This window comes from Dreissena polymorpha, chromosome 3 (assembly GCF_020536995.1).
Source record: "Dreissena polymorpha isolate Duluth1 chromosome 3, UMN_Dpol_1.0, whole genome shotgun sequence".
In the NCBI taxonomy this organism is placed as follows: Eukaryota; Metazoa; Mollusca; class Bivalvia; order Myida; family Dreissenidae; genus Dreissena; species Dreissena polymorpha.
The window spans coordinates 130654163-130726251 of NC_068357.1; the positions used below are offsets into that span (position 1 = coordinate 130654163).

At 34.8% G+C, this 72089-nt stretch overlaps 1 protein-coding gene across 1 annotated transcript; it reads left to right on the plus strand.

The window, feature by feature from the left end:
- Positions 1-24778: 24778 nt before the first annotated feature.
- LOC127871463 (protocadherin Fat 4-like) lies at positions 24779-56664 on the plus strand. The gene is made up of 21 exons (XM_052414407.1): positions 24779-24928; positions 25164-25238; positions 27067-27246; positions 36131-36188; positions 36524-36684; positions 37060-37242; positions 38483-38622; positions 38861-39047; positions 39603-39776; positions 39968-40111; positions 47491-47616; positions 48215-48385; positions 50189-50379; positions 50950-51047; positions 51365-51510; positions 51803-51981; positions 52341-52522; positions 52945-53094; positions 53864-53961; positions 54731-54754; positions 55279-56664. The coding sequence occupies exons 1-21, from the start codon at positions 24847-24849 to the stop codon at positions 55314-55316; spliced, it is 2787 nt and encodes a 928-aa protein (XP_052270367.1). The 5' UTR covers positions 24779-24846; the 3' UTR covers positions 55317-56664.
- The last annotated feature ends 15425 nt before the right edge of the window (positions 56665-72089 follow it).

Here is a 72089-nt window from a genome sequence, read left to right on the forward strand (position 1 = left end):
GTTTGCTTCTGTCAGAAGATTGTGGAGCGAACCTCTGAAAAAATTGTATGCGATTGAAATGAAAAAAAACAAAATATGTCACCATTAGTAAATTTAGATAGGCGAGACACTTTTTTTCATGTCAATTGATCCACATGTTTCTTATTTGTTTGACCTCGAACTTTCTTATGGCACTTCATGGGGAATCAAACCCAGCACCTTAACTAGCAAAAGCTTATGCAATAACACTACGCCATTGTGAGATTTGTCTTAAGAAGCATTTTTTAAACACCATGTGAGTAATACATGTGTTTTCTAGATTGTTGAAGAAATGGCTTTTAAACGCGTTTTATTGTACCGTTTTCGATTGACCATTTTTTTAGCAAACTGATATTTTATACTTCTTTTTCTAACTAAGCCAGTGAGAGGTATATTTTTGATTCTTTGAATGCAATCCACTTGTAATCTATTCCATTCTTTTTCAACTGTCATATTGCTAAACTGTGAATTAGTCTCTAAGTAGCGTGCCAAATCCTGAATCTCATCTAAAAAAAAAATCTTAAATAAAAAATATATGTTGTACACTTTCAGAGTCCAGTTGTTCAATTGTTTGTTTTCCTGATGCAGAAACAGCTCATCTTGCTCAAGCCACTGATGAAATTGTGTACTACGATGAAACACATTGTGTTCATCATAAGCATGTACATGTTTTAAACAAAGAGTTGCAGTTAGTTTTACAATTTTGCAAGGTGTACATTTGTGTCACTCTCTATGTGCATCTTTGTTATTTGTTTACGTACTAGTATTGTTAAAAAAATGAAGCAAACTTCTTGAACATTCATTAAGCGATTGATTGGAAACTTGATAAATCTCATCACCGTAGAATATAGATTTGAAACATATTGTTCTGGCTCAATTATGTACACGGCCATGGGTTATGTGGCCTTGCCATTTTTATGACAGAAGCATACAATCATTTCAGTTTTTGGAGTGAACTATTTCCTTGTTTAAAAAGTGCTTGTATTTAAATCTGACCAGCATGTCGATATACATACCACTATAACTTGGTGTAACTTTTTTTACATGAGTGGTATTTAAAGACAAACTAATAATGTGGGGGCATCTGCACCCCAATTTCACATGTTTAGTATTGCTTATTGTTCTTGGCCTAGTTTAACTAGTTTTATTGGATTGAATCAATTTAACTTATAGTTCTAAGATCACCTGAGAGGATTTTTTTCTACAAGCACCATTTTTTTCAACTGATTTTCATCAAAATGTTACCCGCATTTGTTTTGTTTTTACTTTGTTAAATATAGGGACACATTTTGCTCATACATTCTTGATCAGTTGTTTACAATGAAAGCTAGTCAAAGTGACAGACAGCCATTATTTGATACTAAAACAGATTGAGATTGAATTTGAAACTTAAAGCAAAAAATGGATCTAAAATTATATCATCAGCTCAAGTATGGAATAATTAATTTGAGAAGTGATCTATGGATTTAAATGAAAGAAAACCATAAAAAATAAACACAATACCTTAATATTGATATGTTATGTCATCATTATTGACATTCTGAACATAAATACCTTAAACAAAGGTCATCCATATCATATTATGTTTCAATGTTTTTTTCTTGATACATGAATGTTAAGGCATCATTCTTTTTGTGCAGTTCAGAATATATTGTAACTTAATTTAAAGGTTAAACATTTGAAATCTTATTATTAATTGCATGCATGCAACTTGTTTCTTTTGTATACAGTAAGAAGCTTCCAACACTTAAGCATTTTTTCAGTGAGTTAAAGTTTTAATGAAATTAGTGTCAAATTCCAAACCATGGGTGATATTTTTTCGTTGTTGATTTTTTGTATAAAGATCGTTTATCGTTTGTTTTTTATTAGTTAATTTGTTATAAAAGTGGAACAACAATTGTTTTAGTCATTTTATTTAAATGTAATAGATAGATTTTCAAGAACATAGAAAATTCTATACATGTTTCGCTACGCACTTTCAGGGTTTCGTATTTCCGTTCAAAAGCGATGGCTTTATTTGCCAACTCCGTACAATGGTAGGGTATTGAAGAATATTCTATTATAAAAATGAACTCTCATAACATGTATAGGCAGTTGTTTTTGACATACGATTAACAGTCCCATAATAATTTTAAAATTTGCCGGATATTTATAAATTGTATTACCTCGACATAAAGATAATAAACTAAAAACTATGGCAGAACAAATCGTTCCTTATCATCTCCGTAAATCTGACAAATATTTTCGCATAGGTACTCAAGGGCCTTGTCGTCAGAACACCGGGAAATGCTGGAGAGAACAAGCCTTTCAGTCATGTTGTGTTCTAGAATACATCTCAGACACCAAACACCACCTTTAAGTCCACTTTTAAATCACGCACGTTGAGCTGATATATGAGGACGTAAAAATTGGAGAGGTAAATTGTATTAAATTCTTTAAGTATTTTTAAATCTCGGTCGCATTGGCGCTGGTATGCAGTGTATTCTTCTTTTTTTATACGGACTACTGGTGCTATACTGACATTAACATTTTGCTGTCTTAAAACATGGCAAACGAGTTTGCCTGTTGAACCTGTATATACTGTTTAGCTTCGTTATTGACTAAACCTATATTTTTACCGCTTTTTTATATTAAAGTCCCCGTTTTAATAAAAGAAGCGTATGTTCTACCAATATATAAAGGCTCAAACAGAGAAGACTGTAATAAATATCGTCCGAATTCAATTTTGCCAACTATATCCAAGATATTCGAAAGACACCTATCAAATGAATTAAACTAATTCCTTCTTATAACAAGGTTGTTTAATAAACATCAGTCAGGGTTTAGAGAAAATAATTATTGCCAAACAACACTGATTCGACTCATTGATGAGTGGCAAAAAGATGTAGATAATGGTAATTGTATTGGTTCTATTTATATTAACATGAAAAAAGCGTTTTATTTAGTAGATCATGAAATTCTGTTATACAAACTAAAACTTCATCATTTTTCGGATGCTACCTTGTCCCTTTTTCATTCTTATCTTAGTCAATGACAACAATGCGTTAAACTATGGACTAGTATTTCTACCCCTCTAACTATTAAGAATGGTGTCCCTCAATGTACTATTTTGGGCCCTCTCGTGTTTCTTATTTATATAACTCATATTGGGTTATTTCTAAACCAATCAGACATAGACCTGTATGCTAATGACACGACACTATATGCTACAGGGGCCAATCCTTTAGACATCCAGACTTACTTACAAAATGATATTTATTCCATACAAAAATGGTGCACCCTCAATAACATGATGATAAACCCTAATAAATCAAAATGCATGCTTATTGGTTCAAAACAAAAAATTAAGAATATCAACCTTGATCTGAAAATAGATAAAAATGCTATTGAAAATGTCACTTGCCATAATATTTTAGGACTTTATATCGATAAAATCTGCAATGGAAAGTACAGATTGATAAAACATGCTCTACAATAATCAGTAAAACAAGGGACACAATTGTCACTAAACCAGGTTTTTATTTTAAAAAAAGTCTGATGAAGGGAGACAATACAAAATAAAAATTGTTACCCCCTTGTTTCAAATTCAATCTATTTTTACTCGTGGCGACCTTGATTTCAATTTGAAAAAAAAAATCTGGTATAGGGAGACAACTCAAAAGTGCATTGTAACTGATTGTTCATAGTTACCCCCCTTGTTTCGAAATCAATCTATTTTAGTCGTGGCGACCTTGACCTTGGAGATATCGACGTAATTCTTTCGCGCGACAACTTCGTCCAATGATGGTGAACAAATGTGCCAAATGATTTAAGAATCTCACAATGAACGACATAGTCATGGCCCGGACAAGCTCATTTATGGCCATTTTTGACCTTTGAACTCAAAGTGAGACCTTGACCTTGGAGATATCGACGTAATTCTTTCGCGCGACACACCGTCCAATGATGGTGAACAGATGTGCCAAATAATTTTAAAATCTCACAATGAACGAGAAAGTTTTGGCCCGGACAAGCTTGTTCCGCCCGCCAACCCGACAGCCCACCCGCCTGCCCGCCCGCCGACATTCGCCAACCTGATAACCAGTTTTTTCCTTCGGAAAACTTGGTTAATAACTCTGCTAAAAAGATACAAAATTATCTCACTTTTGATATGAAGAAATTATTTCATAAGTCATATAGTCTACCCACTTTCGATTACTGTTGTACGATCTGGGGCGACGCAAATACAACCAATTTAACAAAAGTCAATGTTTTACAAAAACGCGCAACGAATGTCATTCTACAAAAGCCAAATAGAACATCATCCAAAGAATTGTTTTTACAGCTTAATTGGCTCGCGTGTAATAAAAGATGTAAATACCACACGGCAATCTTAATATATAAATGTGTCAATAATCATACTCCATAGTATTTAAATGATATAACTTTTTCTCGAAATCACAAATATAACGTAAGATCTGCCACCCATAACGATATTGTTAATACCAAAGCGAATACAAGTTATAAGAAACGAGCTTTTTCATACCATACTATGGATATTTGGAACAGTAAACCAATTAGAATAAGAATGGCATGCTCTATCTCTTCTTTTAAAAGGCAATATAAAGCACATTTATATTCTTATCAATTATATGTCATGTTATTTTCTAATATATGATATTTCATGTGTGTCTGTCTAAAAGGCAAAATGTGTGTTTGGTATGGATGCAAGAAAATATTGTTTGAATGTTTTACTTGTTATAGACCTATTTGTGTATGTTATAATTTTGGACGCATTATTCGGATTCAGAAATGGGCGCTAAACAATCGACGCTATAAACATCTTAAAGTGATATTATGGGCATTGTTCACTGTTGAATTGAGTTGAAAAGAATAATTATGCCAATAAAGTTAGTTAAAATGTGGTTACTGACCAATTATCTGCAACTCATCTTGCTACCAGCTGTTTATAAAAATATGTACTATATTCGATATTTTACATGACTCACCCAGTCCTCTAAGTCGAAATGATTCGTAAAACAAAATAGTGTCCTTGTGTCGTATGAACGAATCTGCTGTAAAACTCAATTTAGATTCACATCGTTAATCGAATCATTTCTGTCGTCAGTTGACAAACGAAAGTACGGTTGATATTTAAATGCATTATTTATCTCTTTCCGGGATATTGTTTTAGTATGTTGATGCTGCATTAACAAATATAAGTGTACATGTACATGAAGTGAAAAAATAAATAAAATAAACAACGGTTGCGATAGACACCTAAAACCTGCTAGATGCCCATAATATCACTTTAATGGCCTTGGTTCAAACACATCTATATGAAAATAAAAGACTTAATGTTATATACGTAGACATGATGAATTGCTTTCATACTGTTTTTCGAAATGCATTATGTCTTCAAATATACAAAGCCGGCATAGAAGGTAAATAACTTAGAATAATAAAAATATGTATGAAAATTTCAAGTCATGTGTTAAGAATTATTTATCATACTCGGAATATTTTAACTACACTGTAGGTTTACGGCAAGGTGAAGTTTTGTCCCCTTTATTGTTTTTCCTATTAGAGGACTTTGAATTGTTTTTACATAATGACCCCTCTCCCGTTCTAAGTATTGATGATATTGTATTGATATTGGTGCTTTTCGTAGATGATATGGCCAGAATCGGTAAATCGCCCAGGGAAGTGCAGACACACTTGGATCTTTTACCAAATTACTGTAAATGCTGGGATTGAACGTTAATACTGATACAACTAAAATAATGGGTTTTCGCAAATGGCATAGATTATTTCAATCTTGAACATGGACATTTGAAGGTAAGAAAATAGAAGTAGTAAATGATTTTAATTATTTTGGGGACCGTTTTTTAAATATACTGTAAATTTTCAGTTAAATAAAAAATATTTATGTGGAAAAGCACTTAAAACTATGAATATATAATTTAACAAATGTGAAGAGTTTGAATCTAAACCAAAAACACAATGTCAGCTATTCGATGCTTTTGTTGGATCTATACTGAATTACGCATGTGAGATATGGGGTAAAAAAGGTCAATGGAATTGAAAAGGGTACACATAAAGTTCTGTAAACGATTGTTACACGTTAAGCAAACTGTATGTAAGGCTGTAGTGTACGGCGAGTTAGGAAGATACCCACTATTTATTCATAGATATGTAAAGATGGCTTAATACTGCTTTAAACTAATTCAAACTGATAACATAATTTAAAACATCAATTTATATTCAAGCTTTAAATGAATGCCAAAACAGTCGTTCTAATTGGGTATCTAATATAAATAAACTGTTGGAACCTACGGTTTGTCTTACGTGTTTAATAATCCAAGCTCTGTCGATACTATAATATGTATACCACATTTTTAAATGGAGTTATTGATACCTATAAACAAGTGGTTTTGATCTGTTGAAAATAGCTCTATTTTACAGATGTATCGTGTGTTTAAGTCTATATTTTTGTTTACGAAAATTATTTAGATTTATAACCTAAATCACCGAGACACCACGTCACAAAGCTTCAAACTTCGAGTATGCCACTTAGAATTCAAACTGGAAGATATGATGGTACATAATATACCACGAAACGAACTGCCTTTGCTGAAACGAATTGGATGTCGAAGATAAGTTTCAATTTGTTTGTAAATGTCCTTTATACATTGATATAAGAAGAAACCACCAAAAGAAATGTTATTATATAAGGCCTTCTGTTTATAAATTCCACCAATGGCTTAATACAACGAATAAATATGAACTTATTAAATTAGCCAAAGGTGTAAAAGATGCTATTATTATAACAAAATTCTATTTCTTATGTTTCTTAAATTCAAATAGTTGTCCTCCATATATACCAAGTATTCTACCTAGTATTTTCGTAACCGTATACGATGCTGCTTTTGTTTATATTATTACTAAGTTTATCTCTGTGACATAATTGAATGTGAAATATCTACTGTTTAGGCAATGTACTTTGTGAAAGTCTGAATAAATATTTGTCTTGTCCTGTCTTATCATGCCAATATATTATTTCGTTAGTTTTTGTTTCCTCATCTTGAAAGTAATACTTTATTAACGTTTATCGATAGCCCATAATGACTTCCCCGCACGATTGAGTGACCAAGTAAAGAGTTAAAATGCGAAGTATTATTTAAAAAAAAACACACACAACAAAATCAAAAATGATCAAACAAACTTTATGTTGTTTTCTGTTGTGTTTAAGCGCATTTGGGTACATTATTCCTGATTGTTACGATTTGTCTCAATTAACAGCATTCTACTAATCATTATAAAACAATACTGAAATGGACTTTATATCCATATTAAAACTAAAAAAACGTTGTTTTGTTTGCTTTACACAATTAAATAATTATTATATTGATCACTTATTTAAATAGTATTGTTTTAAACCTTTTTCTTCCATTGATCTGATAAACAATCGGCTGTTATTTAGGTTGTTAATAAATAGCCTCAACTGCGCACATGTGTGTGTATTAAGAGTTCATTTACAAATATGCACCTTTGACCTTAAAGAGAGCTCTGGTACGCGATTATACCGTAACACGTATTTTCACTAGGCAAACATGTTATGAAAAGTATTTTCATCCGCGCCGCAAACTCTTTCTTGGCGCGGTTGCGGATTGAGTGTTATTTGGTGAACGATAGTACCCAGCATACCGATTTCGAAACACGACTTTCCTACAATATTAAAAAGACATGTCCACCTTTTAGAGACTGCTTCTTGTATGTGACTAAAATAGCCATTAATATTTATAAAAAAAATCTTATTTAGTTAACATTTTTTTACACATTTATAAAATTTAAACACATAAAAAGATCAACGTCTATAATACAATTTTCTTTTTCTTTCTTCTAGAATATGACGGCAGGCTTTGGCAGATAAATACACAGGGTTTTCGTCACTAAAACATTCTAGCTAATTTGTCGTCAACTGACATATTATCATTATTTGCGAACATATTATCGAGTGCAGAGACTAAGTATTTTCTTTTATCCCATTTTCAACGCGACATTGACGGTATAGCACCTTATGGAATATACTAACCTGTATTCAACCTTGTGGGATATACATGCGCGTGCACGGACTACTTTTTACTTTGCCACTGAATGATTTTTCATAAGAAATAAAGTCGAGAAAACTTTAGCTTCAAAAGTATGAGACCTCCAACCTTTAAATCTAGTCATATGACATATTTTTTTGCCATCCGTAGAATGAATCAGCTGATTGATGGCGTCATACAATGACATATTTATTGCGTCATTTTCCCCAATTTTGTTGACGCTTTATTATAAACGCGACTTATTTCACATGTACATGTACTGTATATCGACATACTGGTCGTGTACGTAATTCCGGCCTGTACGTAAAAAATCGGCCACCTGTGTTTAATCATTTTCATGATCTAAACACACATGTTTTGATTATTTTTAAAACAATCAACTTGAAAACCAACCCTAATCTCAATATTTTGCAAATTAAAGAAGAATATCACTGTAAACGTTTCCATTAAAATGTCTCAACCATAACACAAGACATTTCTCTCATGGGAAAAGTGAAGTCATTATCCATTGCAAAAATTATATCCATATAAGAAACAAATATATTGATAAAATTATTATTATTTTTATCTGATAAACTTTAATTAAGGTATTTTTAATTAATTGTATAAAAACATACATTTAAAACAAAAAAATCAGGACCTAAATATAAACTTTTAATATTTGAATTACCTCCCTTGATTTGAATATTAATAGTTTACATGTTGTAAAATTAAATATAAGCGTTTACTAAAAATCAACACTAAAGTCAACTTTTTAAACATAATGTTTTTACTTTCTTAGCTATGTTAGTATAAATTGATTAAAACTATTGAAAATAAATATTTTTTAGGAATTTGCAGTTCCCCATTAACCGTGCAGGCCTGTTAATATTTATTAAAATAGGTAGGGGGAGTAACTGGTATAATAATGTCGCATATTTTTTAAGTTTCAAGTCAAAAGTTGTGTTTGTGTAAACCTTTATTAATACTCTTAAAATGAGGACATTCGTCTAAAGATATTGCTTTGTAATTGTACCTGAAGATTAAACTGAAAAGTGGCCGATTTTTTAGGTACAATTGCCCTAAGAAAATGGATAGTTTATATGTCATTAATTTCTGTTCATAAAAGTAACATACACTGATCTAATTCTATTGAAATTTTCATGCTAGGTGAGTTTTGAACCCAGGATAATATATGTGAAGTTTAGTTTAAACCAGTTGCTTAAAACAAAAGATTTTGTTTAAATAGTCCCAAAAGTGGCTGGAATTACGTACACGACCAGTAATTGTCAAGTTATTACATTTTCCTTATTTCGTGTAATGTGCATTGTTTATAATCCATTCATATACTTTTGACATTTAAGAATGTACAACAAGCAATACAAATATTGCACAATTCATAAATAATCTGCAATATTTGCCTTTCGATTAAATTCACGTTAGGCATAGAGCTGTGTAAAGTATGAGATGGTAAAAATAGCACCACACTGGAATTCGGAACGTCCAATTTTGTACACGGGTATTATCCACTCATTTATCTGTTGTGTAATGGAATGTTTTCCATTCTATGTGTATTTATATATTAAACTATTCTGTACAATATGGGCATTTACCATAGACAAATAAAACATTGTGCAAGTTTAAACATAATTATGTTTGTATGCAGAAATCTGCAAATGCAACCGAGTTTACCAACGGCTATTATTTGATAAACTGCTCCGGTTCATTTTAACAGCAGTAATGTACATAGATTACATGACGTAGCGTGTGATGAAGAAGAAAGTTTATTGAGTTCGTAATCTCATTTGAATATAGTGATAGGATGGCATAAGGGTCTTTATTTAACTATGCTAAAATAATTATTAAAGACCCTAGATGCAAAATCGTCAATTATTGAGTTAAATGGATTATTAGATGGATTTTAAAGGATAATTAAAGGTAAGAAACTAGTTCGAACGTGTTTTGGTTTTTGTTTGTACTTTTGTCGTTCCCTGTTCTCGGGGAAATGATTTTAACATGGGCGCCATTGATGCATCGGATCACACACGGCATACCCATAACATGTTATAATCAAAGTACTGGCAGTACTGGTGTGACGATGCTTTTAAAGAGGATGGATATAAAACATCAATTTAAGTTTATCTATATCACCACAATTGTGTATGTTGATACGAACATTTGGGTACGAAAAAAAATTGGGTACGAAAAAAATTTGGTAGGAAAAAAATTTGCGTACGAAACATTTTTGGTACGAAAAAAAGTTTAGGGGTACGGGGGAGTAGTACCCGTGGGTAACTTGACCCATTAAGCGAAACTGGGAGGCGGGTCACAATCTTGTTTATTAAGTATGGCAATACCTTCAATGTGATTCTCGAAAGTAGGTATGAGCACATAGCCGGACCATGTGAGCTCATTCGTATGAGCACTTGACTATCCGAGTTCGCCCACGAACATATGGATAAGTTAACTAATAGCGAAATGACCTTATACATATATTTGCTGAAATCTAACAATCGAACGAAATATCAAACATGGTATGTACACTTAGGTGGTTGTGTAATTTCTGTTAGAATATCGTATTCAATATGTAAATTTTAAATGATTGTGCCCGCACTTGAGTTTGTTGCCTTGTTTGAGTCTATACGCGCCTAGGCCGCACCCAGTGTGTGTATTTGTGTTTTTCCAAGGTAATGAGTTACCTCCGCGCCGAGGCTTATAATGTTGGGACCCGGAGTGTGTCCAGCACTCCTACCTAATAAGATTAGATTGACGACAGTTGGGACGAATTTTGAATGATAGCTGCAATTTCCTGCTATTTGTTTTGTACTGAAATACTTTTTAATTTTTTATATGGTCAAATGCTGCGGGTGGATGAGATTATCCGGAAAAAAACACCTGTCCGGAATGGTGACCACAAAACAGACAAAATATAACATTGCGCCGGGAGCGGGAATCGAACCGATGTCGTAAAGGTGAAAAAGCGAACGTCCTTACCTCTGCGCTAGCGGGACGGAGAATTTCGGAAAGAAATGTTGTTATATCTATATATATCATAGCAGTGCAACGTTTACAATTTGCAGGTTCGAAATTGTTTGCATTCTTTAGATTTGTGATCACGTAAAAAGTTAATTTTACATGTTTTTATTCGCAATTTATTTACTAAATCGAGAACAAATATCAAACAAAATAGAGACAATATATAGTTGTTTCATTGGTCCATAAAAATAAAATGGATGTAAAATTACTAATTTGAAATTAACGTTCTGATACACTTATTGAATCTGTTTCCCCAGGATATGCTGTTCTATTAATATTTACCTTTATCAACACGAACGACAACTCTGCTAGGAGAATGTTATCAATGAAAATCAACGAGCAATCTCCTACGCAATGGCGAATGCCAAGGGAAGTAACTGAAAAATCGAGTTATCTCAATCGGACTGGCTCGGTCTTTTACATAGGTCGCCATTGTGAAGATTTTTTTTACTGGATATCAAACCACGTTCTGCGCATCCTTAAATTCGTCGTCCGAAGTCGGAAAACGTATTGCCCTGTATATTAAGTCAAATAAAGTGTCAGTCGCAGCAATTGTGTTTACTTGTCGAAATTGTCAAGGTCGTCGATGGTGTACATGTATCATAATGTGGACATCGACATCATTTTGTCAGGAGCAATCGACGCCATATTGGATTTTGATCATTTTCTTTCGAAAATAAAATTAATTATAGTAAAGTAAAATCTTCTTGTTGCGGTCGTAATGTGTTGCAATTCGCATACTGCGTAAAATTCAATCGAGGCATATGGTGATTTTTTTACTTGTTTTACAGTTTGTGTGTGAATTTTTTAAAAACTATTTTGCGTACCAGAAAAAATACATTTATATTACTACGCACGGTTACATTCGTTAGATTTTAAGCGCTTTTAAGACTGAATTAAAATTATTGTTAAGGTTATTAGATCTATTTATGTTAAATGTCACGTTTAAAAAAATAAATAAAATGGGATAAATAGAATACTAGGATTAGCGTTGAATACAGAGACGTTTATGTTGCTCGGCTCGAACACCGAAAGCGCTCGCTAAGGCTCGCGCTCCCGGCGTTCTAAGCCTCGCAACATAAAGTTCTCTGTATTCAACGCTAACCTAGTATTCTCTATATATCGCTATATAACGGACACTCAAACTTCATATGCTTTTCTTCTTCAATATAGTCAGGACAATTAAAACATTTTCTTTTCTATTTGACACATCAATATTTTATAGCGACCAGTTTCTATTAATAGCGGCGCTACACCACGGTGACACCTAAACTTTGTAAAAGCTGATCTATATTGAAATAGCATATAACACATAAGATAGTTTTCTGTACAATACTGTGATTTAAATTTTATGTAAGTTCTTAATTTATTACCACCGTTTCCTCTTACAGCATTGTGCCTCTCCAACAATAGCTTCCACTTATTCTTAGACTTTTACTTTTCAATATAGATCTAACAATTTCACTTCCAAACATTGATATAGTAGGTTTAGCATTTCCAATACTTTTATCTAAAACATGAGCACTATTAATTTCTGATAAAAGTTTCTTCAATCTATAAAAACCATTTTTGACATTGCAAGCTTTGAACCACATACATACATATTTATTGATTCTATTATCATTCATACTCATTACTCTAAAATAATGTCTAAATACTGAAACTCATTGTGTAACAATTGGTGGTTTCCAACCCATTTCTCCACTTACAGCAACATTCGGAGTATACTTTCCAACACCCAAGTAATATCGCATAGCTCTACAAGATAAGTATTGATGCAAAGCATCAAAGGGCGTCGGGAATTCCAGTGTAAAAGGCGCTAAATGAAGTTACATGAAACGATTTTTTTCTACTGTAAATATTAATATATTGGCCGATTATTTTAAACAAAATAGAAAAAGATACTGGTATAACCATTATCTATAATTTTGTGTTATAACCCCTAAATAACCATTATTTATGATGTTGTGTTATAACCCTCAAATAACCATTATCTATGATTGTGTGTTGTAGCCCCCATATATTTCATAGTTCATTTTATTAACATTGGTTTCCTTTTTTTTACTGGCATCCGTGTGCAGTTTTCATTTATGGAACATCACTGTGTAGGTTTTAAAAAATCCGCTTCATCTTGTAAGCGTAATTTCATATTTTTCTCAACTTCAAGGGGAGATGATTCTGAACTTATTCTTACGTTGCTCATTTACGATAGGGGTTGAGTACTCATTGATATGAAAACACTGTAAAAGTTTGGAAAAAAATGAATGAAAACTTTAAATTGCATACAGAAGCTGCATTTCACAATACTTTAGAATTCAGTAAAATATCATCATAGATTTATTGCTTCTATATTCATCATTTTCAATAGGGTTCGAGTAATACTGATATAAAAGCACTTAACAAGTTTGGAAAGATTCAGACGAAAGTTGTGAAATCTTTTAAACAAGTGGAAATTGTTTATTTAGTCAAATTTAATAGAAAAAAATTCTGGACTTATTGTCCTGATGTTTCTCATTTTAAATGAGGTAAAAATGCTCATTGGTATGAAGACACTGTAAGTTTGGAAAGAATATGATGAAAAATTTTGACATAATAACCTAACCAAGCAGTTTTTTACTTTTATTTTTAAATTCAAAGAGACATAATTCTGGACTTATGGTCCGATATTGCTCATATAGAGTTTGGATTGGGTCCTCATTGATAAAAAAACCTGTGCAAGTTTGGGAACAATCGGATGAAAATTTTGGACTTCGAACAACGATTTCAAAATTTCTCAAATTCTAAGGATAATAACTATGGACGTAAAAGTCGGATACTGCTAAAGGGCCCATACCACAAGGAAAGTAATACGTGTCGCGCTTCGCGCTCTATATGTGGTTCAAAGAAAACTCAGAGGAGTGTTTGACTCTAGGGAAACGGGTTGGTGGGACACAGCTCCTTCTTGATAAGCGGCTGCTTCCTTTGTCGCAACTTATTGTTATTATCAATAATAAGTGTCGCGCTTCGCGCTGTATATGTGATTGGGATAGTACTTAGGGCCTATGATAGACAACCATAAAAATACATGGATAATAGATGTGTTGTTTGCATTTATTTGTTAATATAAAAACACGTGTATTTTTTATAAGATATTTAAGTGATGTAAGAAATTTTAATTAACGTTGTCACCACGCGGCATCCATTAATTTTAATAAAAATGTGCAACTTTAGTAAAATGAATTTTTAAATGTCTACATAAAATAAAGCTTTATAATATTTATTGACCTGACTGAAACAAAATCTCAGCAGCCGAACTGTTCCGTTCGTGCCGGAACCCGGGATTGAACCGGGGGCCTTAAGATGATTGTTGCGTTAACAACTTCAGTTTAACGCTCTCCCAACTGAGCTATTCCTGCTGACATCATTATGTACTGCTATTTGGTGAAGTTGTGTATAGCGATCGTTATTACATGTCTATTAATAATCTAATACATTGTACATTTTCGTACCACTACGCCTTCCAATAAACTTGCTTGTGCGATAGGTCGTCAAATATCGTACTACATTGATTCTCCACTAAATAAGCAAATTAGAAAAACCACAAAATAAATATATTTTGATTATGTTTTGTTTTTAGACAAAACCAGAAAGTTTCGCCGCGTATTTACCCGGTCCCTGTGATCTTTCCCTTGTGATCAGTTGCGGATCAAATATTAATTAAAACAATTAGCTTTGCATTATTGGCAATAAATGTTGTAATAAATATAAAAGGCACAAATGCAGTACTTATTTACTCTAATTTACACACAAAAATCACCACTATGCAAGATATTCTTCAAACAAAAATATATACATTGATTCGTAAAATAACTTCTCCTCCCATAAGCGAGCAAAAAATGCATTACATACAAGTCGCCGCTCTCCAGAGCGACGCGAATGATGCACTGCATTTATGCATGAATATGATCTGTCACCCATATTTGGGCACGGTAATTGATTATGGGTCATACCGTTGAATCGTACAATTTTGTAAATGTAGAGTTGTTCATAAAAATGTTACATATGGGAAAATACCAAAATGTGACGTAATAAGCTAGAAATGAAGAAGCCGTTTAAGAAAAGCTGCGATACAAATACATGTGACAGTAGGTGGTTTAAAAATAAAAAATGACTACAAATCTATTTTTTTAGCTTATTCAAAGTAATTTCTTTATGAAAAATGCAAGTGAATTGTGCACCAAACAAGGCATCAACATGTTACATTTTTGCAAAACATTTCTGCAAAAAAAAAAGAGTTATGCAATAATTATAAATATATATTTGGCTTGTTAAATTGTAAATGTCTCTGAACCCATTATCATCATCCCCGTCATCATCATCATCATCGTCATCATCATCATCATCATCATCATCATGCCGGCCATGTTTTTCCAACGGACCAGAACTATTTTCAAACTCAGCCTAGCTATCAAAAGAACAAATGTTCGGACCAAGTTTTATGAAGATTGGTCTATAAATGTGACTCCTTCAGCGTTAACAGGGGTTTACTATAGCCACATCATGAAAACTGCCCCGCCCCTTGGCGGCCTTTTTTTGAACGGGCCGGAACCATTTTCGCAGTCAAATGCGCTTTCTTTGAGACAAATGTTATGACTAAGTTTCATAAAGATTGGACCATTCATTTTACTTCTAGAGTGTAAACAAGGTTTTAGCCATATAAAGAAAACTGGCCGCCCCCTTTCGGCCATGTTTTTCGATAAACCGGAACCATTTAGAGCTTGGCCGAGATAAAATAATAACATATGTACTGACCAAGTTTCATGGAATTAATCTGAAAATAAGACTTCTATAGTGTTAACAACGTTTTACCATAGCCATATAAAAACTGCCGCCCCCCCCCCCCCCCCCCCCTGGCAGCCATATTTTTCAACTTACCGGAACCATTATCGAACTCAGCTGAGATATTATTGGGACAAATGTTCTGACAAATGATCATGAAGATCAAACAATTAATGTGGCCTGTAGATTGTTAACAAGGAAAAATGTTGACGACGGACGACGCACGACGGAAAAAGGTGATCCCTAAAGCTAACCATGAGCACGTTGTGCTCAGGTGAGCTAAGAACTTCGACATCTGGTAATTGGACAGAAGGTGTTTAAAAAACTACTCTGAGCTTATGCAAAGCTACCAGTTAAAACACACACAATTCATCTAAGCGTAACATTTGTAAAAAATACCAACATGTATACTTAGCTTGTAATCATCGACCTAATGAAAAATGCTTAGGCAAATGCCAATCGGACTAAAGGTGGTTACAATATTTAATCAAAGCGCTGTAGGCGCTGAAGGCCTGGGGCTAGGTTTAGTGTGACGTAAAACGCATTTAGGATGTTTTGCCCGAATTTCTCCCTTTGTCCGAATTTATACGGATTCACCCTAGCGGTTGAGTGCAGAAGCTCAGAGACTGCAAGAAAAGACAATAGTTATGTATATACTACAGCGTACATAGACGGTGGAGGACATCACGATACTGGTTGTGGGAACGATAACCTTTTGTTCAACTCTACAGATCTGGTAGAGGTTCGTCTACATAGGCGTTGAAGATATACAACAACAACATGGCCGCAAACAAACTATTATTGTTGGCGTCAAATAAATACCTTTCAATAGCCTAAAATAGTTTTCTATTACATAATAAACAGATCAGGAAATTACTCATAATTTCTTTGTAATGTGTATACAAAAGAAAATCCACTTAAGCCCAAGTCTCACTTTTGCCGGTAGAGCCTCGGTCCATCCCGGTTTGCTAACGCCGGTCGACCGGCGCGGACCGGGGTGATTCGTAGACATTTTTTAACGCAGTCACACTAGTTCCCGGTGCTGCCCCGGTTGAAGCCGGTCAACAGCCCGGCAGAGTCCCGGGTTGACCGGACTGGCTACGGTTTATCCCGGTCAAGCCCCGGTTGTCGCCGGTAGTGCCACGGTGAAAGCCGGCAGCGTCCCGGCATAGCCCGGTTGTCGCCGGTAGTGCCCCGGTGAAAGCCGGCAGAGTCCCGGTATACCGTAACACCGCCGGCACTTATCGTGTTTGTACCGGCATCAGACCCCGGTCCTCGCCGGTAATGCCTCGGCGGAGCCCCGGTTAATGCCGGTGGCATACCGGCAGAGCGCCGGTTTCCTTATGTACCGTAGCTATACCGGGACTCTAACGGCATTCATTAAAATGAAAGAAAAGAAATTGTATGAAAAAGTTAACGCTTTCTGCGCAGATTGAGGGTGTTTACATGTTGATTTTCTCTTCTTTCTTCGCATATTTCTAAGTATTGTGGTATTCTGCATTGATCATTAAAGTTTAAATACAATTCACCGTACAATATTTTTTGTTACATTTTCAGTTTTGAACCCCCAATTTTTTTTTTCTCCATTTTTTATGAACTATTAGTTTACAAAATTCACTCTTATTCATCCAAATGTTGAACAAACAACACTTTTTTAGTATGTATTAATAGATAAATGCATTATATATATATATATATATATATATATATATATATATATATATATATATATATATATATATATATATATATATATACAAATATGATATGTTTATAACATGTGACAAAAGGAATAAAGAAAAAATTAACAAACAAGTGATGTCATCATCCTTCGAAAACGAGAAAAATTGCAATCTCTAGTCAGGAGTCTTTTTTTAAATAAATTGTCAAAAAAACATGGCAAAAGGAAATTACAATCTTCGAACATAGAAATCTTCTACAATGAATGCTTGAATGAAAAAAAAAGAAAACAAGAGCTGTCAGAGGACAGCGCGCTCGACTATTTGATTGCTTGACAGTATAACATAAGCCATCATGGGGAAATTGTTCAAGGTCTAGGTAATAGTTCAGGTATATTTTCAACAATCTATTGAACATTTGTAAAGACATAAAACAAACTAATAAGATTTTTTTTCAAGTTTGATAGCAATAGCTTGGGTGGGATGTTTGGACGGTCCTTCAAAAGTAAAGTAAAAAAATATTCTTTTTGGGTTGGGTAGCGGGGGGGGGGGGGTAGCGGGGGTATAATGTGGGGTGTGGTCATTTATAAGACAATTTCAAAAATAAAAAAGGAAAAAATAAAAATTCGGGGGGGGGGGGGCGGGGGTGCAGGGCTTCTGGGTTGGGGCCTGGGGTATTGTTTTGTTTTGGTGGAGTCCATTGTGGTATTCGGGTAAGTGTTGTATTGTCAAATTATGAATAAAATCTTATCATACATAAATAAGTTATATCAATTTAACTAAATTTTATTATTGTGACCTTGAGAGTCAATGTCATTCAAAGGTCAAGGTCAAATTTAACTTGCCAGGTACAGTACCCTCATGGTAGTAAACAAATATTTGAAGTTTGAAAGCAATAGCTTTGATACTTTAGAAGTCAAGTGGATCTAAACACAACATTTAAGAAAATATTCAGTTACTAATACAAAAAAGGGCCATAATTTTTACAAAATGCTTGATACAGTTGTCTGCTCTTGTTAATAGATTGGGGTCATGTTGGTAAAAAAGTTTGCAAAATATATAAGCAATATGTCAAGGGATATTGAAAATATTTGAGGTGGTACGCAAACTTTAACATAGATTTATCAATAATATGCATATTCTAAGTGGAAAAAGGGCCATAATTCTTACAATATGCTTGATGCAGTTGTCTGCTCTTGTTTTAAGGTTGGGGTCATGTTGGTAAAGAAGTATGCAAGATATTAAAGCAATATGTCAAGGGACATAGGACATATTTGGGGTGGTACGCAAACTTTAACATTAATAATATGCATATTCTAAGTGAACAAAGGGCCATAATTCTTACAAAATGCTTGATACAGTTGTCTGCTCTTGTTTATAGGTTGGGGTCATGTTGGTTAAGAAGTATGCAAAATATTTTAGCAATATGTCAAGGCACATAGGAAATATTTGGGGTGGTACGCAAACTTTAACATTTGCACGCTCACGCTCATGCCGACGCCGGGTCGAGTAGGATAGCTCCACTATATATATTTCATATATAATAGTCGAGCTAAAAATGGGGGTCACCAGTGAAAACGAAAAGTTCCCGCTTTACAATCAAGGTTACCCCCCTTTTCCAGAAACGCCATACTGAATTCGAGATTTTTATATGTGAGCATAAAGATGAACTAAATGTTAAACAATTACTATAAATAGATAAAAAAGAGGAAAAGCCTATAATAAACTCATAAACATATAAACATACATACATCTCATATATCATGTGTGAGATGGAACCTACTCAGTGCAGTACGATTTGCTAACCTAGTTTGAAAATGTTACAGGGAAATAACAACATTAATAATTAAGTAACAATGCACATTTAATCATTCAATCAAACACGTTAAAAGGAAAATAGATTTATCAATTTATCAATGACTAGTGATACTAGTGATATTAAACATTAAATTTATTATGACAAACAAAACAAATACATGATTGTCATGGTAGTTCTTTGAAGAACTTCGACAGGTTGGAATAAGTGTCTCCAATATTTATGCTGTTGCAGCATTGAACACATGACTGTAAACATGAACACTCAGTGACTGTGACAAGTTCCTAGCTTTTTTCTGGGTTGAATGTGAGTCCATAATCTGTCTGGTTTCATTTTCCTCCTGCACAGGTAATCAGCACACAATGTATCACTGAAAAGATAACACCATTGTTCCTTTGAAGTTTATATTTGACTAGTACATGTAGTTATATTCAGACAGGTTCATAAGAACTTCAGTAAGTTTCAGTCGAAGAAAATTATGCATAATTGCAAATTGTGTATGAATAATTTTAACCATTTTTATTTATTAAAATAAAAATATTTGGTCTTTTCTTATTTATTTGGCTTCAATAAGCCTTCTCCAAGTTGTTTTTATAAATTGTCAACAATTTCTTCATGTTATTTAACAAAACAATCATATACAGATGTCAAATACACAAGCACTTGTATAGGAGTAAGAACTAACGTTAGTGTTTCATGAGAAGTGTGACATAATCCATTATGATATGCGTCATCGTTTTTATTTAATCAGACATTCACGACATAGCATGTCATTACTAGTATTTTATATGATACACCCTTTTAAACGGGATTAATAAGTAAGTGTAAACACCGTATATATACATTCTTCATCCAAATATTAATACCAAATACATGTATTATCCCTACTGGATATGAAACTGACTATTAACGTTACATTTTATTTATTACTTAAAATATTGGTTCCACAGTAACAATCACATAAATCAGTGAAATACCTACTTCGTTTCCATCTTATAAGCCTGTCTGCTATAAATGAGATAGTTGAAACTTGATGAATGGTCCTTCCCGCATGTATTTCCATTTTCTTTAAGTTCAATTGATCATTGGAGCATACAGTGTTGACAAAAAGTAATAAACCGTTCCTGGACCACCAATGTTGTTGATCATTGCTGAAAAGATAATAAATATGCAGCATTTTAATTTGGATAACCATAATACATAATTTAGGTGATCACACAAGTAGCAGTCATTCGCATATCATTTTCAGAATAGTAATTTTAGTATTTGGTACTTTTTTGTTGTTTGTTTGCGGAAAACATCATTACTTGGTCATAAAATTTAAATATGCTGTTCTTGATTTCCATGCATTTACAACACAACTTTTTCCTTACATGGCATGTTTTCTTTTCAAAATGAAAGCAAAAATGAGCCTGAATATGTGGTAAAAATCACTGACAGGGTGCACTTTTCCTACAAAATCTACTTTACTCCAATTATGAATAATGAAACTGTTATACTTGGATTTTTTTTGCATTATCCATGTACCTTCCTGTTCCGAGCTTTGTGTTGATAGCAAAACAAGGCATTCCTTTCTTTAAAAGTTGAAGACTCTTCTTTACGTGATGGGTTTCGCCGTACAATAACCCGTTCACATGGCTACAGTCATCACACAAGCATAAATCCACGTAATCCCCTTTTACTGCTCACCAACAATATTAAATTTTGTAAGTGACACGGGTTCTAAACGTTATTCTTCACAGTGGTCAAAACTTTTAAGCGTTTGACATTCGTATTTACAGGAATCGTTTTCTTCATAAATACCAACACTGCCATGCATAAGTTGACGTTTATCATTAACTCCAGTCACATTAATATACGGTGGCACTAAGTTGACATCACCGCTCCAAAAAAAAGTAGTAGTAGTAGTAGTAGTAGTAGTAGTTGTAGTTGTAGTAGTAGTAGTAGTAGTAGTAGTAGTAGTAGTAGTAGTAGTAGTAGTAGTAGTAGTAGTAGTAGTAGTAGTAGTAGTAGTATGTTTTGTTATATCAGAACTTGCCTTTAGGACGTTTTCAAATGTTCCCTTCATATAATCCGCGTCTGTGATTGGCCGATTATCTTGTGCGCACAATATATCGATTGTGTTTTCTAGTCTCAAAAAAAAGAGACGGGAAAACAGAACTTGTGTTTTCCGCTACAAAAAAAAAGACGTGAAAACAGAACTTTTGTTTTCCCGTCGCCAAAAAAAACTCCTGAAAACAGACTTATTTTGTGTTTCCCCGAGTTAATTTTTTTTGCGACGGAAAAACATAACTTGTGTTTTCCCGACTTTTTTTTCGAGCGGTGATGTCACCTTAGTGCCACCTTATTAATATGAACAATAATAACACTTTTATTAATCTTTCTCTTTCAATATAGTAAATTGCTTTTTCTTTAAACGACCCAATCTGTCAGGTACAATGTCGGCCATATTTGTTGTCATTGTATTTAATATGCCGATCCTACATTTAATATTTCATAGCGTTTTTATAGAATATTCGTAGTTTTCCGCACATTCCCGGATAACGTTCGGAGTGACGGATATGTACGAAAGAAGGCGATATTGCACGAAGTTCATTAGAGTGCTCATACCTTTAAAAATGTATCAGAAAATATTCTTCTTACTGTCTCCGTAGACATTCGTATATTTTCGGCCTTGACCGTCAAGTGAGGAACTTATTCTCGCATGAATATGCAAACAATAATAAAAACTATGTCGTACCCAATGCTTAGCAATTTTGCTTCAATAATATTTATTACACGTTTTATGACACTGTCATGTTATAATGTTCTGTATTTACAATGCGGGTAATTGAGATCTGCGAAGAACTTCTTTGCATGGACCTATTTGATTGTATAGGTCCCTCTTCTTTGATTGCGCATGAATGACCGCCAAGTGGTAAATCGGACTTTTTGGGAATTCATTCATTCGTGGATGTTTTGGCAGCCAGCCAATTCTGACTGTCTCATTAATTTGTATCATTACTATGGCCTAAGGGCTTTGCCCCGGGCCAAAAAGGGAGGCGGAAAACGACAACGGCGAGGCATGGTATAGTATTGCGCAAGGGGGGGGGGGGGTTAGAGGGTTAGGGTTAGGGTTAGGGTTAGTGTTAGGGGTCTGGTTAGGGTTTGGGTTAGCCTAAACCCAACCCTCTAACCCTAACCCGACCCCTAACCCTAACCCTAACCCTTACCCTAACCCTTTTTGGGGGATATCACCCCTGACCATGCCTCGCCCGTTGTAGTTTTCCGCCTCCCGGCCAAATATGACAATTATTCTACATGCTTTGAGCTTATAGATGTATTATTCTTTAAATCAGGCAAATTAAATGTGCAGCACACAAAAATTTGTAAAGTTACCAACATGATTAATATATTAACATGTTTGTATAGGTCCATGGTTTTTCTAGCGGACAACTTAAAATTGTAAGTTTACATGGGACTTTACAATTATGTTAAAGTCCATGTATTTCATTACAAATTTTAATCATTTCATTCATGCGTGTGAAACAGCCAAGCAGGTATTCTTTTGTATGTACACGGTGTCCAAACAATATAGGGTTTGAACATTCAACTTTATTGCTAGTCAGTGAAAATCGAACATCCTAGAAGAAACCATTAATCTTTGTCCTGCAGTAGTATAGTTTGTTTGCAATCGTATGTTTTGGATAAAAACGACATCAATATTAATATGAACGATTAATGTCACCCCTCCTGTATTACTCAATTTTGGTAAACAAACGAGTACTCGATTGGTCAAGCGTTTATAAAGAGTTCTTTCAGGACATATGTACATACCCGATTTAATGTTCAAACGTTTAATGGTGTTTATCCTTTTGATAGGTAATCCTTTTCCTGTATAGATTCTTTGTGTTTAAATGACGTTATTTGAATTCCTCATATAGGCGCGTTGAAAGGATATATACGAACATGGTATTTTCCTGTATAGATTCTTTGTGTTTACATGACGTTATTTACCTTTCTGTTATGTAGGCGCGTTGAAAGGATGTATACGAACATCATATTGATCCTAAGTGGATTGTATTATGTGAAAACTACCGTTCGGGCAAAAGGATAAATATTTTAAGTTCATATTTAATCGAATACAGACATTAAAAACAGATCGAGTGTCAATCCACATGAGGTAATTAAAGCGCTCAAATTTGTTTTAAGTGGAATCCGTGTCCAAAGGTTTATATTCGCTTTGTAGCAGCGATTTCAAACTGTTTATGTGTTTACAATGAGTGAAAACCTTTCATTGACGCTGATGAATTCGTTTGACGCCTTAAAAGAGCTTAAAGCGACAAAGTTTTTCAATTATTTCGTAGACTGAAATTATATTTTCATTTAACATGTCTCTGAATAAGCAGTTGTAGTCTTCAATTTTGCTTTTTACCTTTCCACCTTAAAAGCTCCAGTAAAAAAATCAAGAATAAAATTTAAAAAAGGAAAAAAGTAGCCGGTACCAGGGCTCGAACCAGTGACCCCCGGAGTCCTGGAATAAGTCTGAAGTAAAAGCGCAATAGCCCTCTCGGCTATTCCGCCGGGTATAGACAGTTTAAGAATTTTATATCTTATATAAGCAATCTTAGTAGTTTCGTAAATTTAAACGAGAACAACAGAATTCTTCAAATTATTCAATCGTTTCGCGTTGCAACGCTTTATAATTTTTAGGTTTTCAAATCGTCAAAAGATACATATAATGGCTATATTGGACTATGGTTAATGTTCAGTAATACTGTTTTCTCACAAATATCATAACTAAAACGAAAATTTGCGAATCTGAAACAACTTTTTTCAATTTTGCCAAACCGTGAAAAGATCCCTTTAACAACATAATGCCACATTTACACCTCTTCTTTTACTTTCCTCCTAAAAACTGCCACCCCCTAAATCTCCTCTGTCTACCTTCATCAGCCAATAACAGCCATTTGAGCCACGTTCTGTAAAAATGGGGCTTATTGCATGTGGGTTAAGTGTCGTCCCATATTAGCCTGTGCAGTCTGAACTGGCTAATCAGGTACGATACTTTCCGCTTTTATACTATTTTTCGTTTGAAGAAAGTCTCTTCTTGGCAAAATTCCAGCTTTTACTGATAATGTTGTCTCTGTTTAGGCTGTGCAAATGTGTGTTAAATCGTCTTTGCAACTGTGTTCCATCTTTCTTCTCCCAGTTTTTATATCAATCTCTCTACACGATCATATGTTTATCTGTGAGATCAACTTTAAGCATACAGCTTCAAACCATTTATAGTCCATGTGATAAATTAATTTATTGAAATACGACTGAATGGTTCGTTTTCTCCAGTATTAAGTTATAACCCCACCGTTCTACACAGACAGAAATATTCTCGTCTTTATGTTAATATCGTTAACTCTGCGGTAACAAAATCATGGAAAAACGGCTGCTATTGACGTGCAGTGTATATTACTTAATTGGATTGCAAATATTTACAGGAATCACCGTGTCTAAAGGTATATTAAATGAATATAATTGTTTTAAATGAGTTAGTTAGTAAATTATCAAAACAAAATTCATTCGTGAATTAATGAATGATGAATAAATGACAATTTAAGGCATTCCTTTATTTTTCGGTAATATTGTTGCATATTATAGTCTGTGATTAATCCTCAGTTTTTGTTGTAGCAATACTTAAAATATTAACGTATTATTTCACTAACAACTGGAATGGCCTGCAATTCGTTTCAGTTTCAGCCGCCCAGTGCACGACGAAAGAAATTGGTGAATCTAACCCGTCTAATAATCAAGTACAAAACCTACTAGGTGAGAACAAAGTCACTTCTATTTAGAGATCTGACGACAATATTGTGCTAGCTATGCCTGACATGTGTTTTTATAAATACCTTCATGATATGTACATTTCTTGGGAATCAATGGTATGGAGAGATACCAAGAACATTTATAAGATGCTAGACCTAAATTATAGATATTGGTGCTTAGCATTTAAATGCATGCCTCTTATGAACCATTTTAAAAACGGTAATAGAATGACCCAAATCATTTTGATGGTGTGTGTATAAAATACGACCGCAATGACAATTTATCAGATTCTTTTTTTCCCTTCAAGTTCAACACCTGATAAACTGGGATGATTCAATAAGTCAGTATGGAAGAAATTTAAAAGATATGGATATTCACGTCCACATTTTACCAAAACTTGATGCAACTCGATCAGAAAAATACCTTTATTAAGAATCTTCTTATCATTTTTGTTAAAAAAAATATTTCCGGTCTTTACCGATACATTTTGTTGAAACAATAAACAGTTCAGCAATAAATATGTATTTTGTTTCGGAAAAAAATATTTGGTTACGAAAAAAATATATGTACGAAACATTTTGGGTACCAAAATAATTTGGGTGTACGGGAAAATTGGGGTACAAAAAAAGTGGTACGAACAAAAAAATGAGTACGAAAACAAATTTAGGTCCGAAAAAAAATTGGGTACGAAAAATTGTGGGTATGAAAAAAATGAGTGTAAGGGAAAATTGGGGTACGAAAATAAATTGGGCACGAACAAAATTTGGGTACAAAAATAAATTGGGCACGAAAAATTTTGGGTATCAAAATAATTTTGGGGTACTGGGAATTATTCCCCGTGGACCTCTCGATAAATTTGAAAGAGGACGGGAACCAAGCTGGCTTTACCATTATCAATGGCCCTGTGGTGGGTAATGTGGACATGGATGGTCGAGATAGACCGTGTTGTAAGAAGAGATGTTCAGTATTAATTTGAAGTCAATTGGTGAATAAATGAAGAAGTTATGGTAAAACAAAATTTTGGGTGGACGTGGTCGGCCACTATCTTCTCCTACACTAATAGCACTAAACACCTTGAAACTTGCACAAATGGTAGCTATGAGCATATGTGCGACGGTGCATTATTCGGAATTTTGATCTGACCCCTGGGTCAAAAGTTATTATCATGTGCGTCGCATTTTGTTAGTAAAATGAGTGAAAATGTCCTCATTTTACCCCCATAACTTTTAACCCAGGGGTCAGATCAAAATTCCAAATAGGGCACATTCGCACATATGCTCATAGCTACCATGTGTGTACGTTTCAATGTTCTAGTGCTAATAGTGCAGGAGGAGATAGTGGCCAGGACGTACGGACAGAAAGCCGAGATCAATACAATATCTTTTAAAAGCGTGGGGATAACACAGTCAAATTAATCCCAGATATCGGATTAATAACTTTATTATTCTCCTAATTAAAACTCGGCATCTAATAATTATAGGACCGTGCAACTCCTTACTTCGAGATATTTCCTTTTTAAGAAATATACTATTAAGAACTTTCAATCTACGAATTATTGGACAAAGCATCTTCTAGTGACGATATGTCTCCTAATAAGAACATGGTATCTCACAATTCTAGGACGTAATACATCCTTATTAGAAGTTCGTTTCTCCTTATAAGTACGTATCATATGAACTCCAAATTACGAGATATTATCTCACAATAATGATGTAAAGAATATTTTTTTATTTTGGACTGATTAATCCCCCAATCAGGATATATAGAGATACAATAATACATGTGACAGTGGCACCGTGATGCTTATATAATGTTGACTGGTTTATCTCAGACAAATCGTATATCAACTGTGGAAACAACAACGATGGTTTCAAGTTTGACTGTTGCGGAAGTACCACAAAATTCGAGTACTACGCGGAAGATGACGGACCCATAACGCTGCACATTTGGCGCCCAAAGACAGGAAATGTGTATACGTTGGTCGGCAGCGTTACGCACACAGCGACAAAAGGTGAGCGGTTAACCCATTTATGCCTAGTGGACTCTCCCATCCTTCTAAATTGGATCGATTTATTTCCAAAATTACTGGTGTCTAGTATATTTTTTTCTGCATTTAGAATATTTCTTACATAAATACCTTGAAGCAAACAACGCAGACCCTGATGAGACGCCACATCATGCGGCGTCTCATCTGGGTCTACGCTGTTTGCCAAGGCTTTTTTCTAGACGCTGGGCATAAATGGGTGAAATATTGGCCCGTATTCGCAAGGCCCATTCCATGACTAACAGGGACTTCATCACCTTTGAAAAATAACCTCAATTGGGCGATTCCTGTAAATGTCTGAAATTCAGATACTAATGTAGACACATATTATTTGGGTCAAACGCTGTATACATGTGAATGGTACATCATGTAAAAATAACATATTACACAAATTAATGTATAGTTGCTTGTGAACTTGGCTCTTTTTATTTTTACATTGAGATGCCATATGTTCGCGCACATTCTTTAACCATAGTTTACTCTTAAACTCCCGCAGCCCCGGCAGAAAGTGGTAGCATTAACGCGGCGCTCATACGGCGTACAAAAATATAAAGAAAGCCGAGATGCGCACTGCGTAAGCGCAAGATATGTCATGGCAAAGCCATTGGGCGCCGTATATCACAAATCAAAGTACTGAAAGTACTGGTTTGACGATGCTTTTGAAGAGGATGGATATATCGAGGATATTTGTTGGATTCGGTGGCATATCGATTTTCCCAGAAAAAAATGCCAAAAATATCGATATTTTCACTGTTATTTTTCACTGTTTAAAACAATGAAATACCAATTTATTTCACTGATATTTCTATATAAATCACCGGAAAGCATAACATAAATAAGCATCCATTTAAGTTAATCTACATCACCGCAATTGTGTAATTTTTATTGCTTGTCATTTATCCGCAGGTCAATAGTTAATGGTTGTGGCGCAATCGTTTTCGTTCTTGGACACTGCATCCCTTTAATAAAATTTATTTACCTAAATATCTCATATTTGAACTTAAAATTATTTTGGGAGTAATGGTCCAGACAACTGGGTAAAACAGCAACAATATGCTAACCCATTATTTTTCGAGGAACATAATTGATAATTCCTGTGCTAGCCCCCAATCACAGTATGTTGGGGTATAATAATAATCAAACTTTGTTTTTCTTCTCGAAAGAGTGTCGTAGATTAGCTATAAGTTGATGAATATATCATCCAAGACTACAAGTTTTAGAAAGCCATTTTTTTCATTTATTTTTATTGATAAACAAGGTTTTGTAACAATCTATACTATAAATAGATAGCTTTAACAGCACAATGTGGCTCACCTGAAACTGATTGTTTCCTAGTGGTGTTAACTAATTTTTTATGAAGATCTAGAAAAAAGGCATTGTGAGTATGAACAAACTATTTGCGTCTATCCGATCTAGTTGAGTCTTGTTACCGAGATCCTACTTTTATTTATTTGAACATTCTGATCAACTGCCATGAAGATCAGGTAAAAAATGTAAGTTTTAAAATGGATTTTAATGATTTTAGTTATTGATCAAATGCTTGGAAGCACATGACCCACTTTGGAACGTGACCTGTTGATCACTGAAACTAGACCTTGTGACCTAAATGTTAAATATGCTACTTTCATGCTTGACTTTGAAATCATTTAAAATAATGTTCTAACCAATTTACAAGTGGATCAGAGAGAGAATGTGACCACTAAAGTATTAACAGACCTTTTCTTATATTTGACCTAGATCCCTAATTTTTGATAGAATATGAAACCAAAAATGACATAGAGGTGACTAGTTTCATAAGAATCTGGCAAAGAGGTGACACCCAAATTTAAACATTGTAAAATGATATATTTTGTGTTCACAATAAACTTTTGATAAAATACAACAAAGAGTCACCTTGTCACATCATAACAAGTGAGCAAAATAACCAAAACTATGACATCATATAATTGCTCAGTTAATTCCAATAACAATATGTTACTTTTGAAACAACTACAATACCTTCCCTTTCTTACTACAGGCTTATCTAAAACAAGATAGCCCTGTATCGCTCACCCAAAACTCCTTCTATAGTGTCAAAAACTTGTGTATGATTTGACTAAGTTGTAACCTAGCTTTAGCCTGCCAGAACCAACTTGCAAATTCAGCTTTTGATTTGATTAAGATGGACTTTGTAAGCAATTTTCATGAAAATCAGGAAGATAATGTGACCTGTAGAAAGGTAAAGGAAGTTTTCTATATTTTGACCTAATGACCTAGTTTTTGACAAACTACCAACTTTCAAACTGAAACTTTATTTCATCGAGATAACATTAAATTCTGTCCAATTTTCATGAAGATCTGGAAGTGTTCGCTAACCTTTTCTGTGATTTGGTTTGTTGACCTAGTTTGGACACCATATGACCTACTTTCTAACTTAACCTAGTATTGACAGAGATGAACATTTACCAACATAAGACAAACAAGGGCTGTTTGTAAAACATGCATGCCCCCATATGGGCTGTCAGTTGTAGTGGTAGCCATTGTGTGAATACATTTTTTGTCACTGTGACCTTGACATTTGACCAATTGACCTGAAAATCAATAGGGATTATCTGCAAGTCATGATCAATTTACCTATGAAGTTTCATGATCCTAGGCCTTGTTTTTCTTGAGTTATCATCAGGAAACCTTTTTACTGTTATGAGTCACTGTGACCTTGACCTTTGACCAAGTGATCTGAAAATCAATAAGGGTTATATACCAGTCATGATCAATGTACCTATGAAGTTTAATGGTCCTAGGCGTAAGCATTCTTGAGTTATCATCTGGAAATCATTAAACTGTTTTGACTCACTGTGACCTTGACCTTTGACCTAATGACCTGAACATCAATAGGGGTCATCTGCGAGTCATGATCAATGTACCTATGAAGTTTCATGATCCTAGGCGTAAGCTTTCTTGTGTTATCATCCGAAAACCATTTTACTGAGTCAAGTCACCGTGACCTTTGACCTAGTGACCTGAAAGTCAATAGGGGTCATCTGCGAGTCATGATCAATGTACCTTAGAAGTTTCATGATCATAGGCGTAAGCATTCTTGACTTATCATTTGGAAACCATTTTCAAAGTTAAGTCACTGTGACCTTGACCTTTGACCTAGTGACCTGAAAATCATTAGGGGTCATCTGTGAGTCATGATCAATGTACCTATATAGCTTCATGATCCTAGGCATAAACGTTCTTGAGTTATCATCCGGAAACCATTTTACTATTTCGGATCACCGTGACCTTGACCTGTGACATAGTGACCTGAAATTAAATAGGGATCATCTGCGAGTCATGATTAATGTATTTATGAAGTTTTATGATCCTAGGCATAAGGGTTCTTGAGTTATCATCCGGAAACCATTTAACTATTTCGGGTCACTGTGACCTTGACTTTTGACCTAGTGACCTCAAAAGGGGTCATATGCGAGTCATGATCAATGTATCTATGAAGTTTCATGATCCTAGGCATAAGCGTTCTGAGTTATCATCCGGAAAACATTTTACTATTTCGGGTCACCGGAACTTGAACTTTGACCTAGAGACCTGAAAATCAAAAGGGTTCATCTGCGAGTCATGAACAATGAACCTATGAAGTTTCATGATCCTAGGCATAAGCGTTCTTGAGTTTTTATCAGGAAACCATTTTACTATTTCAGGTCACCGTGACCTTGACCTTTGATATAGTGACCTGAAAATCAATAGGAGTCAACTGCGAGTCATGATCAATCTACCTATCAAGTTTCATGATCCTAGGCATTAGCGTTCTTGAGTTATCATCCGAAAACCATTTTACTATTTCGGGTCACTGTGACCTTGACCTTTGACCTAGTGACCTGAACATTATTAGGGGTCATCTTCGAGTCATGATCAATGTACCTATATAGTTTCATGATCCTAGGCATAAACGTTCTTGAGTTATCATCCTGAAACCCTTTTACTATTTCGGGTCACCGTGACCTTGGCCTTTGACATAGTGACCTGAAATTAAATAGGGATCATCTGCGAGTCATGATTAATGTATTTATGAAGTTTCATGATCCTAGGCATAAGGGTTCTTGAGTTATCATCCGGAAACCATTTAACTATTTCGGGTCACCGTGACCTTAACTTTTAACCTAGTGACCTCAAAAGGGGTCATATGCGAGTCATGATCAATGTTTCTATGAAGTTTCATGATCCTAGGCATAAGCGTTCTGAGTTATCATCCGGAAACCATTTTACTATTTCGGGTCACCGTGACCTTGACCTTGACCTAGTGACCTCAAAATAAATAGTGGTAATCTGCAAGTCATGATCAATGTACACATTAAGTTTCATGATTCTAGGCATAAGTGTTCTTGAGTTTTTATCAGGAAACCATTTTACTATTTCAGGTCACTGTGACCTTGACCTTTGATATAGTGACCTGAAAATCAATAGGAGTCAACTGCGAGTCATGATCAATCTACCTATCAAGTTTCATGATCCTAGGCATAAGCGTTCTTGAGTTATCATACGGAAACCATTTTACTATTTGTTGTTTTTGTTTTGTTTAATGTCGTCAATTATTAATTGTATATAGATTTCTCTATAGTTTGAAAACATTTAGGCAAATATTTCTCATGTAAGATAAAATGCAAATAATTAATAAAATATTCCCTTTTAATCAGTATGTTGGTTTATCGGTCAAAAACAATATCACTTTGAACATTGAATTATTTAAAAGTTATAACAAACATTAAATGTTCTCCGAACAAATGACTCCGAACGCATATAACAGATTGATAGGAAGATATGAACAAATCAAGGTTGCTAGGTTGCCCGCCTAGAAAGGTCCTGTTAGTATGGAAGAACTTGATATATAAATTTATTAGCCTGTCGGTGTTGTAAAGACATTAAATATTTTATGAATGTCTCAAAGTGTAGAATTAGTTTGCATTTAGTAAAAGAAAGGCAACATATAACCCTTAAGTGGCTGACGAGAACTTGTGGCTAAATACAACTAAAATGAGGCATTATGATTCTTGAAAATAAAAGTAAACATCATTATATATGAATTTTCTGATCAAAAGTGTTATTTTTAGTGAATAGGGGAAATACATTTTCAAAAAAAAACCAATATAATTATAAAAGTTTTGGCGAAGTGCATCATAGTATTATCATAGTACAGTTTTGGTCTAAAAATCCCGTAACATTTTTTAAATTTCATAACACCTTGTTGCCAAAAAAAATCATGAAAAATAGAATTTTCAGAGTAACCTATTAAAATAAAATAAACAAGGGCTGTTTGTAAAACATGCATGCCCCCCCCCCATATGGGCTCTCCGTTGTAGTGACAGCCTTTGTGTGAATATGTTTTTTGTCAATGTGACCTTGACCTTTGACCTAGTGACCTGAAAATCAATAGGGGTCATCTGCGAGTCATGATCAATGTACCTATGAAGTTTCATGATCCTAGGCCCAAGCGTTCTTGAGTTATGATCCGGAAAACCACCGGGTGGACAGACCGACAGACCGACCGACCGACATGTGCAAAGCAATAAACCCCCTCTTCTTTGAAGGGGGGGGGGCATAAAAATGCTTTATATGACCTTAGATATTATTTTTGCAATCATTTTTCATCAATTACAAATGTTTAAAAAAAATATTGTTTCATGCTACTCATGGTGCCAGTTTTTTGTCAGAAAATTAATTACATTTTTTAAAAATGCATTACCCCTTGTTGCAAAAAAAATCATGAAAAATATAATTTTCAAAGATATCCTTTAAAACAAAAAGAAAATGCCTTCTTAAACCTTAAATATTATTCCTTCAAGCATTTCACATCAATAATTTATGTTTGAAAAAATCATTGGTTCATGCTAAATACTGTTTGATATACTGTAAATAATGTTACTACACATCCAAGTAGTGAGTCCATCAAACTATTGCAACCGAAACACCTGGTGTGCCAAGGCACCAGCCGAAGTCAAATGCCTTCTGACTTAGTGCATTTTACTATTTATATTTGTATGCATTTGTATGTGTTTGAAAAAATGTATAATCTTTAATGACATCTTCTGACCATGCATGTTCTAGACTTCAAAATCCAGGCCCTGGTCTGACACATTGGTAACATTAACGTTAAACTGTTACCAGGCTTCTGAATTTAATTAGCCAGGTCACAGGAAAAGGGCAGTCTAATCAGTATCCAATTAAACTATTTGTCATTGTCAGAAAACCGCTCTTAAGCAAACAGCTTTCAAGCAACTGCAGGCTGAACTGGATCTAAACTGGCCACAATCGCCTCAATGTCTCTTTGACTGGGATATGGTTCATTTAACTTTAAAGGGATCTTTTCACGTTTTGGTAAATTGACAAAAATTGAAAAAAGTTGTATCGGATTTGCAAATTTTTGTTTTAGTTATGTTATTTTTAGGAAACAGTATTACTGAACATTTACCATGGTCTAATATAGCCATTATATGCGTCTTTTAACGATTTAAAAATTATAAAGCGTTGCAACGCGAAACGATTGAATAATTTAGAGATTTATGTTGTTGTTGTTGTTTAATTGTGTGAAACTACGAAGATTGCTTATTCTTAGTATAAAATACGTCAACCATTATACTTGGCAGAATAGTCGAGCAGGCTAATGCGTTTTTACTCCAGGACTAAGGGGGTCACTGGTTCGGGCCCTGCTGCGGACTACTTTTTTTTTAAAGAATTTTATTCTTGATTTTTAACTGGAGCTTTTAATATCCAATGTTTACATTTCTCAATATAAAGCATTTAATGACTTACTTCAAAACATGTCAAAATCTGTGAAAAGTCCCCTTTTAACATAATATCTACTCCTATAAATATGGGGTCAATATACATGGACTAAACGGTAAATTACGTCTAATTATTTGGACTGTAATGACATCAACTACTTAAATAGAAAGAAGAAAGAATTCATACTTACCAGTTATTTGAGTAAAGAGTTTGTATTCAATGTTGTATTTCAGGACAGCTTGGTGATATGCAAATCCCATATGACATGTTGATATTGGGTATCATAGCCATTCAATAAGTCGCAAAATGCTTAAACAAAATTTATAAAGCAAAATGTGACTTAAATTGATAACTAAAAATACCAGTATCATCAGTATGCCAGTTTTGCCTTGTCAAACTGTCGAGATCCAGGAAATGCTTCATTCACATTGAATATATCCTTCGAATTCCATTAATTGTTGCATTACTAAATAGCGAAACAAGCCGATTTAAGCTGTAAGAAAGTTTTGACACGAGTGTTATCAAGTCTCTCATGGGCGAAGCCATAGAAAGTGATCCATTCACATCGAATATATCCATCGAATTCCATCCTTTGTTGTCATTAGCGGAGATTTAGTGAATAAATAATTCATATATCATAAATGACAGCTTCTAAATAGCGAAACAAGCCAATGTATGCAGTAAGAAAGTTTTGACTCGAGACTCTCATGGGGGGCGGCCATTGTTGAATGTTGAAACACGAACGACAACTCTGCTAGGAGAATGTTATCAATTACGAGCAATCTCCTACGCAGTGGCGAATGCAAAAGGGAAGTAACTGAAAAATCGAGCTATCTCAATCGGACTGGCTCGGTCTTTTACATAGGTTGCCATTGTGAAAAAAATTCTATGGTTATCAAACCTTGGACGATGCTGTTCCAGCATCGTCAAAAAGCGATATTACTTCGTTATTTTGAACTAATTCAAAGACATCTTCACGTTAGCGCGGCGCAATTGAGAAAGCGCATTGGGAACGCTGAAGCAACGCTATGGGGTATTCTAGGTTTCACTGACCGTACGGACTCTGTACTAACACTATATATGCGGGTGATGTCCGCATGTCGACCGTTCACAGACTACTTGGAGCGCCGTGTTTACGCTGTATGCACTAATTGCGCGATACGAGAACGCTGTAGTGACGGTGTGATGAAGCTCAACGAATGCGATGAGGACGCCGTCAGTTCGCTGTGAAGACGTTGTGTGAGCGTTATAGAATACCGATCTTTTTTTACATATTTGACGGCAATCACACGATGCTCCGATGGATGATTTTGATGCAATGACCCTTGACTTGAGCAGAATTCTTTTCAGGGGCCCTTTAAAAGCGGCGATCTCAGTTTTGATCATAATTTGTGTATTTTAATTTTTTGGGGAAAAAGTATTGGATAAGAAAAATAATAGCTCTCCTTGTAGAGTTTCTAGAGTTAATTGTTTGCTGGTTTGCTGTATTAACCCATTTATGCCTAGCGGCTAGAAAAGAAATGCCTTGGCAAACAGCGTAGACCCAGATGAGAGGCCCCATGATGCGGCGTCTCATCGGGTCTGCGCTGTTTGCTTAAAGGAATTTCTGTAAGAAATATTTTAAATATAGAAATAAATATACTAGACATCCCTTATTTTGGAAGTAAATTGATCCAATTTAGAAGGATTGGAGAGTCCACTAGGCACAAATGGGTTAAAAACTACAACAGATATATATAAGCTGTGTGGAAACAGTATCCCAGTAAATATCTTCAAATCTGTTATTCTTCAGTATTTTGATACTGTAATCAGTTAAGATATCATTACGTTATGTGGATGAAACATGTTTACGAAAAACAATTATTTATTATGTGACTGCTATGTTCAACATGCATGTACAAGTCTTTAAAAATTATAAGGATGATCTTAAATAATAACATTTAAAAAAATCCCACCCAACCTTTCCTAACTGAATTGGTGTTTGGACGATCACAAATATATGCCCGACCCGCTACGTTTTATATAGACAGTTGCTGAAACTGGTAACAACATGTTTGATAGAGACGTGTTTTATGCTGGCTATTTTTAGGGCAGAAAAATCAAGTAGCGGCCATGTTCAGAATCGAAGCAGGAGACTGCATTGGATGGTAAATATTTAGGAGCTAGAGTTGTGTTATCAAATCGTTTAACTCGATCGGCCTTTGCTCAGGTCACCAAACGTACAAGACATATGTCAATAAGGCACTGATTCCCCTACGTTCTACTTATGTCTCGAAATGTCAAAACAAACTGTTATGGTCAAATTTAACTTTTTACCTCTACGTGTAACTATGCAATTTGATTTAACGAGATATAAACAGTTAAGCAGTCAAGCTCGTATGTTACATAAACAAGAAACAATAGAAGCGAAAGCGGTTTCTCGAATGCGAATGATGATTACATCTTGAATCGGTGGCAGAACAACAGTAAGTAAATGTTTTAGGTATTCCGCGTTAGAGATAATTCCATCCCAGAGCCAGGGCAACGCCGCCAACACTCTGTACATAGCAGGGCCTGCGACCACCGTTGTAGGGACTGACCAGACCTTCGCGGGATCAGTTCTAACTAGCCGTGAATATGACATCAACGTCGAGGTTACCCCACGTGAGGTTTTCATTGTCATGGAAATAAATGAATTCACGTGCGATAGCAAACTGTTAAAACTGTGCATAACGCTTAGCCGAGATTAAAGTAAATGACAATTATTTAATGCAGATTGTTATAATCAGATTTTTAGTAAATTTTGAGCTTCATAAATTATCACTTTTAAATCTGTGTCTACTTCTAGACTGAAATGTTATGCTAAGATTTAGGAATATTAGTAATATCGACACTCTAAGCATGCTGTTGGTGAATTTATTGCAACAACGTCAAAAAATTCATCCTTAATGACTAAATAGCGTCTTTTTATCATAATTATTATCAGTACAGTCTGCTAACAAATCATCCCCAGCGGTTTGTGTCTGAATATCATTTCAGCGAATCTTCCCGTATTCGGCACAACGACCTACACTTCCGGTAGCAGCACGATACTGGACACCACCGGCGGCGGCGTCTCTATTGGGACCGTGACCTTCACCGATTCCGACGGCGCTAACACGATCAGCCTCACCATGAGCTCGAACAGCTACTTTAGTTTCGTTGATAATCGGGATGGAACCGGTACGAGTTTTGGGAAAACTTTGCTTAATGCACTTGCGTAAATTATCGTCCCAGATTAGCATGTGTGGTCCACACTGGCTGATCGGGGACGACAATTTTAACTTTAATTGGATTTTTGTTTAGAAGAGATCTCCTTTAAAGGGATCTTTTCACGCTTTAGTAAATTGACAAAATTGAAAAAAGTTGTTTTAGATTCGCACATTTTCGTTTTAGTTATGATATTTGTGAGGAAACAGTAATGCTGAACATTTACCATGGTCTAATATAGCCACTATATGCATCTTTTGACGATTTTAAAACCTAAAAATTATAAAGCGTTGCAACGCGAAACGATTGAATAATTTGGAGAGTTCTGTTTTTGTCGTTAAATTTTGTGAAACTACGAAGATTGCTTATATAATGTATAAAATACGTCAAGTATGTGTACTCGGCGGAATAAGTCAGTAGGCTAAAGCGTTTTTACTTCAGGACTCTGGCAGGACTCCAGGGGTCACTGGTTCGAAACCTGCTCCGGGCAATGTTCTTTTCCTTTTTTTAATTTTATTCTTGATTTTTTACTGGAGCTTTTACGATCCAATGTTTACATTTATCAATATAAAGCATTTAATGAATAAGTTCAAAAATGCCAAAATCTGTGAAAAGGCCCCTTTAAACAAAAAAAACGCGGAAAGTTGCGTACATGATAAGACTGCGCGGCCTGCACAGGCTAATCTGGGATGACAGGTTGCGCAAATGCATTAAGCCTTGATTTTTCAGAAAGAGGCTTATATTGTTCTAGCAGAAGACGCAAGAGTTATTTAAAAATAGAGCAGCTCAAATTGTTTTTAATGTAATGTCTTGGAGATCGAATCTCGTGGAAATTTTATGTTTTAATTCTTGCAACGTCTTGTTCAATCTTTTTGTAATATACGATCGAGAGAAATTCGAAACGTGTGTGCTTCAGAGGCAAGGTTTGTCAAATAAATACTTTTGTCGACAATTCTGATCGAATGACGTTTTGCGTATCGTTTACATCGATTTTAGACAAGTCCTTGTCGTATATTAATGATATAACAAAACAACATCGGTCCCCATACCTCGAATGGTGTAATAAAGAATTCAAGCATCTGTAAAAAAAGAGTATTTTCTAATAATCATTTTCGCTAAGAACCGGCGCATTGGCAGAGAACATGTCGGTACACATTTTTTTAAATTAATTCTGAGAGTGAGTTCATGGAACAATAATAAAAGATTTTTTCAGGCACCGTTACAACTACCACCGATACCACTAACTTCCCGATCTCTGACCATTCCGGAACCACCGTGACATTGACCTTCACGGCCACGGACACTTGCGGTGGCACGGTTCCGGGCACGATGTCAATAATAGTTCAGAATATTGTAAGTTTGTCCAAAGGGGAAATCACATGTTGGAAAAACGTCATTACTTTCAAAATATATGGTATGTCAAGGTGTCAAGATTTTTAAAATACATTACTTTTTTCCGATTTAAAATTTTGAGGGAAATGTGTTATTTTTAGAATGAGTATTTCAGCATCACACTGCCAGGCCGTAGTAGTTACGTGTTAATTGCTGTAATTGAATGCTTCATTCTACTTTCTTCATTTTCTGATTATAGAAGCCGACGATAACGGGTCTGCCGCCAGGCATAACGACGTCAGAAACCGTGGACGCTGAACGTACTATTACCACGTTCACGTGCTCTGACCCGTCAAACAACGTCAGTCCCACCATAACAGTCACTCCCAGTAATTCTCCGGAGTTCTTTGTTACACGCTTTTTGTCGGGCACATCCATAAATGGAGGTAATCATCGCGATCACATTTGTTATCAAAGCGCTGACAGGGTAAAGATACTCTTGGCGTAAAAATATACAATATCTGGAGTCAATGTACACATTTAATTTAGATCTATATGAATAAATTGGATAACTTCTTTTGTATATACCGGTAGTAGCATTATCTCTGCCAATTCTATTGGCCAATCAAATACTTAGAATGTGTAGAGATTGAATGATCGAACCTTGTTTCGATTTATTGACTTATAGCCTGTGTCATTTTCAAACATACGTGTTATTATCAAACTGGTTGTTATTAGTATTATTATTATAATAATAATCATTATAATTAATAATAATAATAATAATAATAATAATAATAATAATAATAATAATAATAATAATAATAATAATAATAATAGTAATTTTTTTTTTAATGTTATGATTATTGGTTATTTTATTATTATTGGTAGAAGTATTAAACGAAATATATTTAACTTTTTAACTATTTATTACATCTGTTAAAAAACAGCACTGATACAAACACCCTTATTTCCGATTTCCACCTATTGTTCTTCTTTAGTACACGAGATAATTCTTCCCGCCCAGTCGGCTTCCTGGAAATTCAACTATGACACTGTCAACTCGTACTCGATCGTAATCAAATGCTCCGACGGCAAACCCTCGGGCACCGCTACCGCCACCCTGGTCGTCAGTTTGTCTCCGAACCAGCCACCGGAAATCACCAATCTGCCACGTAAGAATGCGTATAAAGGATATGGCATAATGTGATTCTCTATAATACATTGTGGTTCAAACGTCTGTGTGCTATTTTAATACTTCAAAAAACAGATACATCGCCGTTGAATAACATGCTAGATACAAAAAGGTTAAAATGTTCGAAATATGTGTTCTTTAAAGAAAGTATGTGTTTTTTTTATTCGGAAGTTGCAACAACAATCGGCGTATCGCAAACGAAATCCAATGGTGACGTCATTTATACTGCCCTATATTCTGACCCCGATCCAGACGATACTGTGGATTTTACATTCACCTGCAATCCGACCGGATGTCCGCTCACAGTACTTGCTTGTAAGTAACCTTGGCAGCGGTGGCTGAATTCTTTCAACCCCACTGACCCTTACCAAATGATACACAGGGCTCTTTTATTGTTTTATTATGTTATATCAATTCTATCATCCCAGAGAAGTTATCAGTGGGACATGGTAGGGACGGGATTTAGGGCAAAATTTAATGTGGCACTTAAAAATGATTCCAGACTGAAAAACTATTTCCGACAAAGATCAATACTTCAGCAAATCATGCCCGCAACTGCAGAGTAATTCCATTTAAATTACCTTTTCGTTGAAAATCCAGACTGGCAAGAATGTCCAAGAAATCATTCCATTATTCCCAAGGTCTTCGGAAATGATTTTTGACAAGGCACGTTGGACAATGCGACGATTAAATAAAGCACTCTGAAATCATGGTCTTTAAAGTGAGTATGCATGATTTTGTAAAATATTTATTAATTTAATATATAAAATGTTTAAAAAAAACTTATTATCCACATATGTTGAATTTTCTAATAAGTGTCCGACCAAAAGGTGATAAATGTGTTGTCTATTGTTCACTAGACTTGCTTGGTTTTCCAAATTTATCTGAATCTTCATCAGACGGCATAACTGTATTGCAAAAAACTTGCCTTGTTATTTGTATGTGTTTCGTGGCAACACCTTTTATAAACTATGATTAGGTTCAAAGCGAATAATAAAGTTGTTTTGATGTACATACCGTCATATTACTCACAATTAAGGTTAATTAAGGTTATCTTACGTTCGATCCTTCGACTTAAAGCGTTTAAATAAGCATTACATCTCTTTTTTTTTTAAATATGTATTGGTTCTGAAGGTCAACAACTCAATATTTAACCAAACGCTACAGACTTTCTACTCAGAAGATAATACGAGATCAAAAGTATTCACACTTCAACTAGAAAATAATATATGTATTTTTGCCCGAAACAAAGTATCGACCATTTTGGCCGATGATCGGTTTGTTACTTTAGCCCGAAAATTACGTTTACGTTATCAGACGTTAACGACAACGTAACAATATTCATATTTATTATTTTTTTAGACTGTTGTGGATGGGAATATGTCAACTTCATTAAATTGTTCACCTATGATAAAATCGTAGCAACTTTCCAACTAGTGGCAATATTGTTAATTTTGAATAAACAAGTTTATCTATTTGCGAATGTATTAACGGTCCCCAGTAATAATATACAATCCGTCCAAGATACGGTAAAGAAAAAATTAAAGCTACAAACACATGGAATTATATCTTTATAAGTGTTCGAAGATTCAATCACCCAGCAGACTGAAATAAAAACGGGGCTAAAATGCATGTTGTGTACTGCTAGCCGACAAGGACCTTAAACTTATTTTTCTCGCTTATATAAACCAGACTTTTTCTTTTTATGGTGGAATTTAATTAAGTACCGTTGCGAAGAATATGCCAGTTCCTGTAGAGGAAGCGATTTTAATGGGATTGAAGTCTACCTCAATAAATAAGTATACTATCACGGTATCATTTAACTCGTGCAAAACGTGCACAATGGAGTTCATGGGTGCCACATAAATTTTGTCAAGGCAGTCAAGCTTGAATTGTCTACTATATACATACGCGGTTTATCTCTTGTACTTTTTCACGGGTATCATGACAACATGAAGGGACACGAGTATGGTAATATTTCTTTATCTTTTTTACTCGATGTGCCGTTATTTACACTTCCCTTACATCCCTCCTTTGCCTATATAGCAAACAAACAAAAACTCTGTTTTTTAGATGGTCGCTTTAGCGACCGTCTAATGTGCTTGATGTAAAATTCAGGTCGATACGGCCTGGGTATGATTAGCCCAATTCCCGCTTACACTACGCGCGAAGAAAGAGTTGTATAATTTATGCAAGAGGTTTGAGTTCTCCAATTATGTTTATTCACAAATGGAAACATTATATTAATATCGTGTTAAATGCAATAGTTTCGAATGGTGTTTTATAGAAAAGAATTAAAAAAAAAACAATGATCGTATTGCACGTGTCGCGGAGGAGATTGTTTATGAATGATTAAAATAGTCCACTTTCTGCTGCGTCTGCGTGATGTAGTATTTTCGCTCATCTCATTCATAAATCTGAGGCTGGCGATAAACAAAGGGGAGTCCGGGTGAGAATTACGCACTAGTATAAGGTTACGCTTGTTTATATTCACAGGTCTCAATTAATAACACGTTGACCACGAGTTCAACAATTATTACAGGGATACGATAGACAACATAAAAATGATTCATTATCGCTGAAACTGTTAAAAAACATTTAAATATAACAAGAATATTCTCTAAAAAATGTAGTCTTGCTGTTTTGAAATAAGGTTTGGAATTTTGGTTTCTAAATAACTTAATTAAAAACAAAAGTTTAATTATAGTGTTTTTTACTTTTAGTCGCATATTTACCGCATTATAATGTGTGTTATAATAGGCAAACCGTACATTAGTAAAATTCAATCTGCCTTCGCACATAGAAGGAATGGGTCAATTAGGTGCTGCGTTTCCTTTGCTTACTTCAGTTAGAGGTCAATTCTTTACGTAAAAGCAATCACAAGGCCCCGGCTTCAGAGGAATTGCGGAGCGTTCTTACATAATTAAAGTCGTAGTCGCATGGTATTTGCGTTAAGCGTCCTATTTGGTCACGTGGTTCTTTTTCGCGGGTGTTTTGGCATTCATGATATGAGGCTATTAATAGATGCGCCTGTCGATAAACAAAGGAAAGTTTACGGGCGATAACAACGCAATAGGTTACGCTCTCACATACAACTCAATGACGTAGTACAGGTCGTAAATTGAGAGATTTGGGAAAAAGTTGACGCTTATTTATATTCTCAATTTATAAAACGTTGAACATAAGTTCAACAATAACTTCAGCGATACGATAGACTAAAACAAATCATAATCGCTTAACCCGAATATAACAAATAATTTATAATAATGATACGAATGACCTGTTTCATAACCTCGTTGAAGCTACTACATCGGGTATTTCTGGAAAGCGTTCTTGGTTCTCAACACATAGCGGCGATCTTTTGTATTTACGGGTGCTAGCAACGCAAGCTTAGTAGAAGGGTTAGCTTGTTTATATTCACAGTTCTCAATACATTGACAGTTGGATATGAGTTCATCAATTACTCAGGCATACTATAGGCAACCTCGAAAATGCTTTATAATCGCTAAAACCGAAAACAACTAAATATATTATATTAAATATATTTATAACAATACATGTCTTTTAAAAATGTAGTCGGCGTATACGCCGACTTTGAAATAAAGTTAGCAATTTACTTTTCTAAATAATTGAATACAATTAAACAAAAGTTAAACTATTGTGTTGTGTTTTTCACTTGTAAGCTGCATATTCACCGCATGAAATGTGTGTTAGCATTGTCAAACCACACATTAGTGTGAGTAAATAAAAAATATACTAAGGGAGAGCACTTCATATGTGTCCTCATATGCCTTGTTATGAGTATCTTTCTTCATTATCGAAATATATCGTATGTTTATATTTGATTTAAACGCAGTTTTCTTTCGTCACATTTAAATCACACGTCAATAGCGCCGTCATGCGAAAATGGGTCTTATGCGTTTCGGCAAGCGTTTGTTAAACCCAACATGTGCTCTTGCGCAGTCAGGCCATAGGCGACGCTGTTCGCTTTAAAATCACTCAATATGTTATGTTCTCCTTACCAGAAGGAGGGATAGCTGAGTGGGCTATTTATATGATGGGCGCATATGGAATAAGACCCATTTTCGCATGACGAGGGTCATTACAAATCTCATTGCGAATTGAAAATACCACATTTAAAAACAATGCTTTTTGATACAAAATTGAATTCAAAATAGCAAACTTGTTAATAATGGCAGCCTATCGACGCATTAAGGAATGATTTCCAGACGCGCTGACCAAGTACGGCAAACATTGTGGTATGATAATTAAACGATTTTCTCTTATCGTGACACTATACTATTTCGCTAATGATTGTTTTCTCATCTTGGAGGCGAAATTGAAATTCTGCGAGATGGATTGTAACGCGTAATTGTAACAGGGCCACAATTTGTGTCGTTTGAGCATACAGAGAGTAGTCCGGAATTCCATACACTGAACAGTGCTACATCCTTTGAATTGAGCACATACGCAGTGATGTAGCAAAAATTCAGAGGTTGTATCTCGAATCAGCTTATTAAATATTCGAAAATATTCATGCGTGTCTGTTGGCGTTATGTTAAAGTCACTAAGATGAAAACTGAAACAGCTTCGCCTAAAAGCGCATTAGTGCTCTATACCTATGTTTATGTTAGCGTTGTTGACACCGTGTGAACTGCTCGGGTAACAAGTAAAGCATAAACAGCAATGTTTATATACTTTTATTCCTCCATATACAAGATACGAAGATTATTGTATATTTTGAATTTGTATATGGTGTCAAAAATCAAAAGTTTTGTACACGGAACTTTCATTATGAATTTATATTCTTGGTGAGATAGTCATTTGATATTAGAAAAAATATTCCTTTAATATGATGGTGACTGCAAATTTTCTTTATATTAAGTTCTCATTACCATTTTCATCATACTTTCTTTGCTTTCAGAACTTCCAAAAAAGCATGCTGTTTTTATTTTGTCTTAGTTATTTCTATGAAATAATAAGGATGATAAAAAGTGCACACAAAACTCGACCCGTGCGCTATGACACACACTTTTTAAAGTTGAATGGCGTGTGTTCACTTCAAACTTGCGATTGATTTTGAAAAATGAATTGCGTGTTAAATTATGCAATAGCGAACATCTTCAGTGCCTTCAGCGCTTTGATTGGTACTAGCCGCAGGGACTCGCATACCGGCTGTCCATTTATTATTATACTTAAGGTTCATGGGGGGGGGGATAAAATTCATTAAAACTTCGCTTTGGTTTTTCTTCATTGAATGTGGTACAATATGGTCAAACTATATATCATTTTAAAGCTAAAGACGGATAGAATAACATAAACACATTTTTGACATTCAATATTTGTGTGCTTTATTCGTATTTTGGTTTAAAACCAATACTTTTTTACACTAATTTACAAAATCTCAATCTAAAGTTAGGAATTATATGCACTACCTTAAGTTGAATAAATACAAAGCTATATACATATACAAGGTCAAGTTAGCAACATTTCACAGAACATTATTGTCATAAAACAACAAATTAGTTTTTATTCAACTGCCTTTTTTGGATAAATATCCTAAACATAGTTCTAAAAATAACTAAAACGTAACTACTTTTTAACAATCCAGGTATGGTGGATAATAAGAGTCACAATTCTATTTCAAAGGCTTAACAATTTTGTTATTTACCTCTCAACCAGATTGCAAATTTTAAACCATCTCAAATTGAAATAGATTGCAGACGACATATAAAATTGTAAAGGAATATAAAGAAATTGGCAAAACGATTGATTTTATATTTCGATTCCTTCTACCCATTTGAAAGCGTGGCCATCGCTGTGATCCGTAGAAAAACGTGCAAAACAAATCGGTCGAAACCACGTGCAGTGGTGAGAAAACCTGGTATGTGTATACACATACCTGAGATAACACATGCTTATTTTGACAGTTTGGTGGCAACTTGTAAAACAACTATTAACATTAATCAGCAAGAGATCGCACTAAATAACAGAAATGACCGCGTAGAGATATCATCACTTACCCTATTTGAAATAGTTTCCAGCTGAAAATTGTCCCCCACACGTCTTTTTAGTTAATTTGTATTGTTTTTCTGGAGCCGAAGTGCATCTCACAGAATATCCTACCAACTTCCGTTGTTTTCACTTTCGTTATTAAAAACTCCGTTTAAAATAATTATTACTACTTTTAGATTGTTAAAGCGATGTATTATTATATATTATCAATAGAATAGTATACCGTGATGAATTGAACGGAGTAATCTAGATCTTTCTGTCAGTCTGTAAGCGTACTATTTATTGCGCAATAATAAAGTATATGTGATTCGACAACGATTGTAAACATCGGTGAAATGCTTTTTACATAGTTATTCTTTTGAGTGTTTATGAGGTCTGATCGTGCAGTTTGCAAACATCAACGGAAAGATTACAATCCAATGCATTTGTCATCGTCAACCGTATGGAATGTCAATTAGGCGATGAGTGAGTTTTTAGCATGTTTCTTTCTATTTTATTAATTTAATAATTTATTAATGGTGATGAAATGACATGTGTTCGAGTTTTGATATTTCTAGATATGCAAACTTTTTTTACTATTTAAGCGTAACTTGCCCTCGTCAATGTCGATATCATTCACTAGTTATATAATTTTCCGCCGAAATACGTGGAATAAACATGATTCAGATTTTTGAAAATAATGTATATTTTAGTGTTAAAATCTCTTTGTATTTTGATTGATTTTGTGGATGTTATGATACGTTGATGTACAAAATTGGTAGCAGTTTGAAGGAAAAACATCCATTAAAGCATATATGTATACATTATCAATGTGGCACTCTTCCTTTAGTCAAATTTCAGTTCAATGCTAGGGGTCCCACATTTTTCAAAATGAAGCCTCTACATGAACCTTAACATAATAACCATCATCAAAACGTCAAACATACATCACATAATACAATCTTTCTAACAGTCTTCATACAGTGACATTCTATGTAAATTTAGTTCAATACATATATCAATTATTCAATTTCATATATAATTTCCATAATATGAAATATTAACACATTATTTAAAAAATAACATGTATACCGTGCCAGTTCCCAAAGCTGAATGACGAGAACTGACCACGTTTTAACCATGCACGAAAACCTCGTGCTTCTAGAGCGCCTCTAGCGGCAAATTCATACTGAAGGGAAAGTAATTTTCGACTCATTCAATAAATTTCAAACATCGAAAATATATATATATATATTCAAAGAAGACATTTATTTAAATATTAATGTACAGAGGTCAGAGTCTGGTAAATGGTAATGAGCTTTAGTTAAATTTAAGTGTACATAGTAAACAGAGCTAGTACGATTTGTGTATATATAATATACACAACTAGTACGTTTTGAGAATATATAGTATACCAAGGCAAGTACGATTTGGGTATATAAAGTATACATAACTAGTACGATTTTAGTATATATACCGGTAGTATTCATAGCTAGTAGGATTTTAGTATATAAAGTATACATAACTAGCACGGTTTTACTATCATTTTAGTATATATAATATACATTACTGGTACGATTTTAGTATGTATTACATACATTTCTAGTACGAGTTTAGTTTATTTAGTATACTTAGTTAGTGCGTTTTAGTTTATATAGTACCGGTATACATAACTAGTACGATTTTATCTTTGATCCTAGCTGGGGAAATTCAACTCACAGACGATATGTCGAACGCTAACGCCAACGGATATGACGTCAAGATTACACCAACTGACAACAAGAATAACGTTGGATCGCCGAGGACTCTTACAGTGGTTGTAACAGGTAAGATAGTAAACTTATTTAATGAAACACAATCGTTCTTTAAATCGATTTTACATTCCTTTAACAAAAGACAGCAGCAACAAAGTGAACAACAGGTCCTAAATACAACATAAATCCAACAAAACACACGCATTAAATTTTGTTATTTGCATATCTTACTAAGCTGCTGAAATATTTGTTGATGAAACTCATATGAACAACTATATATTGTTAAAAATGGTGGACTGTGCCATAAAATCCATATTTAAATAAGAGAAAACAGAGCTCGTGCTTGCGCAATTAACATGATTTTGATTATTGCATTCCTGAATTTGCTTGATACGGGTAAGTATTTTCAGTTTAATAATATTTCACAGAAACATTAGTTGTTGTAAAGTCAGTGTGTCTTCACGTATCTGGTATTAATATAATCATATTTTAATGAGTGCTTATTCGTGTTGAGGGGGCGGGGTGCAAGTTTATAAAACATCATGTGAGGTAATACATGCGTTATTGTAGGCCCATCCTGGGAGAAACATATTGGTTATGTCAGCGTTTTCCTTTTTTTTTAAATAGTTTAACATGTGTCCCTCAAAATCCAAATTATCCGCAATTCCAGAACTGAACAACGAGCCCGCATTCACCAACCTACCGCAAATTGTCCCGCTAGACGAGAACGCTGTCGTCGGCAGCACCGTATACACAGTCTCCTTCACCGACGCTGACGCTATCAACGCGCACACGTTTACGCTGGCGGCGTCATCTTACTTCCAGATTGCAACACCGACATGTGCGTAACAAGACTTGTAAAAAAAAGCTAGTCACGTGTACACATGGTATAGCATTTTGCCCGGTTATTTATTAAACTAGTTTACAAACAGATGTATCGTATAAACAAAAAACAATTAGTAAGTGACTTTAAGAATGACATTCTGTCGCCAATACCAAACCACAAGCGATGCCACCACCACCTACACCACCTACACCACCACCACCGCCACTACCACCACTACCACCATCATCTTCATAACAACAGCCACGACCACAACCAACCCCTCCGCATTCAACAGTACCACCACCACAATCATCCCAATCGCCTCCGCAGCCAGTACTACCACCACCATCGCCACCACCGCCATCAACGCCTCAATCAACACCACCATCACCGCCGCAACCAACAATACCACCTGACTGAATCGGAATTGAATAGTAGCCTATTTTAGCTCACCTAATTGCTCAGGTGAGCTTTTCTACCCGGTCTTTGTCCGTCGTATGTCCGTCCGTCCGCTAACATTTGCTCGTAAAATTTCTAGAGGCCACATTTCTTGTCCCATCTTTATGAAACTTTGTCAAAAGCTTTGCCCCAATAAAATCTCGGTCGAGTTCGAAACTGGGTTGTGCCGGGTCAAAAATATGACCCGGTTCTCTATATGCATATAGTGGCAGTTTTCCCTATTTGGCTATAGAGAAGCCTTGTAAACACTCTAGAAGTCACATTTTTTGCCCAATCATCATGAAAGTTGGTCAAAACATTGGTTTTATTGATATCTCGGACGAGTTTGAAAATGGTCGGGATTGTGAAAAACATGGTTGCCAGTGGGCGGGGCATTTTTCTCTATATGTATATAGTGAAAACACACAGTAGAAGTCACATTTTTGGCCCAATTTTCATGAAATTTGCTCAGAACATTTGTTTCCTTGATACGAGAGTTAAGTTAAAATGGTTCCGGTCAGTGGAATAACATGGCTGCTGGGAGAGGGGCAGTTTTCTCATTATGCCCCCCCCCTTCGAAGAAGAGGGGGTATATTGTTTTGCTCATGTCAGTCCGTCCGTCCACCAGATGGTTTGCACATGTCGGTCGGTCGGTCTGTCGGTCTGTCCACCCGGTGGTTTTCCGGATATTAACTCAAGAGCGCTTATGCCAAGGATCATGAAACTTCATAGGTACGTGGATCATGACTCGCAGATGACCCCTATTGATTTTCAGGTCACTAGGTCAAAGGTCAAGGTCACGGCTACCCGAAATAATGAAATGATTTCCAAATCATAACTCAAGAACGCTTATGCCTAGGATCATGAAACTTCATAGGTACAATGATCATGACTCGCAGATGAACCCTATTGATTTTCAGGTCACTAGGTCAAAGGTCAAGGTCACGGTGACCTGAAATAGTAAAATGTATTCTGGATGATAACTCAAGAACGCTTATGCCTAGGTTCATGAAACTTCGTAGGTATATTGATCATGACTCGCAGATGACCCCTATTGATTATCAGATCACTAGGTCAAAGGTCAAGGTCACAGTGTCAAATAACGTATTTGCACAATGGCTGTCAAAGTCACGGTGACTCAACTTAGAAAAATGGTTTCTGGATGCTAACTCAAGAATGCTTACGCCAAGGATCATGAAACTTCATAGGTATATTGATCATGACTCGAAGATGAAATAATGATGAAACTTTACCAGGATGTTTGTCTGGACAATATATAGGTCAAGTTTGGCATTTGGTAAAGATTGAATAAACCGACTCCTCTCAGGTGAGCGAATTAGGGCCATCTTGGCCCTCTTGTTTTATAAATTGCGTTTGAAGCGGGATCCATTACCACGAAGGCAGCCATCAACTACGAGGCGCTAGGTGGCGTGTATTTCTACCCGCTCCGTGTAACCGTCAGTGACGGCATAGCAACGGTGACATCAACGGTCACGTTTACAATCAGTGACGTCAATGAGGCGCTTACATGGAACGCGGTGACGTACAGAACAAACATCGTGGACGGAGCGGTATTTTACTCCACCAATTCTTTTATCAAATAAAGCTCTCCATATTTCCATTTATCTTGATGTAAAACAATTTCGTGTCTTAAATACTTATACCTTTTTGATCACGGAAAAGAAATGCCATACTATGATTTTGTCTTTTCTATTGCCACGAAAAGCAAATCTAATTCGTAGCAGATGTACCGACATTCGTAATCCCATAGGCATTTTTATTGAGGACATTTTACTACTTTCTATACATTTAAATAACATTAAATGCATACATTATTTAAGACATAAACGATTTATAAGAGGGATAATTGTCAGCCATTTTTTTTAAAATCGGGAGTACCAAATATTATTAAATATTTGTATAAAAATAAATGAATAAATGTCTTAAAATCATTTAGCAATACGGCCTTTTATTTGATATAGGTTCGATCCCGTGACACCAAATAGTTTAAAAGCCCTTCTTCATTTAGTATAGTGTTAAATTTACAAACCCGTGTGATGCAATATATCTTGTTGTATGCAATAATCAGAAAATGCACGAATCTGTGTTTAAGTCCATACCTTTCTGTTGACATGCTACAGGCCGTTGGTACCGTACTGACAGACCCTGGGTTCGCCGTCACAGAGGAGGATACCGGGGACACCCACAAATGTTTCATGAACTGCGGCGCATCCGACGGGTACGTTATTTATTACATATGTTGTATCTTCACAGAAAGGTAGTTTATTATACACAGTGTAGCAACGCACTTTGCGTTCGTATTTGGTTGCGTTGTGGAGTTGTATATGCAAATTGTGAGAAGTAACCAACTTTAAAATAGTATGAACATTCCCGTTTCGGCATTTCCAGATGATTTTTTAAATTCATCATCAATAATATCATCAACATCATCAAACATCAGAGATTTACCGCAAGTTAATATGTGTTTTAAATGTCATTCAGACACAATCTGATTCATTACACACAATATTAATGCGTATCCCTTTTTAATTGCAGTTATTTCTCTATGTCGTCAGCTTGTGCTCTAAAAGTGACGTCAATTTACAGTCTGGACGCCGGACTTACCAGTCCGGTCACGTGCATAGTGACCGCAGTAGACAAGGGGTCGCACACTGCTACGGCCACTCTAAGTATCACTATAGGTAGTTACTAATGTTATGTTTTAATTTTTTTCTTACAATAAAGGGAGCTTGTGCATGTAATGAGAACAATACCAAACTCTTCTCAGTAGCCTCCTCTACTGCGTTGGTTTTATCTAACACGGGAGCGTGTCCAAATGACCTATCAAAAGAGTCGCCCGAAAATGTAGAATGTTCGCATGGTCGATTTCTAAATTATTTAATAAACAGTATTTTCTATACAAGCCTTCTAAATGAAAATTTAGACTTGTCTAAAGACTAAGTTCGCCCCTTAACAAAGATGTATATTCTACAGACGACGCCAACAATTATTCGCCGGCGTTCTCGCAGAGTCACTACGCCTTCACGGTGTCGGGATACGCAGGAAGTGGCATATCCGTCGGCACCGTCACCGCTGCCGACGCCGACATTGGGATGTTCGGAACGTTTACGTATACATTGAATACATCATCATTAAATGGCAACTACTTCACGGTATTTTAATGCTAATGTTTTATTGAGTTTACAAGGCATCTACCAGTGTATGTTAGGTGTTATATAGTAAACAAGCCCTGTTGTTTCCCGACTGCAACTACGGGTAGTTCGAAAACGAAGATAATAATACTATCAATATTTTTTACACGTAGCGTTTGAACTTATCAATTTCTCATATACCAAAATAATGTATGTAGCTAAATCAGCAACCACGAATGTAGTTCACCAGCAATTGTGTATCAGTTGGAACGACAATGAAAAGGAAACAAACAACAACAGCAAATGATATATAACATATATAAATAAGACAACATATTTACACTTTACAGTAAAACCAACTATACAAAAATATGTTACAGGCGAACAGTGTGACTGGTGTTATCAGTACCACAGTGAACATGTTAACTGTCTGCAACTGCTCTGGCGGCGCCCTATCCATGTTTGTGACGGCGACGGACAAGGGCGGGCGCACCGGAAGTTCCCAAGTCGTCGTATACGTATCCGATGCTACCACTGCCTCCACAACTACCACCACAGACAGGTGTGAAGTGTATGCTTTTTCTTTTCATATGCAACTAAAGTCTGAAGTAGGGTCTACAGAAAGTTCATCTTCCGTCCGTCTGTCCATTAGTCCGTCCATCACGCTTCTTATGCTGAGATTAATTCTTTTTATATTTAAATGAATACAAATCAAATGTATACTTAATATAAAAGGCGAAGGGAGTAAGTATAAAGTATAACTTATAAAGGCATCAAGTATATTTTCAATATTTATATGACTAATGGCCTTTTTTATTAAGCCCTCAATTATACTTAAGGGATTAAAATAAATCATCATATAATAATAGAGAAGAGTGTGGACAAAGTCAGAGAACAAGCATCGCAACTCTGTTTAAAATATAACCGGAGTTGTTGTCGTGTGTTGCTTTTTTCTTGTGATGTATGCGTTGATTTTGTGTGCAGATATCGAACCTTTTTTGAGGACGCCAAGAACATCGCGTGGTTCTCGGTTGTTATGGCGCTCCTAGCAGTGATAGCGGCGGTCGCAACGTGCGTTATGTTCCGATACGTTTGCGAGGGACCCGCCCTGTGCAAAAATCCTTGCAGACAAAAGTATGTTTCAAACTTATAAGAAAATTGTGCATTATTCATGCAATGTAAGTACATGTATTTTATTCAAACCAGCGCAGACGTAATGGCAGATATTAAAAAGCTATTAAAAATACTGGTAAGAGATTGATTTGTTGGATTACTTACAATCTTTACGGGTCGAAAATGAAAATAAGATATGAAGGTCGCCATGCAACGCGTAAGTTGCTCGTTTAATACACACCTTAGAAGCGGTGATTAAATGAGTCGCGTTCTGAGAAAACTGGGCCTTATGCATGTGCGTAAAGTGCAGTCTGTCTGAGAAAACTGGGCCTTATGCATGTGCGTAAAGTGCAGTCTGTCTGAGAAAACTGGGCCTTATGCATGTGCGTAAAGTGCAGTCTGCACAGCCTTCTCTGAGAAAACTGGGCCTTATGCATGTGCGTAAAGTGCAGTCTGCACAGCCTTCTCAGGGGCGACACTTTCCTTTAAACGAAAAATACCATTAAAGCGGAAAATGTCGTCCCTGATTAGCATGTGCGGACTGCACAGGCTAATCTGTGATGACATTTTACGCACATGTATTATGCTCAGTTTTCTCATAAAGCGTCTCAAATATGTTCACGACACCAATAACTGATCCTTCTAGAGCTCTTCCCTTAATGCCTTGAAGTTTTCTAATGGACGTATAGCATCACTAGGTGCATCGTTTCTGTGAGAAGTAATGCTCTATTTTCACCGGCAGAATCCTGCTATACACATATTTAAATCCACGCAAGATTCTCTCCCACAGATACACCATCTGGTCGACGCGCCTCTACAATCAGACGCCCCGTGAGGTGTACAACCCGTCACCGAGACCACCGCCGAGACCACAGCCTTTACAAACCAGTATGTAATAGGCATAACTACTAATTATCATTATGTAAAGTCATCATCATCATCTTTTTCTTCATCTTCATCTTCTTCATCATCTTCATCATCATCATCACCATCCATCATCGCAATCATCGCCATCAGCACCATCAGCATCGTCGTTATCTTCTTCTTCTTTATATTCATGAGGGCCAACATATTCAACATCACATTCAACAGCGCCGTTTTGTTCATCATTATCGATTTGTGTTTTCATTTTTTTTAATGTATATTCAGGGTACAGGATCACGAGACTTTGTGTGAACTGGTAAAATGCGCTTTTTTTCGGATAACTTATTAAAACAATTCTTCTTAAGAAATTCAACTAGTGCATAAAAGACAGATTTTTATGCTGCTAATGGCAGTGTGAAATACGTAAGAATTACTTTATTTAATAAGCACGTGTTCTTGTTCAAAAATGCTATGTGTATTGCATTCATTATACGGTTATGCTTAACGCAACGTGGAATTGTGTCACCAATTTCGGGCGTATTCAAGGTTTTATTCTTATTCCTTATGATATCGGCACAAACTGCTAGAAAAACAGTATTTTATGCACTTAAGATTTTTGCAAATGAATTTCAATAATTTGAGATATTTGCAAAAATAAAGATCTTAACGTTATGTTTACATGCTGTCCAGCCCGTGTGTAACACCATAAAAACTCCGTTGATTCTGCACTCTGTATTTGAAATAACAGACCTTTAAATGTAACACTTGTGCTTCAACTGCTTATTTATTTCAGTTAGGAAACCTCCCCCACCAAAAGGTAAGTTTTACAAACCATATTTAAATCTCAACGTGTTACATCAATAATAGGAAACATTATGGTCCCCATTCGCAGTTATCTTAGAAAAAAAACGTGCAGTTTTACCGAAAAAGATAATAACCGGTGCGATATTTAATTGATACTGACGCTGGTATGCATCCGACCCCATTTCAACTAAATTGCTTTCAATTTAGAATCATGAGATTACGGGCGACGTTTTTCCTGTGCTTTGTTACAGATGAGTTTGTGAATTATCTGTGACTTCCCTGCAATTCAACTGGATACCCATGCGCCATTCATTTATCTTAAAAAACAACATATTGTATAATTATCAATTAACCAAGTCTGCATAGTATCAATGTAACAAATTACAAAGGCTTAAAAAGATTATAATTAATCAACAGAATATTCATGAGTGTAAGATAAATACAATTGGATGATATATATAAGGTTTCAGTTTCTGCAAACTTAGTCTCCCCAATAAAATAATTAGAATAGTAATTGGTTTCTTTAATATTTTTCAGGCTACCAGTTTTGGCGGAGTGAGAAAACCGGACTTTAATGACGGCATGAGTTACGTCACGCATTACGTTTCAGAGAACATGACGAGTTCCTAAATTTAGCAGATCTTTGGGGTTTTAAATACATGTATGTGCTTTTGTAAAGTCAATTCCATTTTATCACAGAACATTTACCCATTCATGCCTAGCGTCCTGAACAAAGGACATTGCAAAGAGCGTAGACCAAGATGAGACGCCGCATAATGCGGCGTCTCATCTGGGTCTGCGCTGTTTGCTTAAAGAAATTTCTGTAAGAAATATTCTAAATATAGAAATAAATATACTAGACATCCCTAAATTTGGAAATTGATCCAACTTAGAAGGAGTCCACTGGGCATAAATGGGTTAACAACAATTGCTTCTTAAGAGAATGATGATGTAAAGAACAAAAACTCCTCCAACATTAAACAGGCATATCAAGTCATTCATGTATGCATTTTCTAGCACACACAAAGATTCTTATTTGTTACAATAATAATCGATTATACTTGCATACATTTTGTTTGTAGAAATTATATCGAATACTATTGCAAGTTTTCAGTCTGTGGAGTACTCTACACAACTTGTAAATCAATGTCTTTAGATCTACATCTATCTGTTTTGAAATGCACGTTTTGTGTGTGTTTTTTATTCACAAGGTCGTGTCTTTACTTTCACAAGGTCATGTCTTTACTTTCAAAATGTCATGTCTTTACTTTCACAAGGTCGTGTCTTAACTTTCATTTAATAATAGGTATGGGTCTAAATCTCTTCATTTAATTAGTGAAACTGATAGAAAATTATATCCGCAGACTCATGGTAAATTATTCATTATGCAATTATGATACCCCAACTACTGGGTGTGGGGCATATTGGAGTCGTTCTTTTCTGTCGGCCCATCTTTACTTATTCAGTCAGTGGCGAAAGTAGTTCTTATTGTAACTTACCCATTCATTGAACGATTTTAAAATAAAGGTTACACATGTTCACAGACGCGCAACAACCATCAGCTTACCTTACAGTTAAATGTCAGATTGTGTGGTATTATGTCAAAAAACACCGATGTATTGTGAAAATATGTTGTTTACAGTTATAACAATGAAGAATTGCCATAAATATCTGGGAAAATCAAGTGGCTCCCTTTACGTTAAGATATAAAATGTAGTTCTATATTGTACAAAATCTAGATATGCCGCTGTTTAACTTGACCATACCTCAAATTAATTTAAAATAATGTTTCTATGTAATGACGTGTACGCGCAAAAACTAGGTCAGGATAAAACAGTTAGGTCGTAACATGGACTATTTTTTCAAATGATGGCTCGCCTACTCTAATTTACAATGTATTTAATAAAAACAATGTAAACATAATATTGATTAGTTTGTTATGTTTCCATCTAACTGCTTTACCGGCGTTTATAATGGATGAATCGCAAATAATGTGGCAACAATCAAAAGTTCTAAATAACATGCCAACAGGGATGAAAATAGATAAATGGAAAAATACTGTATGGTGATAAGATTATTTACGTTTTACAACTCATTATTTAAAGGTTAAATAACAAACTTATTTAATTGACCGCTTCAAAAAAAGATTAAAGATTAAATAATATGCTGTTTTCTCAAAATTTGAACCATCTTTATTATATAACCTAAGCTAAATGCAATGAGTTCATTCCTTAATACGATTTGAAACCAACCAGATGGATCAAATAAACTTTGAGATATAACTCGGAGAAGCAAAATGTAGAAGACATCTTTACCCGAAAGACGTTTAAATGCATTACAATAGATGTCATGAAAACCGCATCTGAAACTACTTCCACAAAATCACATACCGTTCATCAGTACTACATTTTTAAGAAGTACCAAGTAATGCATAGTGTTTACATAAAATTGTAAAATACGAAAAAGAAAGGCAAATGTGCAATATGATCACACCATTCGGTTTAAAAATTGCAAGTTGCCAATGTAAATATTTCAATAAATGTAGAAACTATGCTAATACTGAATTTATTATCCCATGTATGCCTAGCGTCTAGAAAAAAGGCCTTGGCAACAGCGTAGACCCAGTTGAGACGCCGCATCATGCGAAAAGTAAAAAGTAATGACATTTTAATTTACACCCCACTGTCCCTTTTCCTCTTATTGTTTTTCTATTGTTAAATTCATCCTCTGCACTTGCAAAGAATATCAAAACAAATCCTGTCATATGTAATCATGCTTTAAATGTGTGTACTTGGATGCATTGCTGTACCTTCTGAATATCCTGAATTAATGGTATTGACATTGAACAAAACAAGGTCATGCACTACTGTATCAGCAATTCAGGTCTTTCTCCAGAAATTTGCTAAGGCATTCACCGGATACTGGATTACCCGTTTGAATTTTAAAATTTTAGGCACTTAATAAGATGTTACTGTACTTAAAAAAGTGCAATAATTGAACAAATACATAAAATCTAATCAGCCTTTAAAAACTGTTGAATCTTTTTATTGTTATGTCTTTCATGATATTGAAGAATGACAGCAACACAAATTGGTGAGAAAATGTAATAAATTAAAGATTTAGACACAGGGTCTGCGCTGTTTGCTTAAAGGAATTTCTGTAAGAAATATTCTAAATTTAGAAATAAATATACTAGACATCCCTAATTTTGGAAATAAATTGATCCAATTTAGAAGGATGGGAGAGTCCACTAGGAATAAATGGGTTAATGACGACATAGTGTCGACCACTTTAATCATGCTGTTAATTGCGTAGATGACGATATGATTCAATGGTTAATGCAAGTTTTTCTGATGATCAGAAGTGACAACGTAAAATCTCGGTCACTAAGCCTGAGAATATCCTATGAGGCCTCTGCAATATATGCCGAAAGAAGAAATACAATGTTTTTGTTTTCATTATTATTAAACATAAACCCCTTTATAATAAGAAACACTTTCATTTCTTATTTTAAAAAATACTGGAATGCATTATTGTTTGCCTCTTATTTAGTGTAATTAGTGTATTGATTAATGTGATGTTTATATATAAAAGTATCTATGTCTATTTAATAATACGTCCTATATGTATTACAATTTCGTCGAAAACCTATTAAAATTTAAACCAGCATTGTTTGAATTAAAAGGCTATCGCCTTACTGTTATGGAGCCGACATCACATCCAGATCCCAAGGTCAATGCCATAACTCTGTCTTTCAAATGTTATTGTAAATTGTTCTGATAAAACTGGGCATAATGCATGTGCGTAAAGTGTCGTCCCAGATTAGCCTGTGCACTCCGCACAGGCTAATCCGGGACGACACTTTCCGCCTAAACTTGATTTTCGGTAAGAAGGGACTTCCTTGAAACTAAAAATACCATAAAAGCGGAAAGATACTATTGTAAATTTACCAGCTTTCCCTTCATATGTTAAAGCTCTAAAAATATTTATCATTAGAATGCAAACTATCCCCACAAAGTGCGGATTTTGTATGCTGAACATATTTAATGAGTATACTTTTTAAATGTATTCATATGATGTTACGTATTAAATAGATGTTATTAGCATATTTCAAAACAGATTATTTTCATACAAACAAACAGTGTAGCTCCATGTTGATTCACATACATTATTGTGATAAAACATATCAGTTAAGATGATAAAATCATACAAATATCTAGTTACTATTTTGCGGTCGAGTTGTAAAGAAATAGCCATGTCATGTCGTTTATCAATACAACACAAACTGTCGTGAAAACGATACGATGAATACGGTTATCAAGCTTTATTTGCAGATACCATTTGAAATAAGAGACTGATTTTACGATGTGATTTATGAGAGGTGTAACAAACATTTATGGCAACATTTTATGGAGCTCAGGTGTCCAGTATCCCGGTCGGTCATATGCATGTAATTAAAGTTAAAAGAACGTCTTTTAAAGTCACGATTTCAATATCAAAATACTTTACCACGACCTTCATCTTATATGCATGTTCAATGTCGCATTCAGGGTATTCATCCACTAAACGGGTGATAGCTCTAGTTTTTTGTTAAGAAAAAATGTAGGCGAAGAAAGATAACATATTACTTTTATCCCATTGTGTAATCGACAAAGTCAGGAAACATTTTAGAAAAAACACCGTTTCACTAAATAGTGTATGATATATTTGTAATGTATTCAGAGGACTTATGGGAGACGCCAATAAATTGGCAAATGAGGTATATGTTAGGACTGCAAGGGTAATAAAAGCCATCTTAGAGCATTACATTATGAACGAAACACAAGATAACAATTCGGTTATGTTCTGGTACGAAATTATGGTTATAGTCAGTGATTTGTAGCTTTGAAAGTAAATCCTGCGAATAGAATTTGTATAGAAAACTTTGAAGATGGCTGTATGGCAGATGCCAACAACCAATGCCACGCATATAACGACTATGTACGTTAAGAAAGAGACGTGGTGTTTTATGCTTTCAGAAGGTATAAAAATGTGCAAAGAACCTTGATGTTTTTATGGGACAGAACCCCTAATCTTCAAATTCTTTAAGACTGTTATAACATGGCCATGCAGGAATTTAATTATCACATGGGGCACACGTTGGCTATTATATTTTCTCATTCACTTATAAATGATATAGGTAAAGGGTTACATTGACACCTAGATAACAATCTTCTTTATTTCAATTATGCTTGCCTTTATATTTTCCAGTAATCATGTTTAATATGACTATATCAAATGAATTCTGATCTTGGCATTATTGTAATACTTGTATGAATTTCTTACACAACTCACATAATTAACATTTGTTGCAATGTTATATCTCAATAAAAATGGCAATGCACAGCGTGTCTAAATTGCAATAAATGATCTCTTAATAAAAACAGTTGATTTGTGTAATTCTCTACAATTCAATGTATTTATTAGAAATATGTACGTAAGTCTGCAAGTAAGATCCGTAGCTTAATACAACTGGACCCTGCTAAATCAAGGTAGTTGATAGTCACACGGTCGTTAACTTTATGTTCATTTAGACAATTACTTGCACAAATGGATTAATTTATATCGTCTTACTGTGGTAAGGTATGTCGACATAGTTGTGTAGCTTTTACTCGCCATAACGACATTAAGTTGAAGTGTCGACGTAAATGTTTCCGGCTTTTCCCGAAAAAATATTTGGTCGACATGATCTACGTCGACAAATCAACATAATTTTCGGCGCCAGGCTCTTGTGAAAATGACTTGTCATCATAGTTTTAGTCGGCACGATGAGTTATTTTTTACGCCATGACACGTTTTCATATCATGCCGTCATACAATGTTGGCATCATCACAGCATCAGGGTGTACCATATACGCTTCGATACAAATGCAATTAAAGATGACATGATTCTTGCATGGAATCGATCAAGTGTATGGAAACGTATATGGTACACCCTGATACTGTGATGATGTCAACATTCTTTGACGGCATGATATGAAAAAGGTGCCATGTCGTCAAAAATAACTCATCATGTCGACTAAAACAACGATGGCAAGTCATTTTCAAAAGAGCATGACGCCTAAAATTATGTTGATTTGTCGACATAAGATATGTTGCCAAGACGTAAACAATCCGCATGTTGGAATAAGAGCGTACATTTCTGACAATATTTTATCCTTTAGCCGTTTTGTAAATTTAACTATTTCTGTGTTGTTTACTGTATGACGGCATATATCTTGATGACTTGCAAGTAACAAAATGTTGACATGGCGATATAACTGAAGGAGTCGATATATTTTATGTGGACAAATAGTGTTGTTTAAAAATTATGGAATCGTATATGGTACCCAAATAATTTGGTCATGCCGAATTAGTTTATATCGACTTACTGTGAAATAACATGGTATGTCTTCATAGTTTTGGGTTTCAAAATCTGTGTTAGGGTTTCAAAAAATGCTCATAACTTCTATGTCGCTTCAGATGTAACCTTCATAGTTGGTAAGCATGTGTAAATGGACAAGACCTTACCATACGCACATAATGTTTGACCCCTTTTACCTTGACCTTGAACTTAGGGTCCGCGTTTAGGATTCAAAATCAGCGTTCAGGTTTCGAAAAATGCTCATATGCTCTATCAAAGCATTTTTTCGGGGGCATATGTCATCCTATGGAAACAGCTCTTCTTCATTCAACTTTAACCATTTCTATAACTCTCAAAACTTTTAAATGAAAGTACAAAACACTGTTATTCATGGCAATGTAATCATTTTGATTCGATGAGTTATTACCCATAATGTTTGTATGTCTGCACTCAGCAGTCACTAATTGAATTTGTATAAAAAATATAGAAGTACCAAGATGCGCGTACGGTCACATATGTATATATGGTAATGCATACGTACGTACGTACGTACTAATTGAATTTGTATTAAAATATAGAAGTATACATACATACGCACGCACGCACGCACGCCCGCGCGCACGCACGCACGCACGCACGCACGCACGCACACACACACACACACACACACACACACACATACATACTATTGGTCCTTTCAATGCCTATGTCAACACATTGGCTGCCCAGTGTTTAGCTCACATAAGCACTTAAGTGCTCATGGTAATATTTGATCGACCTGTGTCCGTCGTGAAACTATGCCTTGTGAACACTAGAGACCGCATTTCTTGTCCGATCTTCATGAATCTTTTTCAGGGCATTTATTCAAATCATACCTCAACCGAGTTCTAAACTGGTCATGTGGGGTCGGAAACAAGGTCACTTGGTCAAAAAAATAAAGACCTTGTGAATACTCTAGAAGTCACTTTTACTTTGCTAAAATGTTTGTGTAAATGATATGTCGCTTCTTGAGTTGGAAAATGGTTCTGGTATGTTGAAAAACATGGCCGCCAGGGGGGCGGGGCAGTTTTCCGGACATGGCTATAAAGTTACATTGTTATGCACATTTTTCCCTATCATGAAACTTGGTCAGAATTTGGTTCTATTGATTTCATGGACGAGTTCGAAAATGGTCGAGATCGGTGGGAAAAATGGCTTTTAGGGGGTGGGGCAGTTTTCTCTATATGTATAGTTTGTTTGAAACTGGTTCTGGCTGTCAAAAAACATGGCCACCGTGAGGTCATTTTCCATATATTTTATGTAGTAAAAGAAGCTTGTGAACACCCTTAAAGACACTTTTTTGCAAATCATTATGAAACTGTTTTTCTTTTTTTTCCAGTGTGTATATGTATACATACTGTCATGCCCTATATTGTTTATGAAAACATGTGTTTATGTACATGTACATAGTTCATTTTTACCGTTTATGTTTTGCATCTAAATGACTATGTCACTGTTATTTAATGCTTTTATTGGATGCTGTGTGGAAGTTAGAGCTGATAACAGCCGATGCCTACCTTTTGCGCTTCTTTATTATTTGTAATATCCTTTTTAAAAGTCTCATTTTATTAGTGTCTGTTAATGTGGCAGCCATTTTTGCATAAACAGGAAGTTGATTTCCTGATGCTGACATAAGTGCACTCTGGGTAGTTTACAGTGACTACAGTATTTTGACAGACTAGTCATACGATATCATTTGTTAAATACTCGTATTCCTTCTTAAAAATTGTTTAAAAAGGTAATAGTTGTCTTTATAAATGATTTATTTATTTAATTGATATGTATTTGACTTCTGTTTCATAGTAATATTGTCAGAAATATCGTTTTAATATCAGTGACATTTACCGTGTCAGGAACGCTCAAATTCTATTGTGCACTCTTGCGCGCTTTGCTGCGCGTTGTTTGTGCGATTTCATATGTGCGCTTTTACGTTATTATTGCACAACGTTATGTGTGCGCTTTTGGAGAGTATAAAAGGCACTGAAAATTCTCATTCAAAGACTCTGAACTTTGTTTTCCTAGGTGTGAGACCTATTTTATTTTTCTTATATAAGCATTTAAAATACAGTTTTCAATAAGACTTAGCTATTAAAATTAAGGCTGAATTTTATAAATACTTAAAAATTGCATTTGTCATCTTTTTAGAACATTATAAAATAGAAAGTGCAAATACTTAACATGACACATGTACGTGTATATTGCTGTATTATAATGTAAATGTCTGAAAATTAATCTGTCTGTTAAGAAATATATATATTGAAAGTTGTTATTTATTTATTCGTTATGAATGAATAAAATTTAGAAAGGTTATAACTCTTGAGTTTGTATATTTTTTTGACAATTTTAAAACAACTGAATAGGCAAAATGTTATTCTTAGTTTACTGTTTATCAGAGTCCATTTTAGTTCCATGTTAAACTTGAAGAAAAGCTTCAAGTTTGGAAAAGTTAAAGAAATTGAAGTAAAATCACAGCTACCGCTCGGCTCGTGACAATACGTTGCAACGCTTTATAATTTTAAGGTTTTCAAATCGTCAAAAGATATATATAATGGCTATATTGGACTATGGTAAATGTTCAGTAATACTATTACCTCACAAATATCATAACTAAAACGAAATTTGCGAATCTGAAACAACTTTTTTCAATTTTATCAATTTACCAGACCGTGAAAAGATCCCTTTAATGATGCACATATTTTTTAGTGTGTATAGATAATCAATGCTGTATAAATGATGTAAACATTGTAATAACAGATGAAAATTCAATAATCCTCGCGTTTAATATCTATGTCTGTGATAAAATGGTATTAGAAAGTTCCCATTCTCTATCAAAGGATTCTTAATTGTTTTTTGTAATTGAAATTTTTCTCAAGTTATCATATTCATATTTGAGGTATTTCTTGGCTCCTGCTATGCTTGGAATGATTTTTTTGTTTAACACTTGTATTAGAATAGCTTTAAAAATAAAAATTACATTATTTATGGTACTAGCAGACTTCGTTAAATATCCAAAAGAAAAATTGTCTTATCAATAAATGGAAAAGATTATCCGGGTAGCATTTCGTCAATAATTGTTTTAGATATCTGACATTCCCAGAATAAATGTTCTAAAGTTTCATCACTTTGTTTGCATAAAGAACGTAATGGATCATTAGTAATTTTCATTTTATTTAAGAGACTATTTGTTCCAAGTATTCTGTGAGTTATTCTATATTTGAACCACTGCACTTTTACGTCATTGGTTATTAAAATGGTAGCTAAAATATGCAATTCCATTCTTTTTTATTACCTCTGGCATTAAGTTAAGTACACCATTTTGCTTTTTCTGATGGTTGTTCATTATTTTTATTTATAATGATGAATAGTCTTTTTGCTCCAGATTCTTTTTTCAGTAAAAGTTGTAATAAAGGGGGCAAAAAGGGTTTTATAATTTGTTGGGTGGGACAAGATACATTTTTCTTTCAAAAACTCATCTATTGCTTTTTTACCCCTGTTTAATGAATGGAATTTTTGGGCAAATTATACATTCTATTTATTTCATCTTAAGGAATAAAGGTTCCATTTTTAAATATATCCCCTATACAATGAATTCCAGCATCAAACCATGACCTAAAGAAAATACTTTTATTTCCTATTAATATGTTTGGATTGTAGAAAAGTGGATAATATAGAAACTCTTCTGTGTTTAAATCCAATTTATTACAATAAAGTGAGAAGCTTTTTAAAGCATCTACACAAAAAGGATTTCAAATTCTATTAGCTGTATTTAAAGCGTAATGATAACTGCAATTAACGAGTTTATACTTATCAAAATACAGTTTGTGATGTCTATCCAATTTCCACTAAAGGATTGAAGTTTTTGTAGCCAGCGAAGTTTCAATGCTGGAATAAATGCATCCAAAATGATCATTTTTAAACCTCCTTCATTATGTTCTTTTACTATTTTTGTGAACTTTATTTTACTATGCCCAACCCAAATAAAACTGAGAATAGAAGATTTTATTGAATTTAATATGGTAATGGGTGGGTTGGGCAATGATGACACAATAACTGTTTTTATAATCACTATTTTGCTAATGTGTTAAAATTCTTCTTTTCCAATTTTTCAGAATGTTTTCCATTTTAACAATTTTTTCATCGTAATTTAATTGTTAACATTTTTGACGGGTCTACATGGAAATGTATTCCAAGCATTTTAAAGCTTTGTTTTATCCAATTTAGTTTCCATTTGGTTTTTATGGTATATGAACTATATTTGTTCTTGCCAATCCATACAACATTTGTTTTATCAAAATTAACATTAAGGCCTGAAATATATGCAAAATTATGTATAACAGTAAGTGTCTCATTTAGGGATTGTTCGGTACCGTCTTATAAAATAGTAGTATCATCAGCAAACAGGGACAATATGTTCAGTTCCCAAAATGGTTATACCTTTTATATTATTGTTATTTCTCAATACAAGTGACAAAACTTCGGCACAGAGGATAAAAATGTAACATGAGATGAGATCTCCTTGCCTGCAGCCCCTTTCAATAGGGAAAAAGTTAGATAAGTATGTGTGTGTGTGTGTGTCTTTGTGTGTGTGTGTCTTTGTGTGTGTGTGTCTGTGTGTGTGTGTGTGTGTGTGTGTGTGTGTGTGTGTGTGTGTGTGTGTGTGTGTGTGTGTGCGCGCGCGCGCGTGTGTGTGTGTGTGTGCGCACGCGTGCGTGCATCTGTGCACGTGCGTTGGTGTGTGAGTTCGCGTGCGTATGTGTAAAGTGTGTGTTTGTAAAATGTTTACAGCTTATGTGTTTCGAGTCGTTAGTACTCGATTTACACTGTAACCAAAAAAAGGGGACTGTGTCATATAACAATAACAACAACAAGAAAAACAACACCATGGCACCTGTCGACTTAACGAAGCTCAATACTACTCGGACCATACTAATATGCATACATGAACAAACGACTTATGTTTTACAATTATAATATTGTGCAATGGCATATTATGGGTAATTGTTTTATCACGCTATATTCCCCATTAGTATATCTAGGCCTCTAAATGAGCAAATATAAAAACATATATTACTACTACTTGCACGTGTGCGTGTGGATGGGTGTGTAAGTGTGTGTGTGTGTGTGCGCGCGCGTAAGCGTGTGTGTGTGTGTGTTTGTACATGCGTGCGTACGTTGCGTGTGTGAACTTACACCGTATGAGATTGGGTCTTATAACAATAGACATAGATTAAGATCGATTATATAAGTATGATATGCTTAAAAAAGTGCGTATCCTTATCGAATAAGAGAGAGAAAAAAAGTACTTAAATTAGGAGATTACAAACAATAAAAAACCAAGAGAACAACAGGATCAAAAAACACACAACACAGATATTAGGGTGGTCTAGTTAAAATGTCATGATTAAACTGGTACACGTATTACAAGTACGTGAATATAGACTGTTAATGATATGATATAGCAAAAAAAAACACCGTCAGTTCTAACCCTATGTTACCGGCGTCGATTTGTGCTAGCTGAAACCCTGCTGGCGTACGATAGTGAAGCTACCGCCTTCGGCCATGGTTTGTTGAGCCACGTCGGAAAATGTTCGTAATCGATTATCTCAGAGCGCTCTTTACCTCTAAAGCGTGCATACAGCTTCCCATCGAACGACCACGCTCGCTCCACCGTCTCGGGGTCCTTATGCCTAACGGACGCTAGAACTTCAGCGTTCAATTTTGTCAGGTCTTCATTCAAGAAAATACGGGAACCTTTGAGTAGCTTTGCATTTCGCATAACATCCGATTTTGTTTGGCGCCGTATGAACCTGACGATGACCGGTCGGATCTTCTCTCGGTGATGTTTCCCTATCCTATGCGCTATGTCTATATCCTCCTTTTCAACGCGCCGACCAAGCTTGGAACTTAAAAGGGACGACACCTGTTAAGTCAACGCTATTGAGGACTGAAATTCTTCGTCTTCTTGTAGACCCGTAATTCGCAAATTGTTTCTACGGCTATACTGCTCGTGCTCATTTAAAATTTCTGCAGTACGCTTTTCTGAGTCATTCAGCTTTGTTTTCAGGTCTTGTAGCTCTTTGTCTTTGCTGTGTATTTGACAATGTAACGATTCAATTTCCTTTGTCTGGTCGAATATGTTGCATTCAATTATTTCCAACCTTTTGACGACTGAGCTCAAAAATTTATCTTTGACTTAATCAAACGTTTCCTTAATTATGGTACGAATAATGGAGGTGTCATCTTTCGTAAGGACTGTAGACAACTTGGAACTAATCTCTTTGAGCCGCGATTCTATTGAGCGAATTGATAAACTTCCATAGATTGTTGCTTGAAACTTTTCTGTTCAATTTTTTTCTTTTTCTAGTCTTTCTTGGACTTCTGCCCATTTAAACTTTCGAATATAGACGAGTCTAATGAGCTATTGTCTGTTAACTCGCTCGCAGTAGATGAATGCTGGCGTTTGTTCATGATTTCACAACTAACACGGGATTAACGGGACAGTATTCACAATTAACCCTTAAACACTCTTGTTCACTTTAGCTACTGTCACGGTGAACTATTAACATGTTTACTGATGCGTCACGGAGGCGCCAGACAATGACAATGACAATCACAATGACCTTATGCGTGTATACACATATAATGTCAATATCCAGAGTCTTTCTCACACCCCACCCGTCAATAGAAACATACAAAAGCTTGAGGAAAGGCCTTCTAAAAGTCACAAACCTCGTTTTATTTTTTTACATGTCACATCCTGGTCAATAAACTTCACATCACTCACAAATGTTATTTGTGTGCCTCACGCGCGTTTTTTTTAGTTTTTAGAATTACATTTTAAATTGATGCTCACTCAAAACCGGAAGCGGATTGTCTTCATTATGAAACTTAGTCAGAAAATTGGTATTATTGTTTTTTTCAGACAAGTTCGAAATTGGTACTGATAGGTGGGGCAAAAATGGCCGCCATGGGGTGGAGCAGTTTTCTCTTTTCGTTTATAATGTAAACATGTAAAAACTCTAGAAGTTCCATTGTTATCCCAATCTTCATGAACTTTGGTCAAAGCGTATGTTTCCTTGATACTTTTGTTTTGTAAAATGGTTCTTGTTAATCAGTATTAAAAACCAGGTCGGGTAATTTTCTATATATGCTCATATTAAATACTTGGAAAGATCTTAACCTCGACTTGAAGTCAGCCTTTGTTATATAAATGTTCTGAATTATTTGCACACGAGTTTAACTCGTCTTTAATTTCATCTCATTCCCTCAGGTGTGCGACCCAGTGCCTCTTAGCCCTCTTATGTGTGTTACTTGTTTTTGTTGTTTAAGGACATATCACTTTCTGAAATAGTCAGAAGTGGTTAGAGTAATGTCAAATAATAATTCCTCATATTAGCATTCTATATTAAGTTTGAACCAATATGCAGAACTAAAATATCATATACTTCAGTGAACCATGAACCAGTTCTAATGAAATCTTTCAAAAAGAGTAAATAATCACATGATTTCACCTTATAAACCACTTTCTTCTTGTGCGTTGTAAGTCCTTGTTTATTTATTTTTCTATAAATCCATTGACACCAGCTGGAACCTACACTACTGTAGAAGATAATGTTAGAGTATGATTAAATATAACACACTAAAAACACTGAAAAACAAGATCATTTTTTGTAAGAAAAAAATGTAAACAACTTGAGTCTAAAAATAGTTGGGAAACGTATGGATGACCAGGATGACAAATATAAATTTGATTGAAACTTTTGGAAACAGTGTAAAATATCACTTTAACAAACACATTGATATATCATTATCTTTATAGTATTAACATACGCTATAAAATTAAAGGGTTTTTATTAACATGTTTCCAATATTTATGTATCTTTCATTTTTAAATTATCATTTCTGGCCCACCATACTTTTTAATTTCCCCAAACACTATAGTGGTGGGGACATATTGTTTTTGCGCTGTCTGTTGGTTTGTTTGTGTGCGTCAAACTTTAACATTTGCCATGACGTTTGCAATATTTAAGATAGCAACTTGATATTTGGCATGCATGTGTATCTCATGAAGCTGCACATTTTGAGCGGTGAAAGGTCAAGGTCATCCTTCAAGGTCAAAGGTCAAATATATAGCTTCAAAGCGGCGCAGAAGGGGACATAGTATTTCTGACAAACACATTTTTGCTCAAGTGTACTATTTTTTTACTCTAGTTGTAAATTTTTTCTTGCACAAAGGTATCCGTATTTCAGTGTTTCTAGTGTGTAATATTTAATAATACTCTAACATTATCTACTACAGTAGTGTAGGTTCCAGCTGGTGTCAACGGATTTATGAACAAAACAAGAAAATAAGGACTTCCAAAGCCCAAGAAGAAAGTGGTTTATAAGGTGATAACATGTTATTATATACTCTTTTTGAAAGATTACATTAGAACTGCTTCGTGTATCACTGAAGCATATGTTATTTTAATTGTGCACATGGTTCTAAACTTCATAATACAATGTTAATATAAGAAATTATTGTTTTACATTACCCCACTCACTTCTAATCTTTTCAGAAAGTGATATGTCCTTAACTTTGTTTTCATTTGTCTTACTTTTTCTGAATAAATACTGAAGAACAGTTTGAAACTCATTACCTGTTATGTTGTTTAATAAATCATCTTTTTAAATTTGATATTTAGAATTAGAGATTTATAATTTAAATTATCAGCTTCTATGCGAAGATTTGAAGGTCAACTTTTGTTAAATCTGAATAAAGTTTTTATTGAATCGTATATTAATGCTCACCATTATGTATCTGCTTGATACTTCACTGCAGCTATTAAAGTGTTATCTTGAACGCGCTTTCCGGTCTTATAAATGTAAGATGTTTAGTTATCTCTAGTTGAAAATGTGCATGTTTTGTGTGAGGAACTAATTTGCATATAGCCGAATTAAATACCAAAACTAACCTACTTACATCGATGAAGCGAAGAAAAGAGCGTTTCAATTCTTATACATGCAATTACGATTATCATTCTGCATATGTTTTCAATGGTTTGGCTAAAAGACAATATAATTTGGGATATATATTCGTGCATGAATTTAGTAGGCGCCCCTTTTACAATACGTAGTTTTGACTGTGTGCATGTCGCACATGGCATAATTAAACCAAGTTGTCCCACGCTCGATTTCCTCATGCGCTTCGTGGAGGCAACTCGCTTCATTGAATATTAAAGCCCAGTCAAATGATATACTCTAGCCAATCAGAATAATGTACACTAGTGAAACATAGGGCAATTGTAATTATGTAATCAACTGCAAGAAAAATAAAATGTTATTAAAGTCAATCGTTACTTAAATATTCGCCGTGCATTTTTGTCGTTTTACAATGATGACTGCATGTAAAATTGGCGATTAAATGCATAATTCGCTTTCAATAATCCAGTTGAGTATATATATATTCGGTCAGACCATAGACCCATCTAGTCAAAGGGTACGTGTATCATAACTCATATAAAACTATACCGGCTCGTAAACAAATATTTCAAATTTTTGAAAATATTTTGGTAAGTAATGTGCGATGTGGACATAATATGGAAATAAAAGCAAACTACAACCTTACTAGCTTTGAAGACTGTTCATGTTTTGGTATTATTGACACAGCTGAGTAGGTGATTTCGCTTAAGTGCAAATTTTGACGGACAATGAAGAAAGACCGATCACATTGACTAGCCCTAAAATTGATCTACAAATAACCCAATTTTGTGTCACATTTGAATAATTTTCCATTTCCTCAAAAACGAATTATTTGACCATTAAAAAAATCTTATTGCAGTATGAACATTTATTTCAAACATGTACTATATACACTGGAGTTTCAGGAATAGAAAATCAAGTAAGAAAGTACAAAATAATCATATCATATATTTGCGACAGTGTTAATATTAAATATAAGATTTACAATAGTCGTTTTGTTTATTATATTGAAGTTTGAAATAAAATGTTGATAAATCTTTTAAAAGGACCATATTTTAAAAGGAACATTCCACAATTTACGAGGATTTCATAACTAAATGACCGCCATGTTTTCAAACAATTAGTAACGTCTCATTCATTCTTTTGCAATCTAACAATGAAATGAAGAACATTGTGAATCTGTTTTTGCCAAGTTTGCAATGTCTGTAAATGTATACAACAATATGAGTGAATTTATTTTAGCAAACAAAATAACAACGTTTAACTACTTCAAGATCAATTCCAATAACAAGAATATCAATTTTTGTTGCTTATCGAAACATTGTAAATAAAACTCGAAACGAAACTTACTTGAACTAAACTAACTTCACAATAAAATTTGCAAAATATAACCAATTTTTAAGCATATATTTGTGCATATGTAATTAGTAACCATCCAATATTTCAGTGAAGGCAAAGAACAAAGAAGTCGCACTTTCAATCGAATCAGGAACTGGCAGTTGCTCCCGCTGCATTTCACACACATGTTCTAGGACGGGTATGAAGTCATCTTTACACTCAAACTGCGGTTTCTTTACAAAGTATCTCTCTTGAATACGATCAATGGTTTCCAATTCGCAAGGAAACCGAAATGAAAAACCTCAGCGCAACTAAGACACAAATCTGCAATATAAAAACAAGTTGTGAGTCGTTAAACACACGTTTTGCATGCATTAGTTAAAGAGAAATATCTAACCGAATCAATCGAGATTTAAACCATCTAAATGCCCATAAAATCCAACGAACACATTAATATTTATTGTTTGCAAATGTTATTTTTACCTTTATACCAAGCATTCCTGATGTAAAAATGGACTGTCTGAGGCCTTGCGTGTTTCAAAAGAATATACCAGAAACTAAACATCTGTTCGACGCCGGAAGTCATGAACCAATGTTGCAATAATGTGATGATGTCGAAATTCTATGA

Coding starts and splice junctions, on each gene's coding strand:
- LOC127871463 (XM_052414407.1), top strand. CDS start 24,847: ATGGAAAAACGGCTGCTATTGACGTGCAGTGTATATTACTTAATTGGA. Junction 27,247..36,130: donor TACGCACACAGCGACAAAAG/GTGAGCGGTTAA, acceptor GGCTATTTTTAG/GGCAGAAAAATCAAGTAGCG. Junction 51,511..51,802: donor CACTCTAAGTATCACTATAG/GTAGTTACTAAT, acceptor TATATTCTACAG/ACGACGCCAACAATTATTCG.